The sequence below is a fragment of the Asterias amurensis genome, chromosome 6, assembly GCF_032118995.1.
Source record: "Asterias amurensis chromosome 6, ASM3211899v1".
Lineage (NCBI taxonomy): Eukaryota > Metazoa > Echinodermata > Asteroidea > Forcipulatida > Asteriidae > Asterias > Asterias amurensis.
The window spans coordinates 25,125,238-25,197,326 of record NC_092653.1 but is presented as its reverse complement, the minus strand read 5'-3'; the positions used below and the strand labels follow the sequence as shown (position 1 = coordinate 25,197,326).

The window sequence follows — 72,089 nt, the reverse complement described above, 5'->3', positions numbered from 1 at the left end:
CTGTGCTCCGAAACGAATTCAACAAGCCTCCCTATGGGATTTTTGTGCACAGAGAAAATCAAAAGTACAACGGCTCACTTTGACCCCAAATCATTGCTCAATCTAGACAAGTTTAGCACCATTGGATGGACAATTTCAAGGGCTTTCCTCTCGTCTAAAAATTAGCGCTATGGGGATTTTCAAAGCGACGCTAGTTGCCAGGGAGTAGACGCGACACACCCCATAAACTTGGGACATTTACTATATGATATACACGGCACGTGGTGATTATTGGAGAAAACAAATACTATGCGTTGAAAAAAAGCCCGGACTTATAAAAACTTTCAGCTATGCTTTTGAATAATTCTGGAACTAAAAACGATAGAGAGACGCAGTTTGTATCTGCGTCATCCTGACATGTCCCTAAATTCAAATTTCAAAGTTTTAGAGCGGCTTCCAGACTTCTTGACACCGAAAATTAAAAGTAGGCGGCTGTGCTCCGAAACGAATTCAACAAGCCTCCCTATGGGATTTTTGTGCACAGAGAAAATCAAAAGTACAACGGCTCACTTTGACCCCAAGTCATTGCTCAATCTAGACAAGTTTAGCACCATTGGATGGACAATTTCAAGGGCTTTCCTCTCGTATAAAAATTACCGCTACGGGGATTTTCAAACAAAGCGACGCTAGTGGCCAGGGAGTAGACGCGACACACCCCATAAACTTGGGACATTTACTGTATGATATACACGGCATGTGGTGATTATTGGAGAAAACAAATACTATGCGTTGAAAAAAAGCCCGGACTTATAAAAACTTTCAGCTATGCTTTTGAATAATTCTGGAACTAAAAACGATAGAGAGACGCAGTTTGTATCTGCGTCATCCTGACATGTCCCTAAATTCAAATTTCAAAGTTTTAGAGCGGCTTCCAGACTTCTTGACACCGAAAATTAAAAGTAGGCGGCTGTGCTCCGAAACGAATTCAACAAGCCTCCCTATGGGATTTTTGTGCACAGAGAAAATCAAAAGTACAACGGCTCACTTTGACCCCAAATCATTGCTCAATCTAGACAAGTTTAGCACCATTGGATGGACAATTTCAAGGGCTTTCCTCTCGTACAAAAATTAGCGCTATGGGGATTTTCAAAGCGACGCTAGTGGCCAGGGAGTAGACGCGACACACCCGATAAACTTGGGACATTTAGTGCATGATATACACGGCATGTGGTGATTATTGGAGAAAACAAATACTATGCGTTGAAAAAAAGCCCGGACTTATACAAACTTTCAGCTATGCTTTTGAATAATTCTGGAACTAAAAACGATAGAGAGACGCAGTTTGTATCTGCGTCATCCTGACATGTCCCTAATTCAAATTTCAAAGTTTTAGAGCGGCTTCCAGACTTCTTGACACCGAAATTTAAAAGTAGGCGGCTGTGCTCCGAAACGAATTCAACAAGCCTCCCTATGGGATTTTTGTGCACAGAGAAAATCAAAAGTACAACGGCTCACTTTGACCCCAAATCATTGCTCAATCTAGACAAGTTTAGCACCATTGGATGGACAATTTCAAGGGCTTTCCTCTCGTCTAAAAATTAGCGCTATGGGGATTTTCAAAGCGACGCTAGTTGCCAGGGAGTAGACGCGACACACCCCATAAACTTGGGACATTTACTATATGATATACACGGCACGTGGTGATTATTGGAGAAAACAAATACTATGCGTTGAAAAAAAGCCCGGACTTATAAAAACTTTCAGCTATGCTTTTGAATAATTCTGGAACTAAAAACGATAGAGAGACGCAGTTTGTATCTGCGTCATCCTGACATGTCCCTAAATTCAAATTTCAAAGTTTTAGAGCGGCTTCCAGACTTCTTGACACCGAAAAATAAAAGTAGGCGGCTGTGCTCCGAAACGAATTCAACAAGCCTCCCTATGGGATTTTTGTGCACAGAGAAAATCAAAAGTACAACGGCTCACTTTGACCCCAAATCATTGCTCAATCTAGACAAGTTTAGCACCATTGGATGGACAATTTCAAGGGCTTTCCTCTAGTACAAAAATTAGCGCTGTGGGGATTTTCAAAGCGACGCTAGTGGCCAGGGAGTAGACGCGACACACCCCATAAACTTGGGACATTTACTGTATGATATACACGGCATGTGGTGATTATTGGAGAAAACAAATACTATGCGTTGAAAAAAAGCCCGGACTTATAAAAACTTTCAGCTATGCTTTTGAATAATTCTGGAACTAAAAACGATAGAGAGACGCAGTTTGTATCTGCGTCATCCTGACATGTCCCTAAATTCAAATTTCAAAGTTTTAGAGCGGCTTCCAGACTTCTTGACACCGAAAATTAAAAGTAGGCGGCTGTGCTCCGAAACGAATTCAACAAGCCTCCCTATGGGATTTTTGTGCACAGAGAAAATCAAAAGTACAACGGCTCACTTTGACCCCAAATCATTGCTCAATCTAGACAAGTTTAGCACCATTGGATGGACAATTTCAAGGGCTTTCCTCTCGTACAAAAATTAGCGCTATGGGGATTTTCAAAGCGACACTAGTTGCCAGGGAGTAGACGCGACACACCCCATAAACTTGGGACATTTACTATATGATATACACGGCACGTGGTGATTATTGGAGAAAACAAATACTATGCGTTGAAAAAAAGCCCGGACTTATACAAACTTTCAGCTATGCTTTTGAATAATTCTGGAACTAAAAACGATAGAGAGACGCAGTTTGTATCTGCGTCATCCTGACATGTCCCTAAATTCAAATTTCAAAGTTTTAGAGCGGCTTCCAGACTTCTTGACACCGAAAATTAAAAGTAGGCGGCTGTGCTCCGAAACGAATTCAACAAGCCTCCCTATGGGATTTTTGTGCACAGAGAAAATCAAAAGTACAACGGCTCACTTTGACCCCAAGTCATTGCTCAATCTAGACAAGTTTAGCACCATTGGATGGACAATTTCAAGGGCTTTCCTCTCGTATAAAAATTACCGCTACGGGGATTTTCAAACAAAGCGACGCTAGTGGCCAGGGAGTAGACGCGACACACCCCATAAACTTGGGACATTTACTGTATGATATACACGGCATGTGGTGATTATTGGAGAAAACAAATACTATGCGTTGAAAAAAAGCCCGGACTTATAAAAACTTTCAGCTATGCTTTTGAATAATTCTGGAACTAAAAACGATAGAGAGACGCAGTTTGTATCTGCGTCATCCTGACATGTCCCTAAATTCAAATTTCAAAGTTTTAGAGCGGCTTCCAGACTTCTTGACACCGAAAATTAAAAGTAGGCGGCTGTGCTCCGAAACGAATTCAACAAGCCTCCCTATGGGATTTTTGTGCACAGAGAAAATCAAAAGTACAACGGCTCACTTTGACCCCAAATCATTGCTCAATCTAGACAAGTTTAGCACCATTGGATGGACAATTTCAAGGGCTTTCCTCTCGTACAAAAATTAGCGCTATGGGGATTTTCAAAGCGACGCTAGTTGCCAGGGAGTAGACGCGACACACCCGATAAACTTGGGACATTTAGTGCATGATATACACGGCATGTGGTGATTATTGGAGAAAACAAATACTATGCGTTGAAAAAAAGCCCGGACTTATACAAACTTTCAGCTATGCTTTTGAATAATTCTGGAACTAAAAACGATAGAGAGACGCAGTTTGTATCTGCGTCATCCTGACATGTCCCTAATTCAAATTTCAAAGTTTTAGAGCGGCTTCCAGACTTCTTGACACCGAAATTTAAAAGTAGGCGGCTGTGCTCCGAAACGAATTCAACAAGCCTCCCTATGGGATTTTTGTGCACAGAGAAAATCAAAAGTACAACGGCTCACTTTGACCCCAAATCATTGCTCAATCTAGACAAGTTTAGCACCATTGGATGGACAATTTCAAGGGCTTTCCTCTCGTCTAAAAATTAGCGCTATGGGGATTTTCAAAGCGACGCTAGTTGCCAGGGAGTAGACGCGACACACCCCATAAACTTGGGACATTTACTATATGATATACACGGCACGTGGTGATTATTGGAGAAAACAAATACTATGCGTTGAAAAAAAGCCCGGACTTATAAAAACTTTCAGCTATGCTTTTGAATAATTCTGGAACTAAAAACGATAGAGAGACGCAGTTTGTATCTGCGTCATCCTGACATGTCCCTAAATTCAAATTTCAAAGTTTTAGAGCGGCTTCCAGACTTCTTGACACCGAAAAATAAAAGTAGGCGGCTGTGCTCCGAAACGAATTCAACAAGCCTCCCTATGGGATTTTTGTGCACAGAGAAAATCAAAAGTACAACGGCTCACTTTGACCCCAAATCATTGCTCAATCTAGACAAGTTTAGCACCATTGGATGGACAATTTCAAGGGCTTTCCTCTAGTACAAAAATTAGCGCTGTGGGGATTTTCAAAGCGACGCTAGTGGCCAGGGAGTAGACGCGACACACCCCATAAACTTGGGACATTTACTGTATGATATACACGGCATGTGGTGATTATTGGAGAAAACAAATACTATGCGTTGAAAAAAAGCCCGGACTTATAAAAACTTTCAGCTATGCTTTTGAATAATTCTGGAACTAAAAACGATAGAGAGACGCAGTTTGTATCTGCGTCATCCTGACATGTCCCTAAATTCAAATTTCAAAGTTTTAGAGCGGCTTCCAGACTTCTTGACACCGAAAATTAAAAGTAGGCGGCTGTGCTCCGAAACGAATTCAACAAGCCTCCCTATGGGATTTTTGTGCACAGAGAAAATCAAAAGTACAACGGCTCACTTTGACCCCAAATCATTGCTCAATCTAGACAAGTTTAGCACCATTGGATGGACAATTTCAAGGGCTTTCCTCTCGTACAAAAATTAGCGCTATGGGGATTTTCAAAGCGACACTAGTTGCCAGGGAGTAGACGCGACACACCCCATAAACTTGGGACATTTACTATATGATATACACGGCACGTGGTGATTATTGGAGAAAACAAATACTATGCGTTGAAAAAAAGCCCGGACTTATACAAACTTTCAGCTATGCTTTTGAATAATTCTGGAACTAAAAACGATAGAGAGACGCAGTTTGTATCTGCGTCATCCTGACATGTCCCTAAATTCAAATTTCAAAGTTTTAGAGCGGCTTCCAGACTTCTTGACACCGAAAATTAAAAGTAGGCGGCTGTGCTCCGAAACGAATTCAACAAGCCTCCCTATGGGATTTTTGTGCACAGAGAAAATCAAAAGTACAACGGCTCACTTTGACCCCAAATCATTGCTCAATCTAGACAAGTTTAGCACCATTGGATGGACAATTTTAAGGGCTTTCCTCTCGTATAAAAATTACCGCTACGGGGATTTTCAAACAAAGCGACGCTAGTGGCCAGGGAGTAGACGCGACACACCCCATAAACTTGGGACATTTACTGTATGATATACACGGCATGTGGTGATTATTGGAGAAAACAAATACTATGCGTTGAAAAAAAGCCCGGACTTATAAAAACTTTCAGCTATGCTTTTGAATAATTCTGGAACTAAAAACGATAGAGAGACGCAGTTTGTATCTGCGTCATCCTGACATGTCCCTAAATTCAAATTTCAAAGTTTTAGAGCGGCTTCCAGACTTCTTGACACCGTAAATTAAAAGTAGGCGGCTGTGCTCCGAAACGAATTCAACAAGCCTCCCTATGGGATTTTTGTGCACAGAGAAAATCAAAAGTACAACGGCTCACTTTGACCCCAAATCATTGCTCAATCTAGACAAGTTTAGCACCATTGGATGGACAATTTCAAGGGCTTTCCTCTCGTATAAAAATTACCGCTATGGGGATTTTCAAGGCGACGCTAGTGGCCAGGGAGTAGACGCGACACACCCGATAAACTTGGGACATTTAGTGCATGATATACACGGCATGTGGTGATTATTGGAGAAAACAAATACTATGCGTTGAAAAAAAGCCCGGACTTATACAAACTTTCAGCTATGCTTTTGAATAATTCTGGAACTAAAAACGATAGAGAGACGCAGTTTGTATCTGCGTCATCCTGACATGTCCCTAAATTCAAATTTCAAAGTTTTAGAGCGGCTTCCAGACTTCTTGACACCGAAAATTAAAAGTAGGCGGCTGTGCTCCGAAACGAATTCAACAAGCCTCCCTATGGGATTTTTGTGCACAGAGAAAATCAAAAGTACAACGGCTCACTTTGACCCCAAATCATTGCTCAATCTAGACAAGTTTAGCACCATTGGATGGACAATTTCAAGGGCTTTCCTCTCGTCTAAAAATTAGCGCTATGGGGATTTTCAAAGCGACGCTAGTTGCCAGGGAGTAGACGCGACACACCCCATAAACTTGGGACATTTACTATATGATATACACGGCACGTGGTGATTATTGGAGAAAACAAATACTATGCGTTGAAAAAAAGCCCGGACTTATAAAAACTTTCAGCTATGCTTTTGAATAATTCTGGAACTAAAAACGATAGAGAGACGCAGTTTGTATCTGCGTCATCCTGACATGTCCCTAAATTCAAATTTCAAAGTTTTAGAGCGGCTTCCAGACTTCTTGACACCGAAAAATAAAAGTAGGCGGCTGTGCTCCGAAACGAATTCAACAAGCCTCCCTATGGGATTTTTGTGCACAGCGAAAATCAAAAGTACAACGGGTCACTTTGACCCCAAATCATTGCTCAATCTAGACAAGTTTAGCACCATTGGATGGACAATTTCAAGGGCTTTCCTCTCGTATAAAAATTACCGCTACGGGGATTTTCAAGGCGACGCTAGTGGCCAGGGAGTAGACGCGACACACCCCATAAACTTGGGACATTTACTGTATGATATACACGGCATGTGGTGATTATTGGAGAAAACAAATACTATGCGTTGAAAAAAAGCCCGGACTTATACAAACTTTCAGCTATGCTTTTGAATAATTCTGGAACTAAAAACGATAGAGAGACGCAGTTTGTATCTGCGTCATCCTGACATGTCCCTAAATTCAAATTTCAAAGTTTTAGAGCGGCTTCCAGACTTCTTGACACCGAAAATTAAAAGTAGGCGGCTGTGCTCCGAAACGAATTCAACAAGCCTCCCTATGGGATTTTTGTGCACAGAGAAAATCAAAAGTACAACGGCTCACTTTGACCCCAAATCATTGCTCAATCTAGACAAGTTTAGCACCATTGGATGGACAATTTCAAGGGCTTTCCTCTCGTCTAAAAATTAGCGCTATGGGGATTTTCAAAGCGACGCTAGTTGCCAGGGAGTAGACGCGACACACCCCATAAACTTGGGACATTTACTATATGATATACACGGCACGTGGTGATTATTGGAGAAAACAAATACTATGCGTTGAAAAAAAGCCCGGACTTATAAAAACTTTCAGCTATGCTTTTGAATAATTCTGGAACTAAAAACGATAGAGAGACGCAGTTTGTATCTGCGTCATCCTGACATGTCCCTAAATTCAAATTTCAAAGTTTTAGAGCGGCTTCCAGACTTCTTGACACCGAAAATTAAAAGTAGGCGGCTGTGCTCCGAAACGAATTCAACAAGCCTCCCTATGGGATTTTTGTGCACAGAGAAAATCAAAAGTACAACGGCTCACTTTGACCCCAAATCATTGCTCAATCTAGACAAGTTTAGCACCATTGGATGGACAATTTCAAGGGCTTTCCTCTCGTATAAATATTACCGCTACGGGGATTTTCAAACAAAGCGACGCTAGTGGCCAGGGAGTAGACGCGACACACCCCATAAACTTGGGACATTTACTGTATGATATACACGGCATGTGGTGATTATTGGAGAAAACAAATACTATGCGTTGAAAAAAAGCCCGGACTTATAAAAACTTTCAGCTATGCTTTTGAATAATTCTGGAACTAAAAACGATAGAGAGACGCAGTTTGTATCTGCGTCATCCTGACATGTCCCTAAATTCAAATTTCAAAGTTTTAGAGCGGCTTCCAGACTTCTTGACACCGAAAGTTAAAAGTAGGCGGCTGTGCTCCGAAACGAATTCAACAAGCCTCCCTATGGGATTTTTGTGCACAGAGAAAATCAAAAGTACAACGGCTCACTTTGACCCCAAATCATTGCTCAATCTAGACAAGTTTAGCACCATTGGATGGACAATTTCAAGGGCTTTCCTCTCGTATAAAAATTAGCGCTATGGGGATTTTCAAAGCGACGCTAGTGGCCAGGGAGTAGACGCGACACACCCGATAAACTTGGGACATTTAGTGCATGATATACACGGCATGTGGTGATTATTGGAGAAAACAAATACTATGCGTTGAAAAAAAGCCCGGACTTATACAAACTTTCAGCTATGCTTTTGAATAATTCTGGAACTAAAAACGATAGAGAGACGCAGTTTGTATCTGCGTCATCCTGACATGTCCCTAAATTCAAATTTCAAAGTTTTAGAGCGGCTTCCAGACTTCTTGACACCGAAAATTAAAAGTAGGCGGCTGTGCTCCGAAACGAATTCAACAAGCCTCCCTATGGGATTTTTGTGCACAGAGAAAATCAAAAGTACAACGGCTCACTTTGACCCCAAATCATTGCTCAATCTAGACAAGTTTAGCACCATTGGATGGACAATTTCAAGGGCTTTCCTCTCGTCTAAAAATTAGCGCTATGGGGATTTTCAAAGCGACGCTAGTTGCCAGGGAGTAGACGCGACACACCCCATAAACTTGGGACATTTACTATATGATATACACGGCACGTGGTGATTATTGGAGAAAACAAATACTATGCGTTGAAAAAAAGCCCGGACTTATAAAAACTTTCAGCTATGCTTTTGAATAATTCTGGAACTAAAAACGATAGAGAGACGCAGTTTGTATCTGCGTCATCCTGACATGTCCCTAAATTCAAATTTCAAAGTTTTAGAGCGGCTTCCAGACTTCTTGATACCGAAAATTAAAAGTAGGCGGCTGTGCTCCGAAACGAATTCAACAAGCCTCCCTATGGGATTTTTGTACACAGCGAAAATCAAAAGTACAACGGGTCACTTTGACCCCAAATCATTGCTCAATCTAGACAAGTTTAGCACCATTGGATGGACAATTTCAAGGGCTTTCCTCTCGTATAAAAATTACCGCTACGGGGATTTTCAAAGCGACGCTAGTGGCCAGGGAGTAGACGCGACACACCCGATAAACTTGGGACATTTAGTGCATGATATACACGGCATGTGGTGATTATTGGAGAAAACAAATACTATGCGTTGAAAAAAAGCCCGGACTTATAAAAACTTTCAGCTATGCTTTAGAATAATTCTGGAACTAAAAACGATAGAGAGACGCAGTTTGTATTTGCGTCATCCTGACATGTCCCTAAATTCAAATTTCAAAGTTTTAGAGCAGCTTCCAGACTTCTTGACACCGAAAATTAAAAGTAGGCGGCTGTGCTCCGAAACGAATTCAACAAGCCTCCCTACGGGATTTTTGTGCACAGAGAAAATCAAAAGTACAACGGGTCACTTGACCCCAAATCATTGCTCAATCTAGACAAGTTTAGCACCATTGGATGGACAATTTCAAGGGCTTTCCTCTCGTATAAAAATTACCGCTACGGGGATTTTCAAAGCGACGCTAGTGGCCAGGGAGTAGACGCGACACACCCCATAAACTTGGGACATTTACTGTATGATATACACGGCACGTGGTGATTATTGGAGAAAACAAACACTATGCTTTGAAAAAAAGCCCGGACTTATAAAAACTTTCAGCTATGCTTTTGAATTATTCTGGAACTAAAAACGATAGAGAGACGCAGTTTGTATCTGCGTCATCCTTACATGTCCCTAATTCAAATTTCAAAGTTTTAGAGCGGCTTCCAGACTTCTTGATACCGAAAATTAAAAGTAGGCGGCTGTGCTCCGAAACGAATTCAACAAGCCTCCCTACGGGATTTTTGTGCACAGAGAAAATCAAAAGTACAACGGGTCACTTTGACCCCAAATCATTGCTCAATCTAGACAAGTTTAGCACCATTGGATGGACAATTTCAAGGGCTTTCCTCTCGTACAAAAATTAGCGCTATGGGGATTTTCAAAGCGACGCTAGTGGCCAGGGAGTAGACGCGACACACCCCATAAACTTGGGACATTTACTGTATGATATACACGGCACGTGGTGATTATTGGAGAAAACAAATACTATGCGTTGAAAAAAAGCCCGGACTTATAAAAAAATTCAGCTATGCTTTTGAATAATTCTGGAACTAAAAACGATAGAGAGACGCAGTTTGTATCTGCGTCATCCTGACATGTCCCTAAATTCAAATTTCAAAGTTTTAGAGCGGCTTCCAGACTTCTTGATACCGAAAATTTAAAGTAGGCGGCTGTGCTCCGAAACAAATTCAACAAGCCTCCCTACGGGATTTTTGTGCACAGAGAAAATCAAAAGTACAACGGGTCACTTTGACCCCAAATCATTGCTCAATCTAGACAAGTTTAGCACCATTGGATGGACAATTTCAAGGGCTTTCCTCTCGTACAAAAATTAGCGCTATGGGGATTTTCAAAGCGACGCTCGTGGCCAGGGAGTAGACGCGACACACCCCATAAACTTGGGACATTTACTGTATGATATACACGGCACGTGGTGATTATTGGAGAAAACAAATACTATGCGTTGAAAAAAAGCCCGGACTTATAAAAACTTTCAGCTATGCTTTTGAATAATTCTGGAACTAAAAACGATAGAGAGACGCAGTTTGTATCTGCGTCATCCTGACATGTCCCTAAATTCAAATTTCAAAGTTTTAGAGCGACTTCCAGTCTTATCGATACCGAAAATTTAAAGTAGGCGGCTGTGCTCCGAAACGAATTCAACAAGCCTCCCTACGGGATTTTTGTGCACAGAGAAAATCAAAAGTACAACGGGTCACTTTGACCCCAAATCATTGCTCAATCTAGACAAGTTTAGCACCATTGGATGGACAATTTCAAGGGCTTTCCTCTCGTACAAAAATTAGCGCTATGGGGATTTTCAAAGCGACGCTAGTGGCCAGGGAGTAGACGCGATACACCCCATAAACTTGGGACATTTACTGTATGATATACACGGCATGTGGTGATTATTGGAGAAAACAAATACTATGCTTTGAAAAAAAGCCCGGACTTATAAAAACTTTCAGCTATGCTTTTGAATAATTCTGGAACTAAAAACGATAGAGAGACGCAGTTTGTATCTGCGTCATCCTGACATGTCCCTAAATTCAAATTTCAAAGTTTTAGAGCGACTTCCAGTCTTATCGATACCGAAAATTTAAAGTAGGCGGCTGTGCTCCGAAACGAATTCAACAAGCCTCCCTACGGGATTTTTGTGCACAGAGAAAATCAAAAGTACAACGGGTCACTTTGACCCCAAATCATTGCTCAATCTAGACAAGTTTAGCACAATTGGATGGACAATTTCAAGGGCTTTCCTCTCGTACAAAAATTAGCGCTATGGGGATTTTCAAAGCGACGCTCGTGGCCAGGGAGTAGACGCGACACACCCCATAAACTTGGGACATTTACTGTATGATATACACGGCACGTGGTGATTATTGGAGAAAACAAATACTATGCGTTGAAAAAAAGCCCGGACTTATAAAAACTTTCAGCTATGCTTTTGAATAATTCTGGAACTAAAAACGATAGAGAGACGCAGTTTGTATCTGCGTCATCCTGACATGTCCCTAAATTCAAATTTCAAAGTTTTAGAGCGACTTCCAGTCTTATCGATACCGAAAATTTAAAGTAGGCGGCTGTGCTCCGAAACGAATTCAACAAGCCTCCCTACGGGATTTTTGTGCACAGAGAAAATCAAAAGTACAACGGGTCACTTTGACCCCAAATCATTGCTCAATCTAGACAAGTTTAGCACCATTGGATGGACAATTTCAAGGGCTTTCCTCTCGTACAAAAATTAGCGCTATGGGGATTTTCAAAGCGACGCTAGTGGCCAGGGAGTAGACGCGATACACCCCATAAACTTGGGACATTTACTGTATGATATACACGGCATGTGGTGATTATTGGAGAAAACAAATACTATGCTTTGAAAAAAAGCCCGGACTTATAAAAACTTTCAGCTATGCTTTTGAATAATTCTGGAACTAAAAACGATAGAGAGACGCAGTTTGTATCTGCGTCATCCTGACATGTCCCTAAATTCAAATTTCAAAGTTTTAGAGCGACTTCCAGTCTTATCGATACCGAAAATTTAAAGTAGGCGGCTGTGCTCCGAAACGAATTCAACAAGCCTCCCTACGGGATTTTTGTGCACAGAGAAAATCAAAAGTACAACGGGTCACTTTGACCCCAAATCATTGCTCAATCTAGACAAGTTTAGCACAATTGGATGGACAATTTCAAGGCCTTTCCTCTCGTCTAAAAATTAGCGCTATGAGGATTTTCAAAGCGACGCTAGTGGCCAGGGAGTAGACGCGACACACCCCATAAACTTGGGACATTTACTGTATGATATACACGGCATGTGGTGATTATTGGAGAAAACAAATACTATGCTTTGAAAAAAAGCCCGGACTTATAAAAACTTTCAGCTATGCTTTTGAATAATTCTGGAACTAAAAACGATAGAGAGACGCAGTTTGTATCTGCGTCATCCTGACATGTCCCTAAATTCAAATTTCAAAGTTTTAGAGCGGCTTCCAGACTTCTTGACACCGAAAATTAAAAGTAGGCGGCTGTGCTCCGAAACGAATTCAACAAGCCTCCCTACGGGATTTTTGTGCACAGAGAAAATCAAAAGTACAACGGGTCACTTTGACCCCAAATCATTGCTCAATCTAGACAAGTTTAGCACCATTGGATGGACAATTTCAAGGGCTTTCCTCTCGTACAAAAATTAGCGCTATGGGGATTTTCAAAGCGACGCTAGTGGCCAGGGAGTAGACGCGACACACCCCATAAACTTGGGACATTTACTGTATGATATACACGGCATGTGGTGATTATTGGAGAAAACAAATACTATGCTTTGAAAAAAAGCCCGGACTTATAAAAACTTTCAGCTATGCTTTTGAATAATTCTGGAACTAAAAACGATAGAGAGACGCAGTTTGTATCTGCGTCATCCTGACATGTCCCTAAATTCAAATTTCAAAGTTTTAGAGCGACTTCCAGTCTTATCGATACCGAAAATTTAAAGTAGGCGGCTGTGCTCCGAAACGAATTCAACAAGCCTCCCTACGGGATTTTTGTGCACAGAGAAAATCAAAAGTACAACGGGTCACTTTGACCCCAAATCATTGCTCAATCTAGACAAGTTTAGCACAATTGGATGGACAATTTCAAGGCCTTTCCTCTCGTCTAAAAATTAGCGCTATGAGGATTTTCAAAGCGACGCTAGTGGCCAGGGAGTAGACGCGACACACCCCATAAACTTGGGACATTTACTGTATGATATACACGGCATGTGGTGATTATTGGAGAAAACAAATACTATGCTTTGAAAAAAAGCCCGGACTTATAAAAACTTTCAGCTATGCTTTTGAATAATTCTGGAACTAAAAACGATAGAGAGACGCAGTTTGTATCTGCGTCATCCTGACATGTCCCTAAATTCAAATTTCAAAGTTTTAGAGCGGCTTCCAGACTTCTTGACACCGAAAATTAAAAGTAGGCGGCTGTGCTCCGAAACGAATTCAACAAGCCTCCCTACGGGATTTTTGTGCACAGAGAAAATCAAAAGTACAACGGGTCACTTTGACCCCAAATCATTGCTCAATCTAGACAAGTTTAGCACCATTGGATGGACAATTTCAAGGGCTTTCCTCTCGTACAAAAATTAGCGCTATGGGGATTTTCAAAGCGACGCTAGTGGCCAGGGAGTAGACGCGACACACCCCATAAACTTGGGACATTTACTGTATGATATACACGGCACGTGGTGATTATTGGAGAAAACAAATACTATGCGTTGAAAAAAAGCCCGGACTTATAAAAACTTTCAGCTATGCTTTTGAATAATTCTGGAACTAAAAACGATAGAGAGACGCAGTTTGTATCTGCGTCATCCTGACATGTCCCTAAATTCAAATTTCAAAGTTTTAGAGCGGCTTCCAGACTTCTTGACACCGAAAATTAAAAGTAGGCGGCTGTGCTCCGAAACGAATTCAACAAGCCTCCCTATGGGATTTTTGTGCACAGAGAAAATCAAAAGTACAACGGGTCACTTTGACCCCAAATCATTGCTCAATCTAGACAAGTTTAGCACCATTGGATGGACAATTTCAAGGGCTTTCCTCTCGTACAAAAATTAGCGCTATGGGGATTTTCAAAGCGACGCTAGTGGCCAGGGAGTAGACGCGATACACCCCATAAACTTGGGACATTTACTGTATGATATACACGGCACGTGGTGATTATTGGAGAAAACAAATACTATGCGTTGAAAAAAAGCCCGGACTTATAAAAACTTTCAGCTATGCTTTTGAATAATTCTGGAACTAAAAACGATAGAGAGACGCAGTTTGTATCTGCGTCATCCTGACATGTCCCTAAATTCAAATTTCAAAGTTTTAGAGCGGCTTCCAGACTTCTTGATACCGAAAATTAAAAGTAGGCGGCTGTGCTCCGAAACGAACTCGTAGTTATCTCTACATTTAATTATATATCTATGTCTCATTCAGGTTGTGTCACGTGCAAAACCTGAATAGGCACAGGTGCGTGTCACGCCCATTTAAAGGCAGTGGACACTTTCTTTGGTAATTACTCATCGGATAGCCATTTTCAAGGTATTTCATCTTGAACTAATTTCAATGATATTAAATTTTTCTAAGCGGGGCCAGCAGCCAGGAAGTAGACCTAAACCACCCCCAAAGTTGTATGCATGGGCTATACACAAGAAGCCGACGAATTGTTTTGTTGAATGGTTTTAAAATAAATCTGAGCCGAACTCTTCAATAACTTTGAAATTAAACATGCTAGAGACACGGAGTCATTGTACCCGACTCTACCTGGCATATCCCTGTCTCCGAATTTTAAAAGTTTTAGGGCGGCTTGGAAAATATCTTGATAGCGGAAAAAACCAAGTAAGTGGGAATCAGAACTGTGCTCAACAGCCTCCCAAAAGGGATTTTTTTGTGCACAGAGCTGTCTAATAAAAGTTCACAGATTTGTTAAGGTCATTTCGACTCCAGACTAATGCCCAATCTCTACAAGTTTACCGCGTCATCGGTTAGCCATAAGTACACCCGATTTATTCCGGGACGAATTTTGTAATTTTCCTTTGTACATATGCTAAGTTACTGGTTGAAATGGAGTGATAACAATGCTGTACATTCTCTGTGATCAAACACAAGGCCACAAAACATCGGTATTTCTCATGCTTAAAAGGAACTGCGCCATCTATATAGCCAAAGGAATGTGAAACGTTAAGTGTTTAACTTTAACTGGTACAATAGGTTGCATAATGGCTATAGAACTAGTTCTGGCCAAAGGAATAAGCTCGGGACATATACCGTATCTTCAAACCCAGTTTGAGTTTTAGTTATATTTACGTTGTGTTAATTATAATATCGCTATTCTTTGGCCCAATTCAGATGCTCTTCACACAAGCTACTTATTGAACTATAGGGAGGTTTATTGGGTTAGAGTCAAGCCAAAGAATTGAAAAAGTTTCCGTATGGCGCCACCACTTATTAATTCGAAATGAAATGAAATAGTATCTAATTTACCTCAATGAGATCCCTTTTTGTAAAAATGAGTGAAAAAGTGGTGGCGCCATATTGAAAGTTATCCCAACGACCTTATGAGTATTATGTTGGTTTATGTTATTGATAAAACAAAGACTTGTAAATTCTTGGTAGGGAAGATAGATGTAATTTTTTTATGGACACTCCTGATGAAGCTATAATTCATTGCGTTGCAAAGTATGTCTTTTTATTTACCGTTTAAAAAAATCAAATTGTGTAAACAAGGCTTTACCAATGTATGTTTTCTGTTATTAGTTAAAGGAACACGTTGCATTGGATCAGTCGAGTTGGTCTTTGAAAAGCGTTTGTAAAAGTTTTTTATAAAATACATATGATCAGAAATATATTTTAAAAGTAGAACATAATGATCCACACAAGTATCACTCTAAGTAACCACTCATTGCGTGGTTTTCCTTTAATAACTTGTCGACAAACACGGCCGGCCATTTTTTGGAGTCAAAATATTTTGCTTCCATAAATGGACGACCGTGTTAGTTCGTCACGCAATTTTGTGGCAAATGTGTGTGGATCATTGTATTCTACTTTTAAAACATCTTTCTTAACCATTCACAAACTGTTACACACGCTTTTCAAAGACCAACTCGACCGATCCAAGGCAACATGTTCCTTTCACACTCCTTTCCTTATGACTTCTTCACTAATTGTTATTTATTATTACAATGTTACCCTCCCCGTTTCGGAATAAAATAAAATGAGTATGGCTTACAGCAGCTTACCACTTGCTGAGTTAGACACGTCTTGCCGTGTTCAGATGCTATCACTCGGCGCTCAAAATGGCGGCAAACTTCACTGTTTCAGCGCTCCTTCAGACGTATTTCCTGATCGTATATCCGTGCATGTTCTGCATCAGTCCATAGACAAGTTTTGGTGATCATTGCTACCTTCTTGGGACGGATGCTAAGACCTTTGATACGGTTAGAGTTTGTCACGCCTTGGCAGACCACTCCCAACTGGCATATGAGCCAAGGGAAAAATGGCGGTAAAAGAGTCTTGTGTGGAGATGCGTTATGGCCCCTTCTGGAATGACACGCCTTGCACCGGGGTGTTGAGATTCATGACCTGAAACATTTCAAGCATACTCTGTTTAAACAAGATGAGCACAACTCGTCAAAAGTAAGAAAATTTAGCCATAAAGGGCTTACTCAATAAGAGCTCGGTGTTTTTGACTTTAAGCCATTTTTAATAAAAATTTTATTTTTATTTTTGTGAGGAAAACAAAAATTAAAAATAAAATCAGATAACAGATAAAATCAGATAAAATACAATAATTATGTCTTGTATGGAGGATTGGGCTACGAAAAATGTATGCAATAAATAAACAAATAAATTAATAGAATGAAAAACTACATAAATAATTGTAATTCCTCCAGGAACAAAAACATGGCTTAAATTATGAAGGCTTCACTTTTATGAAGATGTTTGTACAAGAACACTCAACGATAAAATCCCCCCCAAAAAGTGTTTACACTATAAGCTTATTACACTATCACTATTTTCTTTTCCCTTTCGTACAGAAGTATCGCCCGTAAATGCACCCCTTAAAGTCCTCCCAAGAATTCCTGAGACTCCAACCGAACCTCACAATGAATGGCAACTGTAGGATGGGGGATTGTCAACATTATGACCCATAATTAGAGCACCATTTTAAACCATGAAACACATTGTCACAGAAAGAGGCAGCGTCACTTCCTCCATGGTTCTGGCAAGCTATCAAGGCCTTACCATGTGACATTGCAACTGTCTCGTTATAGACTCAGGAATGTGTCCACTTGCAATAACCAAGTCTTTGTATCTCCACATACCAGGCCCCCAATACCCACCCACTGCAACCCTCCTAGCCTACTACATCATCACCACGGCGAACAAGAAAACGGCAATCTTCGACACCAGAACCGTGCGCTATTATTTATAGAGGTCTTTCACCGATACCACCCCCCCCCCCCCCCCACCACCACCTCCTCCTTAAGAGTGTACGAAGATCATAAAAAAGTTTAAATAGGCCTACATAGGTTCAGTCAGCATGCATGCACGCTCGCTTACGAATAGCCCCGGACACGACATTGCATTTGAAAAAGTGCCCTGAGCGGACAGTATTGAATGGCGGACACAATTGCATTTGACACCGGCATTTTCTCAGAAAACAATCTACTGCTATGCTTGTGAAAAAATGTTGATAATGAGCGTCCCGGAGGCTATTTCGAAACATTTTGAAAACCGGAATTTAGACAGATTAGTAGAATTATAGCCACTTGTTGAACGAAATTGACTAGCCCTCTAACCTGAGTCCACATGTGTCCCTTTCCCTAAATAGTTTTAGGTTCAAAGAGTGCTTGAAAAAATAGAATGAACGTTGGTCTCAAACGTGGGTAAATACAGTGTGATGTGCCCATAATGTGTCGCAAATTACATACAAATACAGTAACCTAACCTGTGTCTAAAATAAAACCATAAAACTGTAGCAAATTTCTCTTTATTTTAACTTGTTTGTGTGCCTACTTACCAAAATAACATGACCTGAGACTGCACAGTCCTTTCCATAATGAAAAAGTATCCATTCTCTGAAAAAGAAGTCTACTATACACCTTTCGAACTTGTTCCAAACTGAGACTAAAAAAGTTTCCAAACACATGTCGTGCATTTTCAGAAATGTCGTCTGCGCGCCTTTTGATATTTCCCAGAAGGCTTTGCAACTTCCAAGCTACGTACTCGAAGTCAATGGAGGGCGCTCTTCAATATTGATGACAGAGAGACGGACTAAACATGGCGCCGCATAGTGGGAGTGTTTTTGCGACTTCTCTGCAGTATCTGGCTCGTTCCTTGTCCAAACTTGACGACCCACCATGGGAAAAGGTAAACCCGAATACATGTTATAGTATAGAGGTGGAGTAGAATATTATTAAGGTGATATATTTCCCGTGTGTCATTTGTAAATGTCAACTGACATCAGCCACGAAACTAACCGGCTTTTTTTTTGCATTACCCGGACCCGCACCCATGGCACCCGGCCTGCAGGCCTCGCCTTGGCGTGCTTGTTTTTGTAGGTAGATCCGGAGCGTAGGTGTTCGCCATTTCCATTTGTTTGTTTGTTTGTTTAGCCGATCTGGAAATCTTCCTGTCAAGGGAGTTCGGCGGAAATCCAACTCGGCAAAAACACACACAGGCTGTACATGCTGTACTTCAAAGGAAAGGAACAAGTTTTTTGAGCCCCTGGCCTGGGCTGGCAAGAGATGAAAGAATTTGTTAATGTTACAGTGTGTGCGTTCGTTTAGCTTCCCTTGGTCGACCCCGGTCTGCCCAGTACGTTCGCAAAGCTCTGACGGGGCTCACCCCGGTCAGCCCCCAGTGCCCTGCTTGTGGAGTGGGTCACTTGGGGGTGACCTGAGGTGCATGCCGTCACCACGAGAGGGCGAGTGTTGTTGGATCAGCTCTTGTCAGGGTCTCACCCGAGTGAGCACTGCGGGGTTGACCCAGGGAAGCTTATCGAACGCACCCAGTATTATGTATACTGCAACCCACTGTAACTGTTTCAGGCCAAGATTTCCTCCTACCCCAGCTGCGTTTTATTTTCTGGAGTAATTGTAGACGTTGTCGTTACCATCATGGGTAATAGTAAACATTTTGTTTTCTGTGTTTTGTTGTTATTTGACCCATCAAAAGTGTAGTTGTGTACACGAATAAATATGAACAAAATTTTCGCCGTGACTTGATTTGCGCTATCAGACAGACAATTTGACGAGCCCTGCATCAGGCCACTTTTTAATAATGACATTGTCTGTTTTTCTTTTTATCAGGTTCACCAGCTGCAGCAGATGTGCCCACAGCCTTCCTTTCTAGGGGCTTCGGGGTTCAGGATCGACCCTCGACGTCAGGATGCTGTTACCGCCCTCGGAATCTTCCTCCTGGAGTCTGAAATGAAAGTATGGGACCATAGTTGTTGTTTTTTAAATCAAACAAGCTCATAAGTTCAGTTCAGTTCCTTAAAATTTGTCCACACAAGCTGCAAATTGTTAAGGGAATCAGTGTGTGGTAGAGGTTTTCAACTAGTGGTTTAATCCCAACGAGGCCTGGTTCTTGATAATTTTACCGAGATGAAGTCGAGGTAAATTATAAAGAACTAGGCCTCGGCGGGTTTAAACCACTAGTTTGATTCCCATTCATAAATACCATTTCGGTCAAAAACATCACTTTTTGGTCAAAAAATAAAGTTGTTAAATGATTTCTTTCAACACAATACCCCTCCAGCTATGAAATGGTAAAGCCCTCAGCCGCTATCGCATAAACAACTCCTTATAACGGAATACTGTGGGCTTCGCGCGTATCGCAAGATGTGGCACAACTGTTGCTCTCAACCAATAGGAATGAAGAAACTGTCTTATAAGAACAGGTGCAAGGTCGCATGTCACCCTATGAATTAACACTTTTTACTGGTCATAAACAAGGGTTTATACACACCCACGTGATGCGCTCTCCACCAATAGGAATAGCGAAACTGTCTGAGGTATTTATGAACAAAAAATAAAAGTAAACATGCTCTCACCCTTATGGTTAGCAATACCATAAATAAAGTAAAAACATATACAAATGTGAGGTAGACAACTTATTTGCATGAGGAAGGAGGCCCTTACAAAACTAAGCTTGGGTGATATCACAATATTATCGAATATCGCGATATTAACTTGGAAACGATTTCGATATCGGATGGATTTGTTTTTAATCGAAATATCGATATATTGCGATATATCGCGATAATCACAATATATCGAAATATCGATTAAATATCGCGATGTATTTGCTAGCTGAGACATCTTGCACCCCATAGGTTTGGAGTAAAACCAGAAGAATAGGTCATTAGAACACCTCTCTTATGCTATGACTGTCTCTCTACAACTTTAACTTGGAGTTTTAAGACTGATTATGTCAAATTTCATTAATCGCGATTATATCGAATATCGCAATATATTGTCGGCGATATTTCGTGAATAAAATAAATCGATACCGCCCAAGCTTAGTAAGGACCCCTAAGAAAGAACAATGTTCATGTTGGGTTTTTTTTCATTTTTGATTTCTTCTGATTCTTCTTAAACTGTATACAAAATATCCTACTCCAATACATGTTTGATCTGACTTCAGGAATGTTTTTTTTTTTTTAGGCGTGAGGGTGATCTCAATCACTTCCAGGGGTATATATTCATTGATACCCCAAAACAGTTATTAAAGATTGGAACCACAGACATCTAACCCCCATCACGGACAATAAGACTTTTAAAGGAGCTGTTATAATCCATCTATAAAGCAAATTGAAACTACGGATAAAAAGTGACAGAATATCTGTTATTTTGTGGAGGGCGAATCGCGTATACCCCTGGAAGTGATAAAAATACTATTTATAGCGCCCTCATGCAGTCAAAAATAATGCGCATCGGGTTTTGTAGTTCAATTGATTCTTAATATTGTTTTGTACACTGACTTGTTTGAGCATTCACAGTAAACTTGTGACTGTTTCTTCAAATTGATAATTTATTTATTTTTCCTTTGTTTCAGTTCAAGGATAAACTCATCCCTTACTTGATTGATTTGATGGGAGGTCTTGCCTCGGCACAGTGGTGTGAACATGCTGGCTATAAGGATAAAGAGAGTAAGTCAAAATTCAGTAATGTTTCAGTGTTTTGTGGTCGGTCAAGAGTAGAAATGTGTTAAAAATTGTGTGATGTTCAATAAAGAAAAATTGTCTCAGAGTTGGACTTGAACCTGTTGCCTGGTGTTCTACCAGCAGAATTATCTAGCCTCAAGGTTGGCGCTCGTCATAAAACTAAGAAACTGTCCAGTGTTTAACAGTCTCATTCCCACACTTTAATCTGGTTTTCAACTTCTTCTCTTTAGAAAAATCAGCAAAAGTTATACTACATGTAAATAGTCTACTTAAGTCTAACATGTACAACAAGTTGACAGAGAATTAGGGAATAACAGTGCGAGGACCCAGTCACCACCGGGTGGTAATGACCTGGTTGGTGGCTGGCGCTGTTAACGGACTGAGCCGAAGGCGTACGCGCATGTGTGCGAAGTTGCAATGAAACTTATAAGATGAATAAGCATACGATACAGTGCAAAGCATAAACTAGTTGTACACAATTTATGCTAGTTTAGGGGCCATTTACTCACTATTTTTCAAAGTCGGTCTTTATACCGCCCGTTAAAACATCCACACGTGGTCGGTGTTGACCAATCAGAGACTCGAGACCTTCCGAGGTGTTTTTAAATGGAACGTATTAATCATGGGACAGAAACTTTTCCCCAGGTTTTGATGTGAAACTAAACAATAATGAAATAATATAATAAACAATGTCCCCCCCCCCCACTGGATATGCAACTCATGAGCCTGACTGGTTGTTCATTTCAAAAACAATCATTCACTGCACTTTAAAAAATAATGAACTAGTAAAATCTTGGATAACATTTTTATTTTTATCTCGCTCTCCAGTGTCTTAAATACGCCAAGTTATCAGTTGTATGCATTAGTGAAAAGATAACCACTTACATGTACATGAAATACATAGAATTTAATTTTGTTTTCTTTTACATATATTCAGGCCTGCCTATGAGTGAAAACTTTGCATTTTGCATCACAACTTTGTTGTCGGATGTAGCAGTTAAAGAACCCCCGTTCAGGGATCAGGTGAGTTTTGAACCTTATCATTCATTCATTTTTATGCTGGTGTAATAGTTTGTGGATACTGTGGTTTCAATGGGAACTTTATGGTTTTGTGTGGTTACACAACTGCAATGAATGACATAAAATGAACACCTTCGAAATCTCCCTTTTTAATGTTTCTCAGCTCCCTTGGGAGTATACAACGTGGGCAACAGTTTATATCGCTCCAAAGGCTTTTTCATTCACAATATCAACCTCTACCCTCGCATGTACCCATTTATACCCCTGGGTGAAGAGAAGCATTTACAGTAAAGTATCTTGCTCAAGGACACAAGTGTCACGACCGGGATTCGAACCACATTCCGGTGAAACGTTAATAGCGAGAAGTCCCCTCAATTCACTAAGCAAAAGTAGAAGTCTCGAGGGATTTCTTACCTCCCCAGTGTAGCACTTACATTAATAAGAAGGAAATGTAGCTTGGAGACCAAATTAAAAACTCACTCTGCGACAGTGAGGTTAATAGCGAGGTGTCCCCTTCGATCCAATAAGTGAAGGACTAGTCCCTAGTGATTTGCTACCTCCCTTGGGCATGTCGTGTAGCACTTTAAAAGGACAGCTCTCTTCAGAACTAATTGGTCTCCAGGATGAAGAAATCTAGAAAAAAGAATCCAAGTTCTAAAGAACAAATCTACACATCAAAGTAGATAGGGGGTTGGTGTTACCACAAACTGGAAAGATTTAATTTCTTATTATGCAATGCCTCAACACCCATGCAAAGTGTGTATTATGTGTTTGTAGCTCTTTAAAGGGACTGTGTGTATAAGAGATGTTAAATTTGCATCGGGGATAAAGAATATTAATTTTGGTTTTTACCCATACACCGAAGTGTGTTAGCACTGTATACTCGGCACTTTCCCGAGTCCTGTGAAAAAATATATCGCAGACATGTTACTCAGGTGGGATTCGAACCCACGACCCTTGCAATTCTAGAGCAGTGTCTTACCAACTAGACTATCGTGGTTGCCCGGTAGCTAGAGGCAGTTCGAATCCTATGTTTTGGCAGCGGGTACCGCAACGATATAAGAGATGTTAAATTTGCAGCGTGGACTGTGTGTAGACTGACACTGTCTTTAGTGTTGCTCGTTGCGCCTCAACAAGAATTCAGGCCTGTATGTTTCTTTTTTTTAACAGCAAGGCGGCAATGCATTTTCTCTTTCGTAAAGGGCACCTTATAAGGAAATTGTAAATTTTTAACGGGGGATCATTTAGATTCCCTGGGTCGACCCCGGGTGCTCACTCAGGTGAGCCCCTGACAAGAGCTAGTTAAACAATCACATTCGCCCCCTCGCGGTCACGGCATGCACCTCAGGTCACTCCCAAGTGACCCACTCCACAAGCAGGACACTGGGGGCTGACCCAGCTATTCGAACGTACCGGGGCAGACCGGGGTCGACCCAGGGAAGCTAAACGAACGCACCCACTGTAGCATTTCAAGGGCAACTAGGCAATGACTAGAGGGCATGGGCAGGGGCATGGGGGTAATTACCTTTGTTGCCTCCGTGAAGTATTTTACAAGGCCTGGCATTTTATACAACACAGAGTTGTCGGGCGAAAGTTACTCAGCGTTTGATGTTGCACGAATTTGCACATTGTATCACATGAATCACAGTGTGTTGCCCGAGGGCTTGTCCAATGGTCTATATCACAAATATCCTTTTAGAGAGGCCCTAATTTCTATTATATTTTGGTGATATAAACTTTAATAACGTTTTGAAAAAAAGTTCATAAATGTATGCATGTACATATTAGTAGGAAAAAGATTTAAACTAGAAAACATTAAGTATTACAAGGGCCCCTTTAAAAACCCAAACTCATTAGTTGCCACCATTAGCAATCAGTGTACATCAAATATAATCAGTCTAAATATTTGGCAATGCAAACGATTCAGAAAAAATTGGTCTCTCGATCACAAACATGTATCATGTACATATGTACAGTGTAGGTCTGTATGAAACTATGCAATGCTAAATCCATTACATTGTAATAAATTTAATTTTATCAGCACATACTTGCTGCAATAGGCCTATAATTAAAAAAACATTGCCAAGTGGCAACTTCATTTCCAGTATCGCTGAGTAGACTTTAAAAGCGCTGGACACTATTGGTAATTACTCAAAATAGATAAACTTACACATATTTGTGCAACAAGGGTGTTTATTCTTTCAGTATCCGTGCAAATTTGATGACCAATTTAGTTCTATTTTCACAGTTTGTTATTTTGTGCCTTGCTGGGATACACCAAGTGAGAAGAATGGTCTTTGACAATTACCAAACGTGTTCAGTGCCTTTAATGAAAAAATATCCACATAACAGCTGAAAATTAATCAAATAAATGGATGCATTGATTGCATGGACCTTCGTTACTTACAGGAATACACACACATATAAAGGTTTATATTAGACTGTCGGCCTGAGGCAGAGATTTGTGTGAGAGTAGGAAGGATGAGTGGAGGATATCCAGAGATTTGTTATCAATAAATCACTCTTTATATCATTGGGTCTGGCTGTGGCCTCTTTATGAACTCAGTCTTTCTTCATTTTGACATTGCTGTGTGGTAGCAGTGGGATTTAGGATACATGTAGCTGAGTCTGGTCATAATAATAATAATAATAACCGTATTTATAACGCGCCTTTTGCCAAAGGATACAAAGCGCCAGGTATTATTACTGCAAGGAGTGGGACAAAGTTTAAGATACAAGACCTAATCCTTAGCACCATGTAATGGTTTACAAGGTGCTGTGGCGCAATATGCTGCCAATCCAGCCAGGAACACCATGCCGAACCCCTTCTCTTTTCCATAAGTGCACTGGGTTCTTTTACATGTATATTACACAACACGTGGGACCAACCGCTTTACGCCCCATCCGAAAGACAAAGCAATGGTTAAGTGTCTTGCTTTAGGACACAAGTGTCACGGCTGGGGATTCGAACCCACACTCTGCTGATCAGGAGTACCAGAGTTTGAATTCGGTGCTCTTAACCGCTCGGCCACAACACTTCCACATCCCCCCATGGAGGTAGAATTCTGGTTCACTGCAGACTACAACATACAATATAATATTAGGCCTACAAAATATAACAATTCAATAATCTTTGTGTGCATGAAACTTAACTGTTCCGACATCCCTACGTCTGTTCCGACATCCCTATGTTTAAAAGACATAGAACTTTAATTATCTCCAAAAAGAAGAAATTATGTTGCACGCACAGGTTCTAAAAAGCACCACAAACATCAAAAGTTACAACAGGCAGTTACAAAAATAGCACAGAAAACAATGGCACAATGACACTCTAATAATAATGTTCCAACACCTCTATTTTCAGACATGTATCTCTACAGTACATGTAACCCTGGTGTGTAGAATGTATGCATATAAGGCCAGATGGCCAATTGAACAGTCTGTATACCTGTCTAAGCACAAAGTGTCAACCATTTCAAGTTAATTCCAATATTAACTGTACTCTTAGTGCGTACAGATGTACGCATAAGTATTATTATTATTATTATTATTAGATGTGTTAAATGATGAGTGTACGGTCATACTGTTGTAAAGCTGTGATATAGTTAACCGCATGATTAGCATACTAAATGCAATAATAATAATAATAATAACAGAATATGAAATCTGGACTGTTCCATTTCATTAGGTGAAGCCAAACGAAAATGGAATAGACCGTAATGAATACATAGAGTTATAAAAGAACTAGAGGGCGTACTGGCCTACATACGCGCCCCGGTATGCGCGCAGACGGCCATTTTCTAAGTTGACAAAACAGCCATCTCACAGCGTGTGTGTGTGCCGCCATTTTGTAAGTTGAACAAACAGCATTACGTGAGCGTTCAATAAAAAAAAAAATCAAGCGTGTATTTCATATTTGACACACTTACAGAATGGCGCACTTGCCATCTTGCGGTCCCGTCGCATTTTTACAAGAAGCATTACCAGTGCACCCTCTAGTTCTTCATGTATACATGTATATAACTCTATGATTGAATATGACGTCACCGTTCAAATATTTGCCCTACAAGATGGCGTCTGCGAGCATGTGCGTGTGGGTGTGCGTGCTTGTGCCATGTATGTGTGTAGACGCGCATACGGTTTGACCTACAAGATGGCGACTTTCATGGGAGCAAATGGGTTATTCAATACGGTCTATAGCCAGATTTCATCGAGAGAAATAATCTGAGACAATGCACATCAGTATAGAAAATGCATTCAGTATTCCTATTTTTTTTAATAACAGATCCTTAAAGGGTCTATGTAACTTTTGTAGGACAAAAAACACAATGTCCATAGATTTACATTAAACTTACACAGTTTGAAGATGATGATAGTGGAAAGCTTCCCTGAAAATATTACGTGCTGAGGTGCTGTAGTTTTGGGGAAATGAGTTAAACAATGTCATGAAAATAATTTTTGTCTCATGAAACCAATATTATTTTAATCGTTTACAAACATATTTTCATGACGTTGTTTTACTTTTTTCTCAAAAACTACAGCACCTCAGTAAGTAAAATTTTAAGGGAAGCTTTCCACAATCATTATCTTCAAACCCTGAAAGTTTAATGTGGACATTTTGAAAAGGTACCCAAATCCTTTAAATTCAGCTAAAATTACAGCATGTGTAAAGCATAAACTGTATTTTCCTTTTGACTTGACATTTGAGTGTATCGCACTTTGAAGTAAATATTCAGAATCTATACACATTAAATTTGTGCACACACTCAAGCAATACATTCACTATTGATTCAGCCAGTATCGGGAAAAACAGATCAAGGCCCAGCTGTGTGCACAACTTAAACACTTGTATAGATTCTGAATACTTACTTCAACCATGGAGCAATAATTTATTCCTCCTTGCTTCAAAGTACGATACACTCGAATGTCAAGTGTACAAAAAATGTATACAGTTTATGCATGACAAGTGCTTTAAGAAATTAGCTGAATTTATTTACATTTAAGTACACACTGTATGTAGGCCCAGTGCCTTTATATACAAGCAAAGCCTTCAACTGCTGTAAAATTAAAATATTGTTGGTGTAAATATATACAGTAAAGTACCTTTGCCCTTTCAAAAACGAATCATACAGGCCTGCCCTTCCTGCTTGCCTTGCAAAGGCAGTGGACACTATTGGTAATTACTCAAAATAATTATCAGCATAAAACCTTTCTTGATTACAAGTAATGGGGAGAGGTTGATAGTATAAAACATTGTGAGAAACAGCTCCCTCTGAAGTGAGGTAATTTTCGAGACAGAAGTAATTTTCCACGAATTTGATTTCGAGACCTCAAGTTTAGGATTTGAGGTCTCGAAATCAAGCATCAGAAAGCACACAACTTCGTGTGATGATAAGGGTGTTTTTTCTTTCATTATTATCTCGCAACTTCGAACGACCGATTGAGCTCAAATTTTCACAGGTTTGTTATTTTATGCATATTGTTGAGATACAGCAAGTGAGAAGACTGGTCTTTGACAATTACCAATAGTGTCCATTGTCTTTAAAACAAATTTTTGTATGTTAGTGCATGCTCTTTCTATCTAAAGTCCACTCAAAAGGTATAAAGGCCCGGTCACACAGGCCTCGATAATGAGAACGAAAACAAGAACTCGTGGAGCAGTTTAACCAATAGAATGCATTCTCTTTGCGTTGTTATCATTATCATTTTCGTTATCGCTGCAATGAGACTCGACCTTAATGCTTTTTTAACACATAGTCAGACTGTACTTATCATATCATTGTGTAATTAATTTCCTTTGACATTTTGTGAAGAGGATGTGATCCAATTCCAATTGGAAATGTCGGTCGTGCTTTACATGATCTGCACTAAGGCTTGGCGGATGCAGTGTTAGGCACGTGCCTAACCAATTTCCACTACAACATGCCTACTTATATCATGTTACTCAAATAACAATAGCGAAGCATTTCTTGGAAGTTGATTAATTTCACATTGCAAATTTAATGAAAATTTACGTATCGGTTGATTTTGGAGATGAGGCAGTAATAGGGATCTTACATTTGAAACTTGTAAAAAATTGTTGATTTTGGAGGATTAGGCTGTAGAGATCCATACTACCTTAACTCATATTGGGAGATTTTGTAGGAATGAAGCAGTAATGATTAAAAAAACTAACATTGGTTTATCTTTGAGGATTGAGGCAGTAGGGATCCTACATAAATTCATATTGGTTTGATGTTAGAGGTTTTGTTGTGGCAGTAGGGATCCTACATAAATTCATATTGGTTTGATGTTTGAGGTTTTTTGAGGTAGTAGGGATCCTACATAAATTCATATTGGTTTGATGTTAGAGGTTTTTTGAGGTAGTAGGGATTCTACATAAATTCATATTGGTTTGATGTTAGAGGTTTTTTGAGGTAGTAGGGATTCTACATAAATTCATATTGGTTTGATGTTAGAGGTTTTTTGAGGCAGTAGGGATCCTACATAAATTCATATTGGTTTGATGTTAGAGGTTTTTTGAGGTAGTAGGGATCCTACATAAATTCATATTGGTTTGATGTTAGAGGTTTTGTTGTGGCAGTAGGGATCCTACATAAATTCATATTGGTTTGATGTTAGAGGTTTTTTGAGGTAGTAGGGATCCTACATAAATTCATATTGGTTTGATGTTAGAGGTTTTTTGAGGTAGTAGGGATTCTACATAAATTCATATTGGTTTGATGTTAGAGGTTTTTTGAGGCAGTAGGGATCCTACATAAATTCATATTGGTTTGATGTTAGAGGTTTTTTGAGGTACGTGTAGTAGGGATCCTACATAAATTCATATTGGTTTGGTGTTAGAGGTTTTTTTGAGGCAGTAGGGATCCTACATAAATTCATATTGGTTTGATGTTAGAGGTTTTTTGAGGTACGTGTAGTAGGGATCCTACATAAATTCATATTGGTTTGATGTTAAAGGTTTTTGAGGTAGTAGGGATCCTACATACATAGGGTACATGCAACACAAAACACTAGAGAAAATGACGTACTTGTGATGTCTTTGTTTCAGATTCTAGCAGCACAACTTGAAGCTTTTCAGTCCTTGGCTAAACTGTGTCATCAAATAGGAGATCAACCTCAAGGTAAAGATTTAGTGTTTTTTATTTTATTTTGCACACTACAGGACGAATATTTTCAAGTTGTTTTCAACCAATGTGTCCAAAAAATAAAACAAATGAATGAATGTTTGATTTCTTTTCTGCCATATGCTGTAGGTCCATCATGCCACTTTATTGTACCTGCCCTCTTCGGGATATCCAGAGCTTTAGGACACGTCAGCCATTCCGAGGTGCCCCTCTTCTGCCAGCTCTTTCCCCCTCCGAACCCAAGGGCCTGCAAGCAGCAGCCGCGTAACGACCACCACCGCAAGAAAAAAAAAAACTTCTCATACAACACATTCCGTCCCATCGTCTCACCAACCATGAAGCGTTACTTTCCAACCTCAAGAGATGACCCCTGTCAGGGTCAAGGGTCAACAGATGCGGTGGATGGCGTTGGGGTCAGTATGCAGAAGGGTCAAAGGTCAAATGAGGATTGGGAGAAGCTGTATGGTTTTGATCCGAGTCGTGAGTTGCTTAGCGTCGTGGCTTCGTCGTTTATTCTGCCAGCAACTGTTCAGGATCGGTTGAAGTCGCAGCGGAGTCAGCTGGAGTTCAGAACAGAGCAGCTGCAGATGATACTAAAAGTTGTAAGTTTTTTTATATTTTTTATTCATGCTGACTGTAATTGCTTGTCTTCACCTAGGCCCTTTTCAAAACCATGGTTTCGGCTCTGGATTCGGCTCAGGCTAGCTTGGCCCCGCGATTGTTTTGACAACTGCGCCTGCTTCACAAACACGCTCAGGGCTTCAGACGAGAAAAGTAGCCTGAAGTCGAATCCATAAAGGTTTCAAAAAGGGCTCTAGGAGTAATTGGGTACCTGTGAGGGCGAGATAGGCCCAATTTTAGAAACCTGTAAGCATAAATAGTTGTTTTAACAAAAGCACAGACAAATCTTACTTTAAAAACGGGGGTGCTTTACAGAAATGGATTACCATGATTACGAGCCATCATTCCATAAAGTTTACATTGTAGCAACCGATGCCTCACTCATTTTCTGCCCATCAAAGAAATTTTCTAAGCGGTATTTTCTGGTTAGTAGCTTTATGAAATTGGCGCCTGGTTCTTGTGATTGATTTAGCTTGGTGTGCTACTGGCAGCACAGGCTTATTCCCCAGGGAGCTACTTAGCTGATTAGAGGAACGAAACAAATCGCCCATCGACCGAGGTAATAATGTTTGAGCACCATAGGCGTCGCTGCGTGACGGGTTTGATTGCTATTCAAGTAGTCATTATTATTATTATTCTACTTGGCCAGTAACAAAAGAATACATGTTTCTTGCCCTGTCTGCTATCTGCTACTGTTTTGCATGCCACCTTATAGCAAAATCAAGCAAAAAATTGACTAGAATCATAATGTTCACTCCTGTTCATTGTGTATTGTCAGGGAAAGTCAATATATTACATATTCTTCTTGCAGCACTTGCTACAAAAAAACGTACAAATTTTGCTACTAAAAAATCTGTATTTGTTACTCAAGATTAACATGCATTGGTACTACATATGTACATACCTGTACACACAAAAAATCGTGACAAAATTTGGGTATTGTTTCAACTTTGAGGGCATATTTTTAGCACCAAGCGTCACTATCTTGTGTTGGCACTGCATGCGATTCACCTTGCTGGGTAATCCGAGTGGACCATCCGCACAGCAGCCATACAGTGCGTGCAGTCTGCTCCGTGACTGTAGTTCTGTACGTAGCCATCATACCGATCAGGTACCCAGACGTAGTGTACAGGGCCAGACTGCACATTTTCTCTTCAAATATCGCGCCTCGACTGATGTCACAAACAGCGCCCTCTCGGTTCAGGCCTACTTTTTAAATTGTAAATAAAGTTGAAACTAATTTTTTAGAACCTTAGTTAACTGTTTATTCATATTGCACTCATCAAAACAAATATTTCAGTGACAAAAGCTTTATTTTGACAAAATACCACTTCCAGGTGACTTAAAGTCCAAGTAGCATTTCCTGTAGCAAAAGGACTCAAGCTGCCACCTCTTCGTTTTTATTTTATTTCAGGCAACGTTTCTAATCAACACAAAGACATTGGGTGATCTAGACAGAGCAGCCAAGCAGTATGCTTCCCTTCCAGAAGCCAAAGACTTCCCATACCAGTCCTTTAGTGAAATGATCAGCCTGGTACTTGTACTGCTTCTTAGACATCTATTACAGCATAGTAAAGGTGAGAAGACTGTGGCAAGTTTACTAAGTTCCTGCCCATTCATCCCAATAAATCGAGGTTATTTTACGGCCATTCGATATGGTTGGTGTCTCCATGTACATGGAGTCGTCCATGTTATTTAGAATGTTTATTTTCAAGAACTGTGCGTACGTGGGGTGGACAAGTTTTTGATTGGTTGATTGATTGTTTGTTCATGAATTTCCACTAAAGTTAACAACAAGTCATAGAAATATTGGCTTTGAAGAAAATAGTTAAATGAGTCGCTTGTCGCACAGCCCACTTGCCTGTACAGGGCTGTTGAGTGATGGATGGGTGGGTAAACAACATTTTTATTTTTTATTATGTGGTTTTATGTTTCTTTGGGGTCTATATTTTCACATTTTCTTAAATGAAACCTTTTTTTATCGATAAAGGTAAAAAAAACATGTTCTTTTGGCCCGACACACCGATACCTAATCAAAGTGACAATAACTTGTGTTTCCTCTTCTTCAGGGCTGCCGGAAGTCTTAGTAGATGGAGTCCAGTCCTTTGTTCAGGAACTCTTCATTGCTGGTCAGACAAAGATACAAGACAGAAACTTAGAGATGGCGGTCAGATCCTCCTGTGGATTTAATTCATTTGAGTTGGCAGTCAGGGCTAACGCTACGTGTGTTGACATGTTGGTGTGGGCGGTCAAGGATGAACAAGGTGAGGCTTGATTTGTAGAGATAAAAGACCGGTCCATTAGGCTTCGCCCACGGCGCACATGTGAGCAATAACACCTGAGCCTCTCCAATGACATTCTGCACAACTTTGCCGTGCACCAAGCATACACGCACGCATGTTTGACCTTATTTTGTCAGACTTTTGGTTGCGCAATGGGTTGTGATTGGTCAATACGCAATGGGGCGGAGCTTAATGGATCGGTCTATCAGGGATTAGAAATGTCAGACTTTTATTTGAGTTCTACTTTTTTTACGACAGCGTGGTCAAGAAAATCAGCCATTATTTTTTTCCACATTATAGGTTGAAACTTAAACCTGCAAGCTTGCAAGTTACATGAGCAGCAGTAACCTTTTCCCCTGAATTTTGGCAAGCATGTTAATTACACTAGATATTATCTTTGAAATTTCTATACATTTTATTGTTATTGCTTTATGAAGCACCAATCTTTCATTATTTTACTCATTGTTATTTGTTTTCAACTGTATTCTTAATTGTCATTTCCAACATGATAAATAAATGTCCGTTGTATTGAACAGAATTGAAATTCAAAGACTTTTCCTAAATGGCTCTTTCCATTGAACCGGAGCCCCTCTTTAAAATAAAGACAATCAATTTGAAAAGAAAAGAAATAGGTGTTGACTAATTGCAATGGGATAATTCCTAGGAGCTGATAGTCTGATCGGACGAATGACAGAGAAACTGACTGGATCTGAAGGGACACATCACCTACTGGCTCATGTACCCCTGCTGCTATGCTGTCTTGAGGTAGGTAGTAATGCACGCATTATGGATGAGCGGTCTAGACCATCCAAATCAACAGGCCTTAAAGGAACACGTTGCCTTTGATCGATCGACGTGGTCTTTGAAAAGCGTTTGTAACCATTTGTTATGAAATAATAATAATAATAATAATAATAAAAAAAAGATATTTATAAAGCGCCAAATTGCCAAATAAGGCCTCAACCCGCTAGGTACAAAGGTAAAAAACAGTTTCCAAAATACAACATTACAATTGTTTCTGAAGAAAACGGTTTAAAAAAAGACAATGCATATGATTAGAAAGATACTTTAAAAGTAGAATATAATAATCCACACAAGTATCACTCGAAATTGCGTGGTTTTAGTGTTATGCATTTTATGTTGGGATACACCAGGTGAGACGACTGGTTACCATTAGTGTCCAATGTCTTTCATACAGTGTGGGCCTTTTTTTCGTAGGTCTGAAGCCCTTCTCCTTCCTCCTTTCACCAAAGTGTCATTTCACCAACTACATGTAGTAATTAGAATTAAATTTCACTTTTCTAGGCCCATGGCACACTCTCGGAAAAGTTCACCCTCCTTGCCCACCAGTCCGTCAGCTCCCTGCGAGACGTCCTTCTCGCCCCCTCACGAATTCTCACCAAACTACACAAGTACTGTCCAAAAGAGGGCAACAGACCGGAAATCTCTCTGCGTACAGGCAGCCACCATAGAGGGCGCCATCACAGCGGAGGGAAGGAGGAGCCTACCTCTTCCGTGTTTGAGTTAATTAGAGATGCAACTATTTATAATCTATGCAGGTAAGTTAAGGTTAACTTTCTGCCTTCCCATGGACCCAGAACACTTTCGCAAAGTATCAAAATCTGATCCGCAGCCAAAATTTTATATTTTTTGAAAATTGCATTCAAAGATTTTTTTTACAAAAATGCTGTATCAGAGACTGCTGACTGTTTACACATTAACAGTTAAAGGCAGTGGACACAATTGTTAGCATAATTGTTAGCATAAAACCTTACTTGGTAACAAGCAATTGGGAGCTGTTGACCATATAAAACATTGTGACAAACGGCTCCCTCTGAAGTGACCTCGTTTTAGAGAAAGAATTCAATTTTGAGGTCTCTGAAAGCATCTGAAAGCACACAACTTCGTGTGACAAGGGTGTTTTTCTTCCATTATTCTCTCGCAACTTGGACCCCCAATTGAGCTCAAATTTTCACTGGTTTGTTATGCATATGTTGAGATACACCAAGTGAGAAGACTGGTCTTTGACAATTTACCATTAGTGTCCATGTCTTTAGCTACCAAAAAACAAATTGAATCTTGCCTGACCAGTTCAGACATTGTGTTTTGTGTTCTACAAAAAGTACCCTGACCCGTTAAGTTGAGTATTGGTGATAATTACAGGGGTCGAAATTGCCACTAGCCCGCTAGCCCGGGACTACCAGATTTAAAGCCGGGCTACTCATTTTTCCAGTTTGATAGCCCGACGGGCTAGTGGAAAAATAATGCAAAAATCATCATTACAAACAATAAAGAACTATGTTATTGGTGTATTGTAAAGTTTGAGCCGTGACGCGAGACATAATGTGTCTTTCGGGCTACCAAAATCTAATCAGGGCTACTAAAAATTATTGGTCACTAGCCCTGCTGACTACCATGGAAATACACTTAATTTCGACCCCTGTAATTACGTTACCAAAATGTGCATGGTATAATGTAGGGTACATGTAATCTGTTCAAGCCATTGGACCCTTTCGGTTCAGAAAAAAATAAAAAATCACAGATTTACAAATAGCTTACAGGGTTTACAGAAGGTAGTGGTGAAAGACTTCTCTTGAAATATTATTCCTTGAAATGCTTTACTTTTTGAGAAAACAGCAAAACGATATCAATTCTCGTTAACGAGAATTACGGATTTATTTTAAACACATGTCATGACACGGCGAAACGCACGGAAACCAAGGGTGGGTTTTCCCGTTATTTTCTCCCGACTCCAATGAGTGATTGAGCCTAAATTTTCACAGGTTTGTTATTTGATATAGAAGTTGTGGTACACGAAGTGTGGGCCTTGGACAATACTGTTTACCGAAAGGGTCCAATGGCTTTAAACTTCATTGCCATCAATTGAATTAGATCCTTGAGAGCAGGACTTCAAGAGGATCCAAACTGCGTGCAAGCTTTCCTAGCCTCCGTCTCTAACACTCTGTACCTTAGGACTTCAATATTATTATTATTATTGTTATTATTATTAATTAGATCCTTGAGAGCAGGACTTCAAGAGGATCCAAACTGCGTGCAAGCTTTCCTAGCCTCCGTCTCTAACACTCTGTACCTTAAGACTTCAATATTATTATTATTATTATTAATTAGATCCTTGAGAGCAGGACTTCAAGAGGATCCAAACTGCGTGCAAGCTTTCCTAGCCTCCGTCTCTAACACCCTGTACCTCGCCGAGACCGGTGCCGCTAAATCAACCCTGAAGGCACGGAACGCTATACTGACGTTGGGCCACGTCGCCGTTGCGTTGAAAGACATCCCCCAGACTATGGAGAGCGTGCAGCAGATATTCCAGCAGCAGTTCTGTAATCCGACATCGCCGCTTGATGTTCTGATTGTTGATATGTTCGGCTGCATGCTCCTAACAGGACAGGTAAATATTTCCTCTTTTTTTTATTTTTATTTTTATGCAAGTAGCCAGACACACAATGCCTGAAGGCCACTTCAAGGTGTGGCCTACAGTTTTTTCCAGAGGCTGTTGCCACCTACTTCTAGGGCTGAAACAGGGTTACCCCCTTTACAGTCCATACGGATGTAGGCTTGGGTATCATCAGTCCGAAGCCTGGCCAGTAGAGCAGAAAGCACTACTTCCCCAATTTTACGTAGCAAGTGTCACGAGCGGATTTCGAACCCACACTCTGCTGATCAAACAGCAGAGCTTGAATCCGGTGCTCTTAACCACATGGCCTTGACACGCCAATTAGGAGAACCATTGACACGCCATTCAGGAGAACCAATCAGAGCGTTGATTGACTCCACACTGAAGCCTCTGAACCCCTATAAATAAGCCCACTTCTCTCTTATCTCTTCAGTCTCCTGACGACGACTAGAGCAAGCTAGTCGAAACGTCGAGACCAATCCAGAAGTACAGTTAATCACGATCAGATAAGCTAAAGTAGTAGTCCCACCAATTTTCTATACCTTCCGCTCGGGTAGTAGTTAAATGCTTTATTTTGTAATGCTTATTGCTGCATTCCAATAGACATTCAGTATGTACTGCCTTGCAAATATACTACTCCAAACAATCTGTAAACCATTGGAAAGAATACTTTAAATTCTCTGTATTATTATTTATTTTTAGCAATGTTTTCCGCTTGATACCACTAATAGCAAAGTATAAAGATAGACACCTTACTTATTTCTATCTACAGGTTTATTTGTCGGTCGGCGAATATGTATTTGTAGATAACTGTAGTATACACACTAATTGTACATGTACAAAGACTGTTGTGTCGATACATATTTTTGTTGATTAGTCTGGTCCGCGTCATTGTTTTTTTCTTTTTTTTTCTTTTTTTTCTTTGTTCTGTTTTTGGTTGTTTTTGTTTTTTGTCCTTGTCGTCCAAGTCCTTGTCTGTATTAGGGAAATATACAAAAGCATTATGCTTAAACTTTTTCCCTGCATGTTGACTAGCACGTTGAGTTCTGTAGGTTTTATCTTCAAATTTCTATACATCGTATAACTGTTCAGTTATTTGGCACCCATCCTTCATTATTATACTCATCGATATGTGTTTTCTACTGTATGCTTTATTGTACTTAAATGTCGTTAAATTGAACTGAATAGTAGATCGAGGGGAATTCTTGTACATGATTTTTGTTTTGCCTTTTCTTCCTGGAATCATTTAGTCTGGTATCCACCAGGAAGTGACAAATATGTTCATGCAAATGAGTATGGAGGCCGGGTCTGCTGCCTATACCCCAGACAACTCTGAGAAATCTGACAGATACAGGTAAGCTTCATTTAGTATCTTTAAAGGGAAGGTTTGGTTATCACTCTGAAAATTAATGCCAACAAAAACCTTTGGTCAGCAGCTTTTGATAGGTTTACAGCATATTGAGAACATTTATTGAATCACACGTTTTGAACCTTTAACCTTATTTGAACTTGCTTATTCTTACATAAACATACGGAATCAAGTTTGATCTTGCTTTTACTTTATTTAAAGATTCTTAACCTTACTTAACTTTAACCTGCTTGACTTTACTTAAAGCCATTGGACCCTTTCGATTCAGAAAAAAAAAATAAAAGTTCACAGATCTACAAATAACTTACAGGGTTTACAGAAGGCAATGATGAAAGACTTCTTTTGAAATATAAGTCCATGAAATGCTTGACTTTTTGAGAAATCAGCAAAACAATATAAATTCTCGTTAACGAGAATTACGGATTTATTTTTAACACATGTCATGACACGGCGAAACGCGCGGAAACAAGTGTGGGGTTTTCCGTTGTTTTCTCCCGACTTTGATGACCAATTGAGCCTAAATTTTCACAGGTTTGTTATTTAATATAGAAGTTGTGGTACACAAAGTGTGGGCCTTGGACAACACTGTTTACCGAAAGGGTCCAATGGTTTTAACCCCATTTGAACTTGCTTATTCGTATTTTGACCACACTCAACCAAGTTTAACTTTGCAATAACTTAATTAACCTTGCTTGTGTTTGCATGTCTGTCTGTCTGTCTGTTTGTTTTGTTTCTTTGTTTGTCTGTCTGATTTTTTTGCAAGCTTACATGTACATGTACAACTGCTCATCAAGACAGCCCCATACTGTCATACTCTATCCTGCTTACTGCTACATGTACTTAATGTTAGTTTTGCTTTAGTTCAAGTTCTTGTCGATATGGAAGTATGTTAATAGATGTGTGACTGATTTGAATTGAATCGAATTGAATTTAACCATACTTGATCTTGCTGATCCCCCAGGCACTGCTCGTTAGCCGTCATGAATGCTCTAGCCAACATCGCTGGTTCAGTACAAGGAGACCAGGAGCAGCAGGAGCTCCTAGTGCGTCTCTTAGAGCTCTTTGTGAACCTAGGACTGGAAGGCAAGAGGGCCAGTGAGAGGTCTTCATTTGCCATTAAAGCATCCAGTAGTGCAGGAAACCTCGGAATCCTCATCCCAGTCATGGCAACTGTAAGTATAATAATAATAAAATCAAAGTCTTATATAGCGCACACATCTACATGTACCAAACAAGGTACTCAAGGCGCTGAGTGCACATGTATATGGGTTTACAAGGTGCTACGGCACATACAGCAGCCCCAGCCAGGAACACCGGGGCGTACCCCTTCTCTTTTCGATAATTGTACTGGGTTCTTTTGCATGCTATACACAGCACACAGGACCAACGGCTTTACGTCCCATCCTAAGGACGAAGCAATGGTTAAGTGTCTTGCTTAAGGACACAAGAATCAGATACTGCGAACCTAGTGACTTTGTTTTGATTTGTATCTGTTAAATGGAGTTAAGGCGCGGTCAAACAGGCCTCAATGACGAGAACGAAAACGAGAAAGTAAAAAAAAAGGCAGTGCGGGGAACCTGGGAATCCTCATCCCGGTGATGGCAACTAACAGTATTAGTCTAAAGCTCGATTCATACTTCCTACGAATGCGATGCAAATTTTGACGCCACATGGCTGTTTTCGCAGCGAATATTTCGCGGGAGTTGAGCACATTTCAACTGATGCGAATTATTCATTGAGGATTTGTAGCGTCAAAATTCATACCGCATTCGCAGGAAGTATGAGTTACAACTGTGAGTATCAGTCATAGACTGCGATTGTGGAGACTTTGTTTTGATTTGTAGCTGTTTAATGAGGTTAAGGCCTGTTCAAACAGGCGTCGATAACGAGAACGAAAACGAGAATGTTAAAAATGCACGCCCTAAATTTTTCTTTATTATTTTTGGCTTATCAAAGTTAATACTCCAATGCAAATTTTACATCTATTTAAAAAAAGTTCTTCGTTCAACCCAAAGCCAGATATAATTATAGGTGTGTTTTGTCTTTCTGTACAGTTATTGAGGAGATTGCAGCCTATCCGAGATCCCAAACCAAGACTTCTGAAACTCTTCAGGGATTTCTGGCTCTACACAGTGGTCATGGGGTTTGCTGTCGAAGACTCAGGTAGGGAGAATTTTTAATATAATAATAAGTAAATAATTAATTAATAAAATCTTATAAAGCGCTGGTATCTAGAAAAAAAACCTATTTACTGCGCTATAAATAATTATGTCCAAAGCAAAAAATTGATGGTAGGCTTGACTGAAGAGGTAAGTTTTGAGATAGGATTTAAATGAAGAAATGTCAGGTGGTGATCTAAGGGTGAGAGGCAAGCCGTTCCACAGGCGGGGGGCTGCAACCGAGAAACTTTGATCCCTGTAAGCTTTCAACCTGGAAGGTGGAACGGCAAGCAAGTTGGCATCACTGGACCTCAGTTGACACACGGGCTTGTACGGCAGGCGCTCTTAATGTACCGAGCCGGGGCGAGATCCAGTAACAGCGCCAGCCACCAACCAAAGTTTCGATGGCTCTCGTCTGTTTCATGCGTTTATCGCATTACTGATACGTTGAGACGAGTGACTTTGTAAAGTAATGATCTGTTGAGCGCCCTCACTGGGGTCAAAGGAGGCAAATGTTTGGACGATAGCTGTTCTTTGTGCGTAAAAACGTGTGCATCCATGTTGCGTGTCGCGTTATGCATTGATACATTTTCAGAGTCTGGATACTGTCCAAGATATTTATTAGTTACGTGTATTATTTGAAATGTTTTAGGGTTGTGGCCGAGGGAGTGGTATGAGGGTGTGTGTGACATCGCTGTCAAGTCACCATTACTCACTTCCATCCAGGGTGAGCATCTGAGATCCCAGCTCCAGTATACATCTGCTCTGAGGAACGATAGCGTATCTTATGTAAGTACAACATTTCTCCTGATGATTTCTTGATTTGTGCAACTCATAATCATAGACGTTAAACCAATGTGTGTATGAGAGAGATTGGCCGTTGCCAGCTTGGTGTTTATATCCCTTGCGGGTGTTTGCCGAGTTCCCTTGATGGGAAGATCATTTAAACAAACATATCGCTCAAAAACTTCTCCAACCCCTCTGAAAAATAACTTGTTAAACACCGCTCAACATGTCAGACACAACTTTAAAAGAATCTTTTGGGGGGACCCAGTTTAAAAAATAATTGTGGGGACCTTTGTCCCATTTTGTAAATAAATCAAACATATTTATTTGCCAATTTAAAAATGGCCTATCGTGTTACATGTAGGTCCTAAAGTAAAAGGATAGCCACGCTGTTTCAAGGCATATTTGTCTGGCTCTTTATATTCTACTTTTGACACATCTTTCTAACCAAATGCATATTATAAAAAACGGTTTCAAATGCTTTTTTAAAACAACTCGCCCGATCCAAGGCAACGTGTCCTTTTAAAAGCTCCAAACAATCTGGGTATGCCTACCCTCAAAAGCTTGTGGAAACACAACTCAAAACGATTTGTGTCTTCCAACAAACAGAATGACTTAAACGAGTTCCGCCAGACCATCCTAACCCTCCTGCAGTCACCAGCCGAGATCGTCCCTTACGTCAACAAGCTCAACTTTGCCCAGTGTACCTACCTCCTATCAGTCTACCAGTTAGAGACACTACGTGTCATGAACGTAGACTCCCCTAGCTTCTGTGCAATGTTTGACTACCTAGAAGATAAAGCCATCCAGAAGGACAAGGCTGGCATGTGGCAATGTCATTTGGTTGTTTCTGATCAGGCCTTTGGAATCTTCTTGGATATCATGTCGAACAGGGTAAGAGATCTGGAAAGACCAGGGAAAAACCTCGGAAGAGGTTTGGAGAGGAAACTGTTACCTCACGATAGGTAGCTTATGTCAACTGCACTCATACTAAGCCTGGGTAACTAGTGTCACTAGTGTCGTAGTGTCTTGCTCAAGGACACAACCAGGACCCGAACCCGAACCCACACTCAGATGACTTAACCACCAGAACTTGAATTCGATGTTCTAACCAAATCAGCCATGACACCATGTTAGAGTTGTCCTTGCATTTTTCCTATGATAGAAAAAGTTATATCAGTTTATGGCGCTAGATTTTAAGGAGTCTTCTTTTTCTTGCAGCCTCGTACTCCTGGTCGTGAAGCAGATCTTGTCAAGCATGCTCAGTTTCTCTTAGTCAAGTTTAATCATGTCCTGAAACAGATCAGGAAGGTCGCTGATAAATACCTCTCCAAACTCGTTGACAGGTAAGTTGTCACAATGGGTGTATCAGAACAATTTTCTATTGTTCTTGTTGCTGAGAACAATGGTGAAAGGGCTGTCGAGTGGGACGCCCATTGTTGGCCAGGTGCCCCTTCAAGTATTTCCCATAGAATTTAGCAAAGTGCCCCTAACCAAGTGAAAATAGCCTTGCCCTGTCAAAAATAAAAATTATTGCCCCGTGTAATGTTATATCTACATGTAGATTGGAGAATTGTCGCAATTACCGTTGGTATTTATTAAACATTTGATGTCATTTATTTTTTTTTTATCTTCCAGGTTTCCTCATCTGTTGTGGAACGGCAGCGTTTTATGGACCATGCTGGACATCCTACAACTCCTGTCACGCTCAGTCACTGTCGATAATAAACAAGAGGCTGATGTTTACCCGGTACCCAACACGGAGTACCGACTAACTGTAATGGACACTAATGAATCCAGAGAGGTATATATCGTTGAAGTTTTGCATTTTTGCTTCATCAAAAGGAGCATTGATAAAAATTTACAACTGTTGTGCAATAAGGGTGGTTTTTTTCTTGCATTATTTTCTCTCAACTTTGACAACCAATGGGAAACTTTAGACTATCTGCCAATCACCAAGAGAGGGCGCTCTTCACCAGGTAATGTCAACAACTTAGGAATAGGAGAAGCATGAGTGACGGTCACTGACAGCAAATACCTTGTGTTTTGCGTGTTTTTGATTTTGTATTTTAGATTTAGCCAAACTGTATTTTGTTTTTTATAACACATTGCCAGCGTAAACCAAACTGTTCTGGAACAGGTTTGTTATTTTATGCATATGTTGGGATACACATTAGAGAAAACTGGTCTTTGACAATTACCAAACGTGTCCAATGCCTTTAAGAACTTGTATTTTTGTCTTCCTGGCAGAGCATTATGCGTGATTTCTCCGCTCGCTGCGGTGGTATCTTTCAGGAGGCGTCTAAGTGGGCGCCTTCCGTCACACGCTCTCACATCCAGCAGTATCTGATTCATCTTGAGAACTCGTCTGACGGTCTGTCGCAGCGAGTACGCCTTGAGGGCGGTACAGAGAGCGCACTGCAATGCGCAGGCTTCAGTCAGGGCCCCATGGGTGGCGGGGTAAGTTGAAACGTTATGAACTTTAACAATCTTTAAAAAGCTCAGAATAAATCTGACAAGTTAACTTTAGCTCACCTGAATTCTGTTCACTGTGTTCATATTCGAACTCAGAGCCAGCCATCAGGGCCCAATTTCATGGAGCTGCTAAGCTCACAAATTTGCTTAGCATGACATTTCTTCCTTGATAAAAACACGGTTAACAACCACATACCCACTTGGTTTTCAGGATTTGGCAAACAACAGCTGAATACCAGTATCAAGCAATATGCAACAAATGGAAATTTGGTTGGTAATCCTTTTTTTTATCAAGGATGAAATTTCATGCTAAGTAAATTTTTGTGCTTGGCATCTCTATGAAATGGGGCCCTGGACTTAGACTTTGGACCGGGACTCAGGGTTGCGTTGATTTATCCATGTGGAAAGCTTAGTAGCTCATTGCGCAAGTTTCAAACTATCTCACGCAAGGTCCAAACTTGCGCAAGCCAAATCTGTGACTTCAAAACTTAAATCGGGTTTGAAATTTGATAAGATAAGTTCATGTTTTAGTCACTTCCTGCTGTTTTTATATTGCACTCTTAAGGCCCAGTCACACAGGCCCGATAACAAGAACGAAACCGAGAACGATACCGAGAACGATAAAAATGCAAGCCCTCGATTGGTTAAAATGCTCCACGCAGAATACGCCCACACTCATTCAACCAATCAAGGGCGTGCATTTTTATCGTTCTCGTTTTCGTCCTTGTTATCGGGGCCTGTGAAAACTCCTTTCAACCAATCATAGTGGATAAAACTGTGCCATGTATTTATGAGTAATTTTTCAAGTTTTATTCTGTTTTATTTTTAGTTATCGGATAGTATGCAAGGGGATTCTAGTAATTTTGTGTCAGCCATGACGCTTCGCAGCAGGTTTACAGGCGAGGTAAGTCAGTCTTCTATTTCATATATGTGATTGAGCTTTGAGGTAGTTCCCTTCTGTTTGTTTTTCTCCTGGCCCTCTGGTTTGTTTTCCTTCCTTTGGAAGAATTAAATACTTTCAATCACCGGCTGTAGGCAGCTTTCAAGGGTGCACCAGTGGCTCAAACATGTTGTAGCCAAGTCCTTCGCATTTCAGTTTCTCAACTGCCAGTTTTTACTTGCACCATGTATATATTGCACCTGAATTGGCTTACGGTCTCATGGTTTCACGCGTCCGCCTAGCCGCAGTGCGATAATTTTCAATAATAATAATAGTATCTACCAAACAAGGTACTCAAGGCGCAGAAAGCTAGGTTAATGAAGTTATGTAAAGCAGCACCTTATAAAGGTTTACAAGTTACTACGGCGCATTAAGCAGCCACAGCCAGGAACACCGGGGCATACCCCTTCTCTTTTTGATAAGCGCACTGGGTTCTTTTACATGCAATACACAACACATGGGACCAACGGCTTTATGTCCCATCAGAAGGACGAAGCAATGGTTAAGTGTCTTGCTTAAGGACACAAGTGTCACGTCTGGGGATTCGAACCCACTACAAAGTAACAGCATTACAAAGGAAGAAGAAGAAGAAGATAGCCTTCCAAATGTTATTATTCTATCAAAGTTGTCTTTATATTCGTAATATGACAGTTATGAAACAAAATCTTTGTGATGTTTATGACCCATGTAGGTTGCTGGTATGCAAGCCATCTATATGCACGCTGGTCCAGGTGGACTCTGCTTGTCTAAAGTACTGATTGACCAGCTGACCAAAGCCTGCCAGACGGGCAAAGAAGAGGCCTTGACTAATGGCATATTCAGAGTGTGCGCGTTGCTGATATATTCTGAAGGTAAGTTTGAGTGATGGGATTCAAACTCTTTCAGGATAAAACGACAAATCATCGATGGGGGAGAGAAGTTTTCAGTGGGGAGAGAAGTTTTCAGAGCGCAGCACCGATGCTTGGGAACTCCCTACCTGAAACTGTGAAACTTTCCAACTCACTTAACATATTCAAGAACAGTTTAAAACTCATCTGCTTAGAGAAGCATTTTGCTAAGTTTGTTTTCTTATTATGTTATGCTACTTTCATTGCTTGTTGGTTGTTCTTTTGTAGAGCAGCATGGTAGATATTGGCGCTATAAAAGTTTCCATTATTATTGTTATTACATGTATGACTGTCTTAAAGCCATTGGACACTTTCGGTGTTACAGTAAAACAGTATTGTCCAAGGCCCACACATCGTGTATCACAACTTATATATAAAATAACAAACCTGTGAAAATTTAGGCTTAATTGGTCATCGGAGTCGAGAGAAAATAACGGGAAAACCCACCCTTGTTTCCGGACGTTTCGCCGTGTCAAGACATGTGTTTAAAATAAATCCGTAATTCTTGATATCGAGAATTGATATTGTTTTAATGTTTTCTCAAAAAGTAAAGCATTTCATGGAATAATATTTCAAGAGAAGTCTTTGACTATTACCTTTTGTAAACCCTTTAAGTTATTTGTAAATCTGTGAACTTTTCATTTTTTTCTGTTCCGAAAGTGTCCAATGGCTTTAAGTGAATGCAGCAGTGCTGTTTGAATTGTGACTCAGACTCAGACTTGAGTTATGATGGTCAATAACTCAAACTCAGACTCAGCCATCTGGAGTCGCGATGGCCAAAGACTTGAGCTCAGACTCTGCACAGTTAAGTCCCGGTTGTCACACTTGTGTCCTTATGCAAGACACTTAACCATGATGGCTTTGTAAAGTTGGGGAGGTAGTGCTTTCTGCTCTACCAGCCAGGCTTCTGATAGATGATACCCAAGCCTACGTCAATATGGACTCTCAAGGGGGTAACTCTGTTTCAGCCCCAGGAGTAGGTGGCAACGGCCCCTGGGAACAAAGGTGATCTTTAGCTCACATCTTGAAGTGGCCTTCAGGCCTTGCGTGTCTGGCAACTTGCATAAAATAAAAACAAAGTAATAAATTAAACATTTTTAAAAATCATGCCTGATTAGATTAAATTTGCCCATGATGTGAGGATTATTTTGATATTTTTGTTTATGTTAGGATTGGATCGTCACTTACTTCACAATCTGTGCTGGGCACCTGTACGTGTCTTCACAGCTCAATCTATGGAGATTGCAGTTGCTTGCTGGGAATGGCTTCTGGCTGCCAGACCAGACCTAGAAATGCATGTAAGTACCTATCTCAGGTCTAGTTTCTGACCCAAACATGTGTAGGATTGTACACTGTATAATTGTGCTATAGACCAATCCAACCCGCACCGGACGCGCAAGTAGTGAGCACCGCGCGCCATTTGCTGCGGTGTCTTCAATGCCTAGATTGTGCACAAAAAGACACCGTAGTTGTTAATTTTACAGTAGAGGGCGCTACCAATTTTGTTTCGTCAGATTGATCTATAGATACATGTAGTTTTCCTTCACACATGTTGCTACATACGCTAAGATCCAACCACTAGTTGGTCCTTAATCAAATTTGCTTTAGGATGCCGATGTTCAGGGTAAATGAGTTCAACTGATTGCATCTTTAAGATGCGACTTGTACATTCAGCAAAGAGTTAGATTGGCATGTATACTTAAAGGCAGTGGACACTATTGGTAATTACATGTACAAAAAATTATTGCTATCATAAAAACTGACTTGGTAACAAGCAATGGAGAGCTGTTGATAGTATAAAACATTGTGAGAAAAGGCTCCCTCTGAAGTAACCTAGTTTTTGAGGAAGAGGTAAATTTCTCACGAAAATATTTAAAGACCTCAGCTGATTTCTCAAAATCAAGCATCTGAAAGCACACAACTTTGTGTGACAAGGGTGTTTTTTCTTCCACTATTCTCTTGCCAATTCGATGACCAATTGAGCCCAAATTTTCACAGGTTTGTTATTTTATGCATACATGTATGATGAGATACACCGAGTGAGAAGACTGGTCTTGAAAAATTAACAGAGGTGTCCAGTGTCTTTAATAATTTGATAATTTGATTTGTACTTTGTAGTTTATGCGTGAGATGGCAGCAGCATGGCAGATGACTGTTGAACGTAGGATGGGGATGTTCTCACCGGACCCTGATCAACCAAGCCCTCTAGCGGCAGCAAGTGGAGAGGATATACCCCTTCCTAACCCTCCAAATACCGCACCTCATGACATATGGACACTGGTAGGTTTTAACAAAAACTTGCTAAGCACAGAAACACTTGCTAAGCAAAAATAGGTTGCCAGCCAAATATCATTGGACACTGGTAGGCTTTCCACTCTATGTTAAAACAGATCCTCTACAGGCTTGGGCCTAGTTTAATAAAGTATGTACGCACACAAACTTGCTAAGCACAGAAACACTTGCTTAGCAAAAATAGGTTGCTAATCAAAATACTATTGGACACTGGTAGGCTTTCCACTCAATGTTAAAACAGATCCTCTACAGGCTTGGGCCTAGTTTAATAAAGCATGTACGCACACAAACTTGCTAAGCACAGAAACACTTGCTTAGCAAAAATAGGTTGCTAATCAAAATACTATTGGACACTGGTAGGCTTTCCACTCAATGTTAAAACAGATCCTCTATAGGCTTGGGCCTAGTTTAATAAAGTATGTACGCACACAAAATTGCTAAGCACAGAAACACTTGCTTAGCAGAAATAGGTTGCCAGCTAACACACCATTGGTAGAGCGTCTGCACGTTTATCCAGAGGCTGTTGGTTCAAATCTCGCTCTACTGTCGATTTAAAATTTACGTGGTTTGTTTCCCTTGTGGTTTATCTTTTTTAATTATAACTCGTCCACAGTTTCTTGCTCAACGTTTGGAGAGCGTCAAATACAGTCGCATCGGCCTCGTTGAGATCTTCACTACCATGGTTCATCGTTCACTCTCGATGCGTGTAGGCTCAAAGCACAGCGCCCTCTGTCGGCACATTGCTGCCATCGGGCCACGCTTCAGACTTCTCTCGATTGGTCTGTCCCTTCTGCAGGGGGACACGCTGGCTAACGGAACAGCTAAGAATGTACTGAGAGAGAGGATTTATGCTGCTGTCTTTGATTACTTCAGGTTTGAATTTGTTTATCCTCAATAAAAAAAGGAAATGACAATTATATCAATTTTTCTTAAACCCTGTGGATATAATTATTTCATCAGTCTCCTGACGATGACTAGAGCAAGTAAGAACTAGTGAATAGTGAAGTTAAAGCCATTGGACACTTTCTGAACAGAACACAAATTTAAATTTCACAGATTTACAAATAACCTACAGGGTTTACAGAAGGTAATGGTGAAAGACTTCCCTTGAAATATTATTCCATGAAATGCTTTACTTTTTGAGAAAACATTAAAACAATTATCAATTATCGATATCGAGAATAACGGATTTATTTTAAATGCATGTCATGACACAACGAAGCGTGCGGAAACAAGGATGGGTTTTCCCGTTATTTTCTCCCGACTCCGATGACCGATTTAGCCTCTATTTCCACAGGTTTGTTATTTTATATATAAGTTGTGATACACAGAGTGTGGGCCTTTGGACAATACTGTTTACCGATGTTGTGCGATTGCTTTATTAATGAGTCCCCTTGATCCACTAACCGCAATATGCCCAAAAAACAGCTCCCGTAAGCAGTTATTCCATGAATTTAGACAACAACACTGTTGTTTGTTTCAGCATGTTGCCAATGTGTCCCACCCAGTCGCTAGTGGAACTCAAGGAAGTCATCTCAACACTTCTCAAGTTCTGGCACCTAGTGCTGGCTGAAAAGAAATACCTCAGAGTACCCAACCTACAGTCGCAAGGTAAATTGGAAAACATTTCATGAACATTATGTTCTTACAAAGGAATCCCTTATACATGTAATTCTCATGCAAGTATGGTTGTATAAGATTTCCTCAGTTTGTAAGATTTGTAAGATTTCCGGTATGTATACAATTTTAAATTTGTAAAAAAATTTAATAATATTTTTTACTTGTTAATAAATATTTGTTTATCAGTGGACACTTTTAGGCAGTGGACACTTTTGGTAGTTACCAATTCTGTAATTGTCTAAAATTAACCCTCTTACTTTTAGACTCGCCAGATTCGGGGACCCTGTCATCCGTTCCGACCGACCTACGTGCTAGTACAGATATCACCAGCGGGAGGCACGGCCTTCAGCTCCAAGGCTGGATGAACACGACCCCACTAGGCAGTAACATGTCCGTCATATCAAAGAGATCATCCGCCGCTAGGAAGGGTGGAGATATTGGCTTGAAGTACATTAAAGCTTACATGAGGAGACGTTTACTCATTATGTCTCTACTGGTGAGTTTCAATTTGTGATTTTTAATCAGTTGTTTTACAGTATTTTTTCCAGATCCATTTGTTGTTTGTGGTATTTTTAATGGTTTAATTTAGGCAACAGCCGGTCTGGCCTAATTTTATATAGTTTTGTTGTGGGTTTTAATTGGGAAAGAATCACTCCCACCAATACTACGATATACAACTCTGAGTTACTACTTCAATATCAACTTTATGTGACCTCTACACTCCCGGGGATAAATCCTCAAAATAGACCCATTGCATATGACGTCACACTCTCAAAAAGGAGACGGATCATTGGACAATAGCTGTGCGTTAAAAACGTGTGCGTGACCTCAGCGTACCTGTAGCGTTTCGCATTATGCAAGGGGGAGCTATTGATTTCTTACACAATACAGAATGCGTCTCAGAACAATGCGCAGCATTTTTGGTGTCAACTTTCTTTTGTGTATGTTTGTATGCGATTTTGACACCCAGGAAAGGCACATGTGAGTACGCTGCGCGTATTGCAAGGGGTCCCCACCATGAGAGAGTTTACACTATACCCTTAGCTTTTACATAAGCTCTCCTCACTGCTTTGCAGTTCAGTTTAAAGGAACACGTTGCCTTGGATCGGACGAGTTGGTCTTTGAAAAGCGTTTATAACCGTTTGTATCACTCGAAATTGCGTGGTTTTCCTTTTACCTCGTCGACTAACACGGTCGGTCATTTATGGGAGTCAAATTTTTGACTCCCATAAATGGCTGACCGTGTTAGTTCGCAAAGTAAAAGGAAAACCGCGCAATTTCGAGGCAAATTTGTTTGGATCATTGTATTCTACTTTTAACATGTTTAAAACATCTTTCTAACCACATGCATTTTATAACAATCGGTTACAAACGCTTTTCAAAGACCAACTCGACCGATCCAAGGCAACGTGTTCCTTTAAGTTTGTCAAAAATTCCTCATGCTCTTCTTAAATTATTTCCACTAGTCCAATGAGATCGAGAGGCTATGTACATGGTACAACCCAATGGACTCGCAGGAGCAGAAAATCCCGACAGAGGAGATGCTAGCTGGCTGGAGAGGGCAGCAGATCAACGAACGTAACTGGCGGGAGTTTGTGCGACTTGCGTGGGAGCTGTCGCCTAATCTTGCCTGCTGTTTACCAAACAGGTCAGATTAAAAAGCCTTGCTGTTGTTTTGATCAATCACTTTTGTTTTTTTGAGAAAATCAAATCAGCTGTTGCAAACTGCTTACCAACTAAAAGAACCTACGGTATGAATGCAAAAATAGTTAATGGCCTGACGTTTCGACCCTAGCAGAGTGTTTTTCAAAAGCTAAAAATCTTTTAGCCTTCTATAAGGAACAGGGTTAACAACCAAAATACCTTTTTATAACATGTGAAGTTTGCAACTGGTATCCTGCTCATTTCTGCTAAGCAGAATCTTGTTGAGCAATATTTTCTGCTTAAGCACCTCTATGAAATTGGCCCTGGTGTGGTCTCGACTTTTGCAACTTGGAGCAAAGTGTCTAAACGAAAAACAACAAACTGACTGACCATTTTCAATTTTTTTTAGATTCAAGAATTCCGAGGCTCTGGTGAGGGAGGTTACCAGACTGGTTAGACTGGACCCAACAGTGGTCTGTGATCAACCTTTTGCGATTCACTTCCTAGTTACAGAGCACAGTGTTGAAGCTGATGTACCAGAGGTAGGTTCTCAACTTGTCAACTTAGGGTGTGTTTGATTAGCTTTCCTGTGTCGACCCCGCGGTGCTCATTCGAGTGAGCCCCTGAGGTAATCAAACGATCACTCACCCTCTCGTGGTGACATCATGTACCTAAGGCCAGCCCTGCAAGTGACCCGTTCCACAAGCAGGGCACTGGGGGCTGACCCGGGTGAGCCCCTGGAATGACGTCAAAGCGATTCAAATGCACCGGGGGCAGATCGGGGTCAACCCGGGGAAGCTAATCGAACGCATCCCTAGTAATATAAAGTCACAGCAATGTAAATGCTTGATATATATAGACCTTATGCATATGACGTCATTTCAGTAGGGCGCCCTCACCTAGAGGTCAAAAGGAGGTTGTTTATTGGCCAATACTGTGTGCCGCGTGTACAAATCTGTGCGTCTCGATTGTTTCGTCACCGTTTTTTCCTCTAAGATGGCGGCTGGATGACGTCAATGCATAAGGTCTATTGTTGGTGCACCTACACGTGTTCGTCTGTCCTTGTCTTTGTGAGTCTAATGCAGTTAGTCTGTCCATAGGTTAGTGTACAAAGGCCAAGGCCTCACCAATCCTAAGTTTTGCCCTTTTGACTTGTTAATAATGTTGGCTACTGTTTGTAACAGTCACTATTAATATTATGAAACACCAATGATGTATTATATCATGTGAGGGCAAAACCAATAGTATCGAGGGCGCTCTCAAGTATATTTTTTTCACTTCTGGGGTATATGCTATCTGTCCTGCGTCATACATGTAGTTTTACATTGGTTTAGAGGTGGGTTGTGACAGCTCCTTACAACGTCTTGTTATCCGTGATGGATTAGATGTCTATGGTGGTAATGTGTTCCAGTCTTTAATAACTGATTTTGGGTATGAATGAATATACCCTTTGAAGTGATACAAATATGTTTGAAAGCGCCCTCACGCGGACAAAAATATGACGCATTGAAACCATCATTTTTCTCTTGTAGTTGAGTTACGCCTTATGTTGGGCACCGGTTGCACCAGTCTTCGCTCTCTCCTATTTCTCCAACCAATTTGCGCCGCACCCGATCACAGCCCAGTATGCTACGAGGGTTCTGCAATTCTACCCACCCGAGTCGTTGCTGTTCTATGTTCCTCAGCTTGTGCAGGCCGTTAGATATGACACGGTGAGTTTCATCTTTAACCACAAATACGTATCTCCTATGCCCTTATTCGTAAAAATTCCTTTTCCATTGATTTAAAGGCACTGAACACTAATGGTAATTACTTGAAATAGTTATTAGCATAAAAACTTACTTGGTAACGAGCAATGGAGAGCTGTTGATAGTATAAAACGTTGTGAGAAACGGCTCACTCTGAAGTAACGTAGTTTTTGAGTCACAGATTTGTTATTTAATTTTTTAAGTGAGATTACTGGTCTTTGACAATTACCAATTGTGTCAGTGCTTTTAAAGGTATAATCTGATTTCCCGAAAGGCAATATGTGAAACAATGGCTCCCTGCTCAATAAAAAACATGATTATGCCAAATTTGAATTCTGCGCTTCGTTTTTAATTGTTTTCAGTTTGGATACGTCACAGAGCTGATTCTGATTTTAGCTCAGAAATCCCAGCTATTGGCTCATCAGCTCATCTGGAACATGAAGACAAATATCTTTACTGACGAGGATGCAAAGAATCGAGATGGTAAGTCCTTTAATCTTTTCAGCCCCAGTGGCAACCTCAATTGCCCCAGATAACAATAAAAAACACTCAAGCTAAGGTAGCACCAAGGCCATTTGTTAAAAAGCTGCAGTTTTGTCCATGTTCATCTTCCATACCAACGCTAACCATCATTGGAAATAGAAAGATTGTATCTTTCCACAGGGTTTCTGAAGATCCTTAAAAAGTCTTAAAGTGTTAAAGTGTTTTGGTACTTTTTGTATGACACGTCCATAGATTTACATTAAACTTACCTGGTTTGAAGATAATGATACTAAGAAAGCTTCCATTAAATGTTACTTGCTGAGGTGCTTTAGTTTTTGAGAAATGAGTAAATAGTGACGCCAAAATTCGTATTGAATTTGAAGTATGAACCAGGCTTTACACTGTGATTGTCTCTTTGAGAATGTCTCAGTTTGTTCTAAATACTCTGATCAAGAATATGTTTAAAAGTACATTTTTATGGTAAAAAAATGTTTGTAATAATTGTTTTATTCCTGACAGCTGAAATAGCAGACCAGCTTGAAGCCATCATGGAAAACATCTTCAGTAACTTGTCCGGTCCAGCCAAAGCGTTCTACGAGAGAGAATTTGATTTCTTTGGGAAGATCACCGCTATCTCTGGTGAGATTAGGTAAGAAGAACTCAGCCATCTTTACTTTTAGCCCTGCGTGATTAATCTTTAGTTATTTACAGGCACAGGACACCTTTGGGACATGTAACTGTCAAAGACCAACACATGCATTGAATAACAAATCTGTGAAATTATTGACTCAATTGGTCATCGAAGTTGCAAGAAAATTTCCAAAACTTGCTTCCCACATTGTTGAACAATCTTAACGACAGCGGACACTATTGGTAATTGTCAAAGACTTGTCTTTACAGTTGGTGTATCTCAACATATGCATAAAAAAAAAAACTGTGAAAATTTGAGCTCAATCGGTTGTCGAATTTGCGAGATAATAATGAAAGAAAAAACACCCTTGTCACACGAAGTTGTGTGCTTTCAGATGCTTGATTTCGAGACCTCAAAATCTAGTTCTGAGGTCTCAAAATTTAAATTAAAATATTTAAGGGGAAAATTACTTCTTTCTCAAAAGCTGTGTTACTTCAGAGGGAGTCATTTCTCACAATGTTTTATACGATCAACCTCTCCCCATTACTTGTTACCAAGTATAAGGTTTTATGCTAATAATTATGTGTTGTCTACTGTCTTTAACTTATCTTTCTTTACGTTGTGAACAGACCCTTTGCCAAAGGCCAGGAACGTAAGAATGCGTGCCTCAAGGCTCTGAGTAAGATTCAACTACAGCCTGGATGCTATCTACCAAGCAGCCCCGATGCAACTGTCATGGAGATAGACTACAAATCTGGAACACCTATGCAAAGGTGGGTCTCCCAAACAGTAGACCATGTGAACTTTAAGTAGGATTTGAAACTTTGCATGGTGGAAATACGATATGGAAAGGTTTGCGGAAACTAAAAACGGCACTTTACATGGTGTTACCGCAAACCTTTCCATATCATGTGAACTTTGTTTACAATAAGTGTGACCTTGTACATTCTTTGAGTATTCTGGCAGGCACAATACTGCACCGATCATATGGAAAATTTTACATTTTGTGTCATAATTTCCACATAAATCCAAGAATTATGAAAGTAGGAGGACAAGTTTTGAGATGTGCCCCCTTTCATCATACCATAAGCTGATAAGAATTAGATAGTGCAATCTCCATAGAATATAAGATGTTATGATTTCTTCCATTAGACTGTGTACAAATCGTGCCTGCAGGAAGTCCAGGCTCTGTGGCTCTTTTGTAAACATGTGATGTCACAGGTCACATCGTCGATAGACCTTTATCAAATCAAATCAAACCAATCAACATTTATTTCCATACAAACACAAACACAAATACAAACGGCACTTTAGATTTCAATGCATAAAGTTGCCACAAGAACTTGTATCTCACTCTAGTAAAATAACTGTGATTTTTTTCACAGAGCTTGGGTAAGTACTGAGTATACAGTGCTACATAGGTGTATATGGGTAAAACCAAAAGTTATTATTTTTTATCCTCGATGCAAACTTTCTATTCCTTGATCATTTAAATAATAATAGTATTACAAATTTATATTGCGCCCCTTACATACAAAATGACCGAAGGCGCAGAACACATGTTGTAAAGCACAGAGTGGAAGAAAAAGTAAAAAGACTGGTCACCAGGCCAGTGCCCAAACAGAAGTATGGGGATACGTCTGTCCCGCCAACAGAGAACTAATAGTTACTAATAGAACTAATAGCCTGTCCCTGCTGGCATCAGTAATGTTTTGGCCTTACCAGGGGCCAATTTCATAGAGCTGCTTAAAGCCATTATACACTTTTGGTAAACAGTATTGTCCAAGTCCCACACTTTGTGTATCACAACTTATATATAAAATAACAATCCTGTGGAAATTTAGGCTCAATCGGTCATCGGAGTCGGGAGAAAATAACGGGAAAACCCACTCCTGTTTTTGCGCGTTTCGCCGTGTCATGACATGTGTTTATAACAAATCCGTAATTCTCGGTAACGAGAATTTATATTGTTTTACCGTTTTCTCAAAAAGTAAAGCATTTCATGGACTAATATTTCAAGAGAAGTCTTTCACCATTTGTAAATCTGTGAACTTTTTTTTTCTTTTCTGTACCGAAAGGGTCCAATGGCTTTAAGCAAAAAATTTGCTTAAGCACGAAAATAGCCTGCTTGTTTTACAAATGTTACTGGCCAAAATTTCATGCCATATACATTGCTTGTGACTGGTAGTTAGCTGTTGTTAACTTAGCATAACAATTGAATGGAGTCTTGGCCGGTAATCTAATTTTACTAAGCAAGGATTTTTTTGCATAAGCAAAATTTTGTGCTTAAGCAGCTCTATGAAATTGGGCCCCAGAAGACAGACGCCTCTAACCCTATCTATGCATTTGTGTCTATTAGTGCGGCCAAGGCACCCTTCCTCGCAAAGTTTAAGGTGAAGAAATGTGGTGTACATGAGTTGGAGAGTATCAGTTTAAGAGGAGGTGACCAGAGGGATGAAGAGAGAGGCAACAGTAGACCTCTCAGCTGGGAAGCGTGTATCTTCAAAGTGGGTGACGATGTCAGACAGGTAAGTGTTTTTTTATATTAAATGTATTGTATTATATTGATTTTTTTCTCCCCAAAAGGGAACAAACCCCATACCCTGGGTAAGGGTTAAAGTCAGTGGACACTATTGGTAATTACTCAAAATAATTATCATCATAAAACCTTAATTGGTGACGAGTAATGGAGAGAGGTTGAAAGTATAAAACATTGTGAGAAACGGCTCCCTCTGAAGTGACATAGTTTTGGAGAAAGAAGTAATTATCCATGAATTTGATTTCGAGACCTCAAGTTTAGAATTTGAGGTCTCAAAATCAAGCATCTGAATGTGCACAACTTCGTGTGACAAGGGTGTTGTTTCTTTCATTATTATCTCCCAACTTCGGCGACCGATTAAATTAAAATTTTCACAGGTTTGTTATTTTATGCATATGTTGAGATACACCAAGTGTGAAGACTACTCTTTGACAATTACCAATAGTGTCCACTGGCTTTAATAATAAAAAATAATAATAACCAGTTTTTCTATAGCGCTTTTCACACCTGGAGGGCGCCACAAAGCGCTTCCAACATTAACACCCCTGGTCACTGGGCCTTATTTCATTCCTTAAACATGTTAAAGGGAAGGTACACGTTTGGCCTGTTTGGTAGTTACTCAAAACAAATATTAACTTAAAAACTGACTTGTTAACAAGCATTGGAGAGCTGTTGATAGTATAAAACATTGTGAGAAACGGCTCCCTCTGAAGTAGCATAGATTTTGAGAAAGAGGTAATTTCTCACTAAAATAATAAAAGACTTCTAGCTAGAAGTCTTTTATTCCTATCTGAAACCACACAAATTCGTCCAACAAGGGTGTTTTTTCTCTCATCCTTTTCTCGCAACTTCGATGACCAATTTAGCTCAAATTTTCACAGGTTTGTTATTTTATGCTTATGTTGGGATACACCAACTGTGAAGACTAGTCTTTGACAATTACCAAACGTGCACCCTCCCTTTAAACCTTCTCAGCTGCCTACAACAATAACAAAATTTAATCTTTTAATACAATAAAGAAGGAGAGGTTAGCAAGAACAGATATTAAATCATATTTGGGTTTCCTTGACCTCTAAAGCAGAGAATAATTTACAATGTACTTCGCAACACAATTAATAATGGCAAATAAATTTGTCCTCAGATACATGCAAGATACTAGAACCTGTGTACTTTTGACCAATGGTATCATACAATTCCTTTCTGAATATAGTAAACATTGGACAGATACAAAACAACATCCTCCAAGCAGTGAATACATACATTATACTAGTACGATCCTTAAATTCTACACCAGTTTATCTCCCAACCTCAACTTGTAATCATGGACAGGACACCAAAAAAATCAAGTTTTTGTCACAACTTTCTTTCCACTGACTTAGAAGTTATAGCTAACATATGAAACCAATTTATTTTTAGTTGTTGACAAGGAATGAACCCAATTTTTCCAAATGAGAACTCAGCTTGGGCTCCATGTAGGCGTGGCTACATTGTCTGGAAAACTGTAATGCGACTGATCGTAATGCGACTGACCATGGTTTTGCCATGTGTACCTAAAAGTTAAAGTTGCTGACCATTTATTAGTATCCTGCTGGATACTCATGTATAAGAGTTGTGTGTTACATATAGTAACACTTTCGCAAGCTTTTTGATATAGGAAATTTTTGAATTGTGACAAGTGTTTTTTTTACCATGTCCTTTTTGTGTAATGTGACAGACCGCTTTTTACAACGTTATAACATTCAGAATACAAAGCCCACAACATTTCTAATATTATCAATTCAAAGCCTTGGGTGTCAAGTACAAATCAGTCTATAAACTTAGTGGAAAGAATATCTCACATAGAACTTCTAGCACCAAGATCGAGAAATGACACTGAAAAGTGTAATGCGACTGACCGTTGAATTGCCCATGTGCTGAGCAGCTGAACCTTGCTACATGTACGTAGTGACGATATTGAGGATTGAACAAGTAGCCTAGGTATGGCTTCATCTCAAAGTTCCTTTTAAACGTCCTTTATGTCCTAAGTTTATTTCTTTGGGTAGAAGAGCCCCGAAATCATCATGCAATCTTTCAAACCAGTTACAAATAAATACATTTCATAATATTAACCCACACCTGTGACGTCATGCTATTGTTAAATCGCTCCATTATTTTGCACGAATGGCGCGATGGGTACATCTATTCACCCATTGTGCATAAAAGAGTTAGGGTTGAAGTCAATGACGCCATGGACCATATATTATTTTGTTTTTAATGGTTTTTAACACAGGTTAACCCACACCTGTGACGTCATGCTATTGTTAAATCGCTCCATTATTTTGCACGAATGGCGCGATGGGTACATCTATTCACCCATTGTGCATAAAAGAGTTAGGGAATAAAGTAAATCAAGTCAATGACGCCATGGACCATATATTATTTTGTTTTTAATGGTTTTTAACACAGGTTAATAGAGCTACACATGTATTGCAAAATGATCGTTGACACACAAGTGAACAGCTACATTATTAAATTATTATTTAGCTGAGATGTTAAAAAATAATTATAGAACTACAACAGTAATTTAAGCAGGTCTTAAAGTCAGATAAATCAATTTCATTTTAACCAGTATTTTTGTTTTTGTTTTTATTAATTCAAAATGTTTAATTTATCATACACAAACATGGTAAGTGAGTAAAGTCCCTAAAACTTAAGATTGCAAAGATACTTTTTTCAATATCATCATAAAATAACAGGAATTCAACTGAAATTGTTGATCATAAAGGTAGCTTAAATTTGTTTAGTAAAAACAAATCTGAAACTACAGGCTTGTTCGCGGGTAGGTCACTTCTTTTATCTTCACCTTTTGGGTTTTTTGTAGACCGAGAAAGTCGGCTACAACATCATCTGATAGTCTGTTTCTATCACTAACTTGTATAAATTTACTTAAAGTCAAGAAACAAAAACACTTATCTGCTGCCACTTTCGCTCCCGATCTATGATGCCACTATCGAAGGAACGAGCATATTTCCTAAATGTTGGTCTTCGTCCATTGTTCACACACCACCAGTGGTGTTCACTGGAGTGAACAAGCTTACGTAATACATACAAACAATTGACTTAAAAATTAAACAATATCGCGCCATTCGTGCGAAATAATGGAGCGATTTTAACAATAGCATGACGTCACAGGTGTGGGTTAAGTCGCATAATGCCCTGGGTGAACGCGCCATTCGTGGGTACGTATGGCGCGCACCTCGGGCATTATCCTATACATAATAGTAACCAGTTTTTATATAGCGCGAAAGGTGTCTCAAAGCGCTTCCAGCATTATTACCCCTGGTCACCTTAATTAATTCCTTAAACCATCTCAGCTCCCTGGGGAGTATACAGCCTGTATATGGGATTTGAGGCATTGCATGGTGAGGTCATTTTAAGAGTGATTGCCAACTGTATACCTTCCCTTTAAACACGGTGATATATTTTTACAGAGTCTCCTGAAGCCATGACCAGATCTCCAGCTGGTGTACATGTTATATCAAAAACAAAACAGTTCTTGATGATATATCCAATGTACTCACCATTAGGATTATAATGGTGAACTCCATATGTGGATTCCTTTTTAGATATTTCTTGATAAGTTTGAACAAAGATATAACCATCACTGTCACAACATAAGGCCCCCGGTTTTCCATTCTCGATATCAATTGAAAATACCTCATCACCATTGTTATCAATTGAGTGTAACTTTCTGTGACGATAGTTGGTGAAGATAATTCGTTGCTTGTAGATAGTCATATAGTCTGCAGGTATGGGTGTAGACAGTGTTCTGATGAGGGTTCCATCAGGGTAGTATACAGTCATCTGTTTCTTGGCCGAGTGGCTCAAAACTATGAAATCATTGTCATCCACTGCAAGGCATGACGGGCTGTAACCCGGTGTGAACCCGCTAATCATCTTATAACTCCTGTCGAATATCTTGATTTGGTCGCCATCTTGAACAATAATCTGGTCCTTGGTGTTTATAGCAAGTCGTTCCAGATGATAGAGATATCTACAACTTTGAGGAATGAGAACAGATTTTGGTTTGGTCTTAGATGTTTCCTTACGTATTGGGAATTCGATCAAACACTTTTTCTTGGTGTCCGCTACCACTATTTCACCGCTCTGGAAGGCAGCAACCCGAACTGCAGATTTGAAAGATGCCGTCTGACCAGTGATAAAATGCGTGAGGGTGTTTTTCAGTTCCCAGAACGGCTCTTCGCTGACTGCATCATAGCTTGAAGATGCTTCAGACGCCCTCTCAGTTTCAAGCCGTTGCTCTTCGTCAAGCACCAGTCTACCTACCAAACCAACACCTTCTTTAAAATCAAGAAAGGACTTTTTGATCGGTGCTTTTTGCCTCCGTTTCTTCGTCAGCTCGTCAAGATTTTTGAGAAGTTTCTGTTTGAGGCGTAGAATCTCATGGGGGCTTCCTTGAGTCATGACTCGATCCACCTCGTCCAGTTCCTGGTCTGCCAAGTTGACCTCTTCGTCGTTTCTATCCTCAGCATTTTCAAATGTCTGGATTCTATCTATATAGATCCTCCTTGCCTCTCGCTGCAGCTTCTTCTCCTCCTCTGTTATCTTAGTAACCTCCGCAGATGCCTTCTCTAAGATCTTAATTTTGGTTTTGGAAAATGCAGTTTTCAGTTTCTTCTGAGAGTGGACGGCTTGTGCCATGTCCATTTGAAAATCTGCCTTGCGCTTTTTAGCTTTGACCACCATTTCTGCGACCTCTTGTCTGCATTTATCAAGAGCCTCAGGTATGCCTACAAGTTCATGTTTGAAGTTCCTATGATCAAGAAGGGTACATGTTGTGCATTCTAACTTCTGGCATGTGTTACAGTAGATATTCAAAGACTGATCACTGTGCTTTGCACACTTTGGAACGTAATCTCTGATTTTACTTCGATATTTTACTGCGCCTGATCCCAGCTGAGCAAGCGTGTAGATTTCATGAGATTTCAAAACGGTCATTCCCTGATGTGCTTGTTGACATTCTTGACAAATAAAATGTTCGCAGTCAATACATCTTGAAACGGCCGTATGATCTTTATCGCAGGCTTGACACTTCACCTCTGACCTTTGACCCTCCACAAGTTGCTCCTGAACAGTAAACTCATCCACCAGGGCATTGAGTTTAAAGTCCTTTGGTAGACTGTCAACCTTGTTGTCTTCTAGTGTTGTTTTCTTTCTGCACAGAGGACACAGTAGGATGGAGTTGTTAGGATCTTGTTGGTGAAGCTCTTTAAGGCATGTGAAGCAGAAGCTGTGTAGACAGTCTAGCATTGTTGGATTGATGAAGCGATTGGTGCATATTGGACATTCTAGATGATCCTTACTGATCTTATCAAGCACTGAATGAACTGTGATACTGGCAGCCATCTTGAACTTCGCTTGATTCTCTTTCTGAAAAATAAAACAATAGACATTTTACAATCCCATTATAGTAAATTTTTCTTTGTTCATCCGAAAGTTTCTTTAAAATTATTTACGTAATCGGTTTCCCTTGTGGTTTATTTCTTGATATTTTAAATCCCCTTCTGAATCTGGAACAAACAAATATTTTTCAACGGAGAAGAGAAGATGATGAATAAATTTCAGTTTTAGATGTGGGAGGACCCCAGGGAATTCTTTGTGCAAAATCTAATACAATTTGAGTTAACTTTTCCAACTTGATACTTTGCTTTGGACACACAATCAATCAAGTGTAGGGTTGATAGTTATAATTTATAAAGTTGAAACCACAAGGGAAACTGAATGGGTAAAGTTTGTATATATACTCAGCGCCTTGAGTACCTTGATTGGTAGATACGTGCGCTATATAAGACTTTGATATCTGTAATAATTTTGCAATGTTCAACAAAAAAAATGCATTTGTGTGGAGAGACCCAGTTCACGTATAGCAAATTAAATACAAACAGAATGTGACAAAATACGCACAACAGACGTCGTACAAACAGAAAGAATATTCAATACTTACATGTATTGGTGCAACTGTTATGTGTTGTCGACAATGTTTCCTTGTCAAATCATAGAGAAGTCTTTTCCGTGCTGTATGGTGAAACCATTTCCTTCCTGCTGCATATAATTACATTGATAGTACGAGTACATTGTACATGTACATAATGTATGTCTCACTCCAGACAGAAACTGAAATTCCCCTCGATATATTTATCATACTGGGTAATCTAGCGTAAACATTATGGATAAGCTAAAGTTCATATGTCACTGCTTAAAGGCATCAGACACATTTGGTAATTGCTCCAAAAATATATTAGCATACAAACTTTGGTAACAAGCAAATGGAGAGCTGTTGATAGTTTAAAACATACTGAAGTAACAAAGTTTTTGAGAAAGAGGAAATTTCTCACTAAAATATTTGAATCTGAGAAAGACTTCAGACCTGAAGCCTTTTTCAGGCATCTGAATGCACAGAAATTTTGTGCAACAAGGGTGTTTTGTCTTACATTATTTTCTTGCAAAATTGATTACCAATTGAGTTCAAATTTTCACAGGTTTGTTATTTGGTGCATATGTTGAGATACACTAAGTAAGAAGACTGGACTTGTTAGTTACCAAACATGCCCAGTGCCTTTAAAAGCTTTTGTAAACTTAATGCTGTTTTAAAGGCAAAATTATACTGAAAGAAACAACAAAGCCACATGTGAAAGTTTCAACTGAACACAGTTTCTACAGAACAAATTGTCGCTGTATTTTCAGCAGGTACCAACTGCCTCCCTGGCCACAGCATACACAAATAAATAATAATAATAATATTCCGTTGTTAAACAGCACTTTATACACCATGTGTCAAAGCGCTTCCAACATTATTACCCTGATCACTGGGCCTTAAATCATTCCTTAAACCATCTCAGCTCCCTGGGGAGTATACAGCCTGTGCCACCAAATATGTAGCGCACTAAGCTAAATCAACCACAAGAACCATCTCTGCCCTCACAGGTACCCATTGACTCCTGGGTGGAGAGAAGCAATTATAGTAAAGTGTCTTGCTCAGGGACACAAGTGGCACAGCTGGGGATTCAAATCCACACTCTGCTGAGCAGAAACACCAGAGCTTGAGTTCGCTGCTCTCAAATGGACACCAACCTTCACAGAATTGTTTCTCAGATTCAAATTTTTGGGTGTAATCTAAACCATATTACTAAAAATAGAATACTTTCTCAAAATAGTTTATACTATGAACAGCTGCTATGCTTCGCTGTATTAGTCAGTTTTTATGGTCATGAATTTTGGGGAGCATTTTCTAATCTACATGTATAACCCAACATATACCTTTAATATCAACATTTGCATAATGTACAATCCAAAATGTTAATAAAGTGAGTTCGTTGACGTTCAAGTGTAACTTGATATGAAGATGAAAGTACATTACTGGCTGCATGAAATCTACGACTCAACTAAGTAATCAGTAGTAGCACTAGTCGCCCATGCCTAATTATGACCCCAGCCAGTTCTTAGAGCTTAAAGGAACACGTTGCCTTGGATCAGTTGAGTTGGTCTTAAAAGCGTTTGTAACCGTTTTTCATAAAATGCATATGATTAGAAAGATATTTCAAAAGTAGAATATAATGATCCACACAAGTATCACTCAAAATTGCGTGGTTTTCCTTTTACCTCGTCGACTAACACGCTCGGCCATTTATGAGAGTCAAATTTTTGTCTCCCATAAATGGCCGACCATGTTAGTTCGCAAAGTAAAAGGAAAACCACGCAATTTCGTGGCAAATTTGTGTGGATCATTGTTTTCTACTTTTAAAACATCTTTCCAACCATATGCATTTTATAAAAACTGGTTACAAACTCTTTTTAAAGACCAACTCGACCGATCAAGGCAACGTGTTCCTGTCTCAGGGAAATATACAAAAGCATTATGCTTAAACTTTTTCCCTGCATGGTGACTATTATGTTAATTTTTGTAGTTATTATCTTCAAATTCTATGCATTGCATCTGTCCTTCATTATTATATTCATCAATAATTGTTTCCAAGTATATGCTTAAATTGTTATTGTCGACATGAAAATAAATGTGCATTGAATTGAATTGAATTAACCACTTGACCACAAAGCCTGACTTGAGGCCAGTTTGTATCCTGTAATAAGGGACATTAGAGTCAGATAACTGTATTACTAACAATTTGTGTTCTGTTTCTCCTTTCAGGATATGTTGGCTCTGCAGGTTATCGGCTTGTTTAAGAATATCTTCCGTCAAGTTGGCTTAGACCTCTACCTCTTCCCGTACAGAGTTGTGGCTACTTCTCCAGGGGTAGGTCAAACTAAGGAAATCTTACTTTGGAAACGAGGTTGTCCCTGTAAACAGCTAAAATTAGTCTGGTTCCGTCAAGTTGGCTTAGACCTCTACCTCTTCCCATACAGAGTTGTGGCTACTTCTCCAGGGGTAGGTCAAATAAGGAAATCTTACTTTGGAAACGAGGTTGTCCCTGTAAAGAGATACAATTAGTCTGGATCCGTCAAGTCGGCTTAGACCTCTACCTCTTCCTATACAGAGTTGTGGCTACTTCTCCAGGGGTAGGTCAAACTTAGGAAATCTTACTTTGGAAACAAGGTTGTCCCTGTAAAGAGATACAATTAGTCTGGTTCCGTCAAGTTGGCTTGGACCTCTACCCCTTCCCGTACAGAGTTGTGGCTACTTCTCCAGGGGTAGGTCAAACTTATGAAATCTTACTTTGGGAACAAGGTTTTCCCTGTAAACAGATAAATTTAGTCTGGTTCCGTCAAGTTGGCTTGGACCTCTACCTCTTCCCATACGGAGTTGTGGCTACTTCTCCAGGGGTAGGTCAAACTTAGGAAATCTTACTTTGGGAACAAGGTTGTCCCTGTAAACAGATAAAATTAGTCTGGTTCCGTCAAGTTGGCTTAGACCTCTACCTCTTCCCGTACAGAGTTGTGGCTACTTCTCCAGGAGTAGGTTAAACTTAGGAAATCTTACATTGGGAACAAGGTTGTCCCTGTAAACAGATAAAATTAGTCTGGTAACTTCAAGGAGCCGCTGTATTTAAAGGCACTGGACACCTTAGGTAATTGTCAAAGACCCGTATTCTCACTTGGTGTATCCCATCATATGCATAAAATAAGATATCTGTGAAAATTTGAACTCGATTGGTCATCAAAGTTGCAAGAGAATAATGGAAGAAAAAATACCCTTTTTGCACAAATTTCTTATTTGAATGGGAAATTACCTGTTTCTCAAAAACTACGTTACTTCAGAGAGAGCCGCTTCTCACAACGTTTTATACTGTCGACAGCTCTCCATTGATCGTTACCAAGTAAGTTTTTATGCTAACAATTATTTTGAATAGTGTAGCCATAAACCAACATGCATATTTTAATTGTTGTATTTTCTGAATAAGTTATAACTTTTAAAAAATTATAACGTTTAAAATCTTATTCTTCCTCTTTAGTGTGGAGTTATTCAATGTGTTCCGGATACAAAGTCACGAGATCAGCTCGGCCGACAAACAGATATCGGCATGTATGAATACTTCATCAACATATATGGTGACGAAACTACACCGGCTTTTCAGAAGGTATTGAAGAAATTAATTTGGTTGTGGCATTTTTGTGCTTTTGCAAAGACCTTAACAATAGTGGCTTGATTTTTAATTTGTTGTTAAGCTGTGGGTCGTGTGTGTTGTTTACCTCACACTTAAAGGCAATGGACATGTTCGGTAATTGTAAAAGACCATTATTCTCAATGGTGTATCCCAACATATGCATCAAATATGCATCAAATATCAAAACTGAATATTTTGCAAGAGAATAATAAATAAAAAAATTAACATCAAGCCTTAAAGCGCCCCCCTTTTTTTTAAAAGAGGGATGGGGTGGGTATTAGGGGACATTCTTTGTGGCAGGACGGCTTTGTATGTAGAGATGCTGGTCACCTGTTCCTCCTCGCCACTCACTGTCTTGGTATTTTTAGCTTATTTGCTCTTTGTATCTTTTTAAATGTATCAATTTGTATATTTGTATGCCAGTGTAAAGTCTAATAAAACTAAACTAAACCAAACATCAACGTAAAAATATAATGGTATTAATTTGAATGTTTTTGACATCTTAGGCGAGGAGGAATTTTATCCAGAGCATGGCTGCATACAGTTTGATCGGCTTCTTACTTCAGATCAAGGATAGGCACAATGGCAATATCATGCTGGATAAAGTCGGCCATATTGTACATATAGGTAGGTTCTTCTTCCTTCTTCCTTTTAAGTGCAGCCTTCTCGATTGAAGATAAATAGCCCATGCCGTAAAAGATAAAGACTTAAAAGGCCAAGTCACACTGCAGCCATAACGAAAACGATAACGATAATAACGCATAGAGAACGCATTGGTTGAGTTGCTCCATGCAGAATGCGAGTGGATAAGAGCACCGAACTCAAGCTCTGATGCTTCTGTTAAGCAGAGTGTGGGTTCGAATCCAGGTCGTGACACTTGTGTCCCTGAGCAAGACACTTAACTATAATTGCTTCTCTCCACCCAGGGGTAAATGGGAACCTGTGAGGGCAGAGATGGTTCTTGTGGTTGATTTAGCTTAGTGCGCTACATATTTGGCGGCACAGGCTGTATACTCCCCAGGGAGCTGAGATGGTTTAAGGAATGGTTTAAGGCCCAGTGACCAGGGGTAATAATGTCTTTTGCGCTTTGAGACACCCCGTGAAAAAGCACTATATTATTATTATTATTATTATTATTATTATTATTAATGCGCCCACGCCAATTGAGGATGTGCATTTTTAACGTTCTCATTTCTGTTCTCGTTATAGTGGCCTGTATGGCTGGGACTTTACATGTAGGACCTCTTTAGGCTCATTTAAATTTATCGATTGAAGTAAAAAGTTGTTTATGAAATGACATTTTATTGAGAGTCAGAAGTTTCAAAGACCCATCTAAAGGTCTCTATAGAAATGTGACGTACATGTACATGAGAAGGGTCTATAGTCATGTACCTAACCATCAGACCAAATTGTGTCCTACCTCAGATTTTGGTTTCATGTTTGAGAGTTCACCTGGTGGAAACATGGGTTGGGAACCAGACATCAAGCTGACTGAGGAGATGGTGATGATTATGGGTGGCAAGATGGATTCCCCGCCCTTCAAATGGTTCATGGAGCTTTGCATTCAGGCGTACCTCGCCGTCAGGTAATAATGATACTAAGAACCGTATTTATAACGCGCCTTTTGCCAAAGGATACAAAGCGCCAAGTATTATTACTGCAAGGAGTGGGACGAAGTTTGAGATATATAAGACCTAATCCTAAGCACCATGTAATGGTTTACAAGGTTCTGTGCCGCAATATGCTGCCAATCCAGCCAGGAACACCGGGGCGAACCCCATCTCTTTTCAATAAGGGCACTGGGTTCTTTTACATGCGTTTACACAACGCACGGGACCAACGGCTTTACGTACCGTCCAAAGGATGAAGCAAGTGTCTTGCTTAAGGACACAAGTGTCACGGCTGGGGATTCGAACCCACACTCTGCTGATCAGAAACACCAGAGTTTGAATTCGGTGCTTTTACTGGCTCGACCACGACACTTCCAAGCACATGTATTGGGCTGGTACCGTAGAACAAGTCCGAGTGCGCACACAAGAGTGTCATCAGGTCATGGCCGAGTGGTTAAGAGCTTCGAATTCAAGTTCTGATGCTAAGTCACCGGATTGTGGGTTCGAATCCCGGTCGTGACACTTGTGTCCTTGAGCAAGATACTTTACTATAATTGCTTCTCTTCACCCAGGGGTATAAATGGGAACCTGCGAGGGTAGAGGTTGATATTGTACATGAAAAAGCCTCTGGAGCACCACGGCAGCTCGGAGCTGTATACTCCCCAGGGAGCTGAGAAAAATTAAAGGGATGTTATTGGCCCAATGACATACAACATTTTTGGAAAATCAAAGATTTGATGGTTTTACACACTAGCACGGCCATGTATGCATTGATAATGATATTGTGTTTAACTCACAGGCCCTACCAAGAAGCCATTGTCTCACTGGTTGCCCTAATGCTGGATACCGGTTTGCCATGCTTCAGAGGCCAGACCCTCAAGCTACTCAGGTGAGTGTATCTTTAATTATTATTATTATTATTATTATTATTATTATTATTATTATTATTATTATTATTATTATTATTATTATTAAAGGGACACGTTACCTTGGATCAAGCGAGTTGGTCTATGAAAAGCCTACCAAGTAAGTTTTTATGCTAGCAATTATTTTTAGTAATTACCAATAGTGTCCAGTGCCTTTAAGAATCAACTTTGGAAATGTAATCCGCAAGTTATCCTTGGGTGGGTCTCACAAAGACTTATAGGACTAGTCTTATCTCGAGTTAGGACGAGTTACTCGTCCTAACTTACATATGTAGGACTTACCTTAAGTTTTTAATAATTCATGTGTACGACTAGTTTTAGTAATAATTTTATACTATGTGACTTTACAATTGTATTCTCTGTTTTATGTGTTGCTTTTTACCTGAAAGTATTTTCGTGTTATGGGCTTTGAGGCCCAGCATAAGGCGCTATATGAATAATTTTTTGACTACTATCATTATTATTATAATTACTAGTCCCAAGTAAGAAATATCTTTGTGAAATGGACCCTGGAATAGTTTTGAGAAGGTGCCTATTATTTTGTTATTGTCTGTTTTCCTTGCAGAGCGAGATTTAGTCCTACGCAGACTGAGCGAGAAGCAGCTTCCTACATGCTGAAAGTCATCAGAGACTCTTGCCTCAACGTCAGGTAATAATTATAATAGTGGCTTCTTATATAGCGCGCATATCCGTCACTCAGTGACGTTCCTGGCGCTGTAACATACAGTATTTCCTGCAAGAACTACGATTGAATTATGAGACCCAATCATTTTGTAGCATCATATAATGGTTTACATGGTGCTGTGGCGCAATATGCAGCCAATCAAACTAGGAACACCGGGGTGAACCCCTTATCTTTTCGAAAACTGCACTGGGTTCTTGTACGTGCGTTACACAACATACGGAACCAACCACTTAACGTCCCATCCAAAGGACGAAGCATCATGGTAGAGTGTCTTGCTTTAAGGACACAAGGGTCACAACGGGGACTCGAACCCACACTCTGCTGATCAAACTCCAGAGCTTGAAACAGTGCTCTTAATGGCTAGGCCATGACACACCACAAATGGTACACACCCTTGATGTGCCCCTCTTTAATTAACGCCTTAAGTTTTGGCACTGAGCACTGCAGCAATAATGCAATGCTCGCTTGGTGTGTCTTAACTGAATGAAGAATTTCTCACAGATTGATGCAACTCAATCCAACTGTCATAGAAATAATTTTAAACAACTTCTCTTTTTACGAAAATGCTGAAATAATTAATGGTTTTACTCATTCAGAATTTTTTTATATAATTTGTTTATAATGTACATTTTTGGTTTTGTTTTTCTGCAGGACTCGAACCTATGATATGATACAGTACTACCAGAACCAGATTCCGTACTAAAACCAATGCATGGTCGCTAGAAACAGACAGCATAGCGGCAGACTCATGTCAGTGAGGATGCACCTACAATGAAGCTCTACATTCTTACTAGAAATGTTTTATACACTGGGTGCGTTCGATTAGCTTCCCTGGATCGACCCCCTGGTACTTGCGAATAGCTTTGACATCATTCCGGGGCTCACCCGGGTCAGCCCCAAGTGCCCTCCTTGTGGAGTGGGTCACTTGGGGCTGGGCTCAGGTGCATGACGTCACCACGAGATTGCAAGTGTGATCGTTTGATTAGCTCTTGTCAGGGGCTCACCCAAGTGATCACCGCAGGGTCGACACACAGGGAAGCTAATTGACTGATGCAGTCTTACGCACCCACTGATTCCCCCATGATCATCATGTCGGTTTGAAGGCCATTGTCCAGTCTGTTTTGAGTTGGCCTGCTTTCTCCCTATGGCTCACCTCCACTTGGCCCTGCCCATCGACTCCTTGCATCAACTCCAAGCAGTTGCATGTCATTCGACACCTCTACCATGTCTTGTGCGTTCAGCCAACGGGCCAGGGGTCAATTTCACAAAGAGTTAGGACTAGTCCTAACTTAGGACTAGTCCTAGGAGATATACAAATTGCATGGATAGGCCTAAGTTAGGACGAGTAACTGGTCCTAACTCGAGATAAGACTAGTCCTAACTCTTTGTGAAATCCACCCCTGGGCTTATAGTTTCATGGAGGTGCTTAACGGCTGATTTTGTGCAGTTTTTATGGCGTTGTCGTAAGCACAGGAAAAGGTGTGCAGATTTCTGATGCTTACTGTAAGCAAATGTTGTAACAAAGCAAATCAATGGTGTTGGCACGTATTGCCAACTTCATTTGTAAATTTACCCAAATTTGTAAGAAATACATGTAAAAAGTCAGCAAAAGTAACTATGGGTATAACAGGTATTATTTTAGTAACAATAAGTTTAATTGGTGGTAAACTGTACACAAAGATTATATTGTAATTAAGGATGAGAATATATTTAGTTTATTTTAACGTTTTTTTTCAACCAATCAAAATAAAAGAGTACAAAGTGTGGTAGATGAGCTAAAGGCAGTGGACACTATTGGTAGTTTCTCAAAATAATTATTAGAATAAAACCTTACTTGGTAACGAGTAATGGCTATAAAACATGCTGAGGTGACGTAGTTGTCGAGAAAGAACTAGTTTTCCACGAATTTGATTTCGAGACCTCAGATTTAGATTTTGAGGTCTTGTGTGACAAGGGTGTTTTTTCTTTCATTATTATCTCGCAACTTCGACGACCAATTGAGCTAAACTTTTGACAAGTTTGTTATTTTATGCATTAAGCAAAAGTGTCACAACTAGGGGATTCAAAGCTTTTGTCAAGGTCATTGTGGCGTAAACAGCGGAGCGACTGGAACGGGAGACTACGCGAGTCAATCACAAAGGCCTTGACAAAAGGCTACAAAGGTGATTGGCCTCCTAAATTACTATTATTATTATAGCTGTATATTATATTTTGTAAGCATATCAATTCTGTATTTGTATGTAACAGTTATAATTGCTTTTGCAATTCATGCATGTACATAAACTTGACATCAAATGCAATACTTTAATTAATCCGCTCTTTCTATTTTAAACCTATATGTATGTACACAAATATACACGTAAGAGTGTGTTATAAAAAGTTTGTTTTGTTTCTCGGTAAATCATGTTATTGTTTTGAAATTGGGTCCAACAGATGTCAGTACCAATGTATCCATATTGATGTGTGTATTGTAACATCATTTTATTCTTAGCAGAAAAAAATTGATTGAATTGTTCTTAAAGGAACACGTTGCCTTGGATCGGACGAGTTGGTCAAAACAAAAGCGTTTGTAACCGTTTTGTATATAATGCATATGCTTGGAAAGATGTTTTAAAAGTAGAATACAATGATCCACACAAGTTTGCCTCGAAATTGCGTGGTTTTCCTTCTACTGTGCGAACTAACACGGTCGGCCATTTATGGGAGTCAAAATTTTGACCCCCATAAATGGCCGACGTGTTAGTCAACGAGGTAAAAGGAAAACCACGCAATTTCGAGGCATATTTGTGTGGATCATTGGATTTTACTTTTACAACATCTTTCTACCCATATGCATTTTATAAAAAACGGTTACAAACGCTTTTCAAAGACCAACTCGACCGATCCAAGGCAACGTGTTCCTTTAAGACCAATCTTGGCTCTTTGTGAAATTAAGCCCAGTGTTATTTTGAAGTGAGTCATGGTACATTAAAGGCAGTGGACACTATTGGTAATTACTCAAAAGAATTATAAGCATAAAAACTTACTTGGTAACGAGCAATGGAGAACTGTTTATAGTATAAAACACTGTGAGAAACGGCTCCCTCTGGAGTAACGTAGTTTTTGAGAAAGAGGTAATTTCTAACTCAAATATTAAAGACTTCAGCTGAAGCCTTTTATTATTACTAAAAGCACACAAAGTTGTGCAACAAGAGTGTTTTTTCTTCTTTATTCTCTTGCGATTTCGATGACCAATTGAGCCCAAATTCTCACTGGTTTGTTGGGATACACCAAGTGAGAAGACTGGTCTTTGACAATTACCAAAAGTGTACCTTCCCTTTAAGTGAAGACCAAATACCAAAGGTGTACCTTCCAAAATGAACTTGTTCTTGAGTATTTATTACCAATAACTTCAACCTGGTAGATTGTGTTGTTTTATAACTTTTAGTGGGAATACAATCAAGTGTGATTTTCGAAGACACTGGGTAATTATTTGTAACTCTTTCTATAAACTGTGATGTTTCTGGGACAAAAAAACTGTGGTGTATGTAACAACTTATGGGTAAAAAACCAAAATCAATAGTCTTTATCCCCGATGCAAATTTATCATCTATTATATCGTTGCGGTATCCGCTGCCAAAACATAGGATTCGAACTGCCGTTAGCTACCGGGCAATCTCGGTAGTCTAGTTGGTAAGACACTGCTCTAGAATTGCAAGGGTTGTGGGTTCGAATCCCACCGAGTATCATGCCTGTGATATTTTTCCACAGGATTCGGGGAAGTACTGAGTATACAGTGCTAACACATCGGTGTATGGGTAA

At 39.9% G+C, this 72,089-nt stretch overlaps 2 protein-coding genes across 2 annotated transcripts; one reads left to right on the top strand and one right to left on the bottom strand.

Annotated features, from left to right (window-relative positions):
- The first annotated feature begins 18,518 nt into the window (after window positions 1-18,518).
- On the top strand, window positions 18,519-70,907 carry LOC139938788 (phosphatidylinositol 4-kinase alpha-like). The gene is made up of 40 exons (XM_071934418.1): window positions 18,519-18,612; window positions 19,554-19,679; window positions 21,304-21,397; window positions 22,350-22,435; window positions 29,484-29,556; window positions 29,689-30,161; window positions 31,595-31,757; window positions 32,250-32,444; window positions 33,127-33,227; window positions 33,768-34,021; window positions 35,592-35,871; window positions 37,128-37,231; window positions 38,208-38,418; window positions 39,301-39,409; window positions 40,058-40,194; window positions 40,801-41,085; window positions 41,413-41,537; window positions 41,830-41,995; window positions 42,442-42,651; window positions 43,496-43,570; window positions 44,298-44,457; window positions 45,664-45,791; window positions 46,612-46,773; window positions 47,399-47,658; window positions 48,269-48,396; window positions 48,669-48,901; window positions 49,872-50,053; window positions 50,459-50,591; window positions 51,582-51,761; window positions 52,160-52,280; window positions 52,800-52,929; window positions 53,541-53,684; window positions 55,271-55,439; window positions 63,654-63,758; window positions 64,915-65,040; window positions 65,574-65,694; window positions 66,493-66,652; window positions 67,477-67,566; window positions 68,169-68,252; window positions 68,940-70,907. Exons 1-40 carry the CDS (start codon window positions 18,523-18,525, stop codon window positions 68,989-68,991), a joined length of 6,225 nt encoding a protein of 2,074 aa, XP_071790519.1. The 5' UTR covers window positions 18,519-18,522; the 3' UTR covers window positions 68,992-70,907.
- Window positions 55,457-61,628, bottom strand: LOC139938790 (uncharacterized). Its single transcript, XM_071934422.1, has 2 exons — window positions 61,455-61,628; window positions 55,457-60,880 (listed from the first exon to the last, which is right to left on the bottom strand). The coding sequence occupies exon 2, from the start codon at window positions 60,854-60,856 to the stop codon at window positions 58,895-58,897; it is 1,962 nt and encodes a 653-aa protein (XP_071790523.1). The 5' UTR covers window positions 60,857-60,880; window positions 61,455-61,628; the 3' UTR covers window positions 55,457-58,894.
- Window positions 70,908-72,089: the final 1,182 nt, after the last annotated feature.

Bases quoted from the DNA above. Each gene is read 5' to 3' on its own strand.
- LOC139938790 (XM_071934422.1), bottom strand. From the start codon at position 60,856: ATGGCTGCCAGTATCACAGTTCATTCAGTGCTTGATAAGATCAGTAAG.
- LOC139938788 (XM_071934418.1), top strand. From the start codon at position 18,523: ATGGCGCCGCATAGTGGGAGTGTTTTTGCGACTTCTCTGCAGTATCTG. The intron at 39,410-40,057 runs GTAGGGAGAATT...GAAATGTTTTAG, and splicing joins GTTTGCTGTCGAAGACTCAG to GGTTGTGGCCGAGGGAGTGG. The intron at 67,567-68,168 runs GTGAGTGTATCT...TTTTCCTTGCAG, and splicing joins CAGACCCTCAAGCTACTCAG to AGCGAGATTTAGTCCTACGC.